General features: G+C 44.2%; 3 protein-coding genes across 6 annotated transcripts in view; 1 reads left to right on the top strand and 2 right to left on the bottom strand.

Annotated features, from left to right (window-relative positions):
- Nucleotides 1-8,159: 8,159 nt before the first annotated feature.
- Nucleotides 8,160-8,777, top strand: LOC117364881 (claudin-1-like). Its single transcript, XM_033954608.1, has one exon. It carries the CDS (start codon nt 8,160-8,162, stop codon nt 8,775-8,777), a length of 618 nt encoding a protein of 205 aa, XP_033810499.1.
- A 4,561-nt stretch (nt 8,778-13,338) lies between these two features.
- On the bottom strand, nt 13,339-58,749 carry CNKSR1 (connector enhancer of kinase suppressor of Ras 1). 4 transcript variants are annotated; one of them, XM_033955275.1, is made up of 21 exons: nt 58,385-58,749; nt 52,679-52,836; nt 50,655-50,857; nt 48,528-48,612; nt 42,051-42,092; nt 41,750-41,869; nt 40,424-40,483; nt 35,907-35,975; nt 31,518-31,646; nt 30,272-30,363; nt 26,908-27,050; nt 25,649-25,818; nt 23,409-23,439; nt 22,441-22,613; nt 22,240-22,313; nt 20,558-20,629; nt 20,061-20,134; nt 18,667-18,731; nt 18,425-18,560; nt 17,237-17,421; nt 13,339-14,495 (listed from the first exon to the last, which is right to left on the bottom strand). In XM_033955275.1, the coding sequence occupies exons 1-21, from the start codon at nt 58,389-58,391 to the stop codon at nt 14,277-14,279; spliced, it is 2,307 nt and encodes a 768-aa protein (XP_033811166.1). In that variant the 5' UTR covers nt 58,392-58,749; the 3' UTR covers nt 13,339-14,276. The 4 variants fall into 4 exon arrangements, with proteins under 4 accessions (XP_033811166.1, XP_033811165.1, XP_033811167.1 ...); XM_033955274.1 differs by lacking the exon at nt 58,385-58,749 and adding an exon at nt 58,081-58,226; XM_033955277.1 differs by lacking the exons at nt 17,237-17,421; nt 58,385-58,749 and adding an exon at nt 58,081-58,226 and having other exon boundaries at nt 14,360-14,495.
- Nucleotides 58,750-70,984: 12,235 nt separating this feature from the next.
- The window catches only part of ZNF593 (zinc finger protein 593), a 5,196-nt gene continuing 4,469 nt past the window's right edge, over nt 70,985-71,711 (bottom strand). The window contains exon 3 of the mRNA XM_033956562.1: nt 70,985-71,711. This exon is cut by the window's right edge and continues 690 nt beyond it. The gene's annotated coding sequence lies outside the window, so the exon portion shown is untranslated.

Here is a 71,711-nt window from a genome sequence, read left to right as displayed (position 1 = left end):
TTAAGTAAACATCAAAAGCATAAAAATGCCCTTTATTTATCAACTTCCCTATAGAGCTGGAGATTTAAAATAAATCTACGAATGTGTATTTTCAGTCAATACACAAATAAGCATTGGAATTTACTGCTATAAAAACGGTTAAGATAGTCCTGCTGAGACCCTTAAACCATTAATCAGATTATTTGGGATGGCAAAGTGAACCCACCTCTAATAAGAACTATCACAGCCTCCAAAATTAACTATGTAGGTGATCTTCTAATCAGCTCTGTTCCGGGTTAGGCAAGGATGGTGGCCCCCTGGTCGTTTCCCAGCATGCATTTATGTTTTAATAATTTATATTTGGGATATCCTACAATTCTATGTGGATTACAAATTATTCAGGTACTCTAGCATTTTTCCCTGTCTGTCCCGGTGGGCTCCCACTCTATCTAATGTACCTGGAGCAATGGGGATTAAGTGGTTTGCCCAGGGTCACAAGGAACAGTGTGGAATTTTAATCCACAACCTCGGGGTGCCAAGGCTATAGCTCTAACCACTGCACCACACACTCCCACTTAAAATCCGATTTCTTGTGAATTAGGGTTGAAGGATAATTTGATGCGTTTTGTTGAGATGCAAAAAAAGTTATTTTTTTAGGGGCTCTTTTGGTCTGTTTTGTTGTTTGTCTGTTTGTTTGTTTTTTGGGGGGGGGTTGTTTTGTTTTTGGACCATGAATTTTGGGGGTCTTTGTGATATTCTTGGTACTTCCTGAGATGGTGAGAGATTTGATCTGGCAGGATTATAGTGGCACTATGGTGTGTTATTTTTGCTCAATATATATTTTTGTGTCAATAATTAGTTTTATGTAACTCGTTCGTGGCTTTTGATGGATTGAGCTCGTAATCAAAGTAATACAATTGGAATATTATAGCAGAAGCTCTTCATCTGCCAGAAAGGTTTCGATTTTGACTGCGCAGGTCTGAATCCCGCTTTTTCAGTCCCATTTCCCTTTTTTCCCAGAAAAAGAAATGACAAACCCCAAAACTGAAAGTCGAAACAAGTTCTGTTCGGGGTCGATGTGCCAAGAGCCCAAGGCCATCATTTTGGCTTTTAAAATTCCTGTGTTCTTGCCATTAATCTTCAGTTTAATCTGTGGGGTGTGGTATACTGGGGGGGGGGGGTTCCCTAATAATTTTAAAAAAATTAATACAAATAAAAGTTTCCTGGTTCTTTTATCAGGCGAAGTGCTGCAAAACTTCTGAAGTGACAAAATCACCAAAAGGGTCCTTTTACAATTTAAGCCGGTGACCGAAATTCCAAATGAGACCATTGAAAACAAAATAAACTATTATTATGGGGGGGAAAGATGTGATCTTTAAACATTTTAAATCGTAACTTCCTCTTGCACAATCATTCTTCCCTTATCAGTCAGTTATCAATCCATTTTCTTTCGTTAATGCATCTTTTTCACAATAGCCTAAGGTTTAATGCAACTTAAAGTAATCAAACTGGCAATCTGCAATTATTATTATCTATTTTATTTAGCCATAACATAATCTGTATCACTGGCCATTTTTTCTCCGGGAGATTTAAGAATGAAATCCTCCCCCCAAATACTCTGAGGACTTCTTGCCTAGCCTTTTCTCCCCTTCCAGGATCTCTTACCTGCTTTACTCTTCTCCATATCCCTCTCTCCCAGGGTAGGGTGGGGGACCTCCAATTTGGGGGCAATGCGCCGGTGCACCCCCTTGGCAAAGTGAGAAGCGAGGTGAGGGGGCCCCGGTGCAGGAAGAGTCACTTCAAACTGAGGAGACAGGACCCAAGACTCCTCCTCTAGATCCAGAGTACTCCCTCCCCCTCCCCCATCCCTTGGGCACCGCTGCCTTCTCAGCAAAATAGGCAGCTCTTACTTCCAGGACCTAGAGCAGTCTCTGAGATGACAAGGCTTCCGCAACACCTGTCTGCAAGCAGTTCTCAGCCCAGCCTATAGAAAAGTGAGAGGTTGGTTGGGCCTGGAGGGGATAATAATATTAAGTAATATTTAGGGGGGATGGCTACTCCAATATGTGTGACACCCCTTGCCTGGGATACCTGAATAAAATGAGAAAGACACCTGATTGGGCATCCCTCCTGCCAGCAATCTTTGCAGCAATGTTCTGGAGGGGTTCTGGCAGGAGGGTCTGGGCATCCCTCCTGCTGGTGATCTATGTGGCGATGTTCGGGGGGGGGGAAGTCCAGCAGGAGAGGCTGGGCACCCCTCCTGCCGGCAATGTTTGGGGATTTGGGGGTGTCTAGCAGGAGGGTCTGGGCATCCCTCCTTTTGGTAATGTCGAGGGGGGGTCTGGCAGGAGGGATTGGGCATCCCTCCTGCTGGCAATCTATGTGGTGATGTTCAGGGGGGTCCAACAGGAGAGGCTGGGCATCCCTCCTGCCGGCAATGTCTGGGGATTGGGGGCTGTCGGGGGGGGGGGGGGTCCAGCAGGAGAGGCTGGGCATCCCTCCTGCCGGCAATGTTTGGGGATTGGGGGGGTGTCTGGCAGGAGGGTCTGGGCATCCCTCCTGCTGGCAATGTCGGGGGGTGTCTGGCAGGAGGGACTGGGCATCCATACTGTGGGCCTAGGAAGGCACGTATGGCCATCTAGGCCCGCCTAAGGTTGCCTAAGGCCACTTCCGGGTAAAGCCACGCCCACTCCTAGCCTTAGACGAGCTTAGGCGGACCTAAGCACGTCCCTAGGCTCCCGGAGGCGCCTACAATGTAGACGGCCTGCCTCGGGATTTTTTTATTTTTTTAACATGCGTCCCAATTGGCTGGTTGGGCAGCAGTAGGCCGCCTACAATCGGGACGCCATTTATAGAATTTGCCCCTAAATGCCAAAAGTGCACCAAAAAAATGGAAAATGAAATGAAAAAAATTCCCAAATTCCTTTGGAATCTTTTTTTTAATTATTTTGAAATTGCATGTAATGGATGTTGTTTCATAAGAAAAGCATATCCCAAATGTAAAGTGTTTTGGTTAACAGTCTTCATCTTTCTTCATGAATAGATATCCAAAATAGAATTTAAAAAAAAAAAATACTATGAAAATGATGCTGTTTTCAATTGTAGGTACCATTCCTTGTTAAGACCAATTCTGGGGACCATAAGGCAGTTCTCCCACAAAATGGACATTGTGTTTCTTTTCACTTTCCTCGGATCATGAAGCAAATGGCAGTCATAGGAGCTAGCTCTGGGGGTGCTGGAGTATTTGAGCACCCCCAATATTGAGCAAACTCTTTGGCTGCGTCCGAGGAGAGGTCATATCTATCAGGTATATATAGCACCTCTAATCATTTTTAAAAGGTTTGCTCCTATGACGACAGAGACTGGACAGAATAGAGTTTTGATCTTTCATCAAACCATCTTACTTACACTGAATTTGCTTTTTTTTTTTATTTTTTAAATAAATTCTCCAGTCCCGATTGTACTACTGTGTCCCGGCACTTCTTGATTCCTGGAGCAAGTCTGCTAGGAACTCCCATAATGAAAGACACTGCTTCTCTTACTGACTGATGAGGCAGGAATGCCAGTAACGGAGGGAAGGACTACAGAAAGTCTTTTATATACCATGTTCCAGGACAGTGGTTTCCATACATACGCGTCAGCCTCTGAACACTCTCAGAAGGGAGATGTGATGAGCGAAAGCCAGATGGCTTAACCTCCCTTCCGCAGGCACTAGAATTAATTAACTGCAAGAAGAATGTGGGGGGGAAAGTTTCCATTAAAAAAAAAAATAGGACTGATTCTTAAACCAAAGATGGGCAATTAGTCAGTCTTCATTTTAGTTTTCCCCTCATTTTTTTTTTTTCAAGTAAGGGCCAAGGCAACTTATAATGGTTCCATAACTAAAGAGCGCAAGACTTATGCGCACTGCTGCTTCAGCAGTTCCCGTTAGCGCTGTGAGGAGGGATTTGGGGGGGGGGGGGAAGAACCCCCTACTACACTTAGAAGTGTTCGTACTGCCGTTGGGGGGGGGGGGTTGGGAGAGAATACCCCCAGTATACTGGAAACTCCCGTTTTCCTTCCGGTTTTCAGTTTTCGGGAGTTTTCAATGTAGTGTGTGTGTGTGTGGGGGGGGGGTTTCTACCTTTAAGGGGAGAGTATGGCACAGTGGTTAAAGCTACAGCCTCAGCGCCCTGGGGTTGGGGGTTCAAACCCACGCTGCTCCTTGTGACCTGGGCAAGTCACTTAATCCCCCCACTGCCCCAAGTACTTTAGATACGGTAGGTTGTGACAGGGAAAAATGCTTGAGTACCTGAATAAATTCATATAAACCTTTCTGAGCTCTCCTGGGAGAACAGAATAGAAAATTGAAGAAATAAATAGTGTGAAGAGTTTCAGCCTCTGACAACCAGAGCTGGTATTGTGACATCATGATGCCTCATTCCACCAATAAGAACCAACCTCATCGGTGATGTCACAATAACTTGATTGTTCTATACTTGGCTCACCTTTACTATATTATGATTTCTAGAGTGGTGCAGTGGTTAAAGCTACAGCCTCAGCACCCTGAGGTCATGGGTTCAAACCCTCACTGCTCCTTGTGACCCTGGGCAAGTCACTTCATCCCCCCATTGCCCAAGGTACATTAGGAAAATTGTGAGCCCACCAGGACAGACAGGGAAAAATGCTTGAGTACCTGAATAAATTCATGTAAACCATTCTGAGCTCCCCTGGAAGAACCGTTTAGAAACTTGAATAAATAAATTTATATCTACTATCTCTTAGCACTGCCAGGGACATTAAAATCAGTAGTAGTAGGTATAGTACAGCAAAGAAGAAAATTTATTCAAGCTAGAGTTCCCTTTTTGCCCAAAAGGGGAAAAAGTTTACAAAATCTCTCCTTTAGAAAGTAATGGAAGCCCAACTGCAGCACTAACGTGCCACCTTCAGTTACAAAATGTAGCTGCACCTTCAGCATCTGCGAATAAAAGGCACAGGCTCTTTGGAAGCAGGTCTGTGAGTGAGCCAGGAGGAATTTAATAGAGGATACAGTACATGGCAGCTCTAAATAATTTTTTCTGTTTTTAAATTTTTTATTCCTTTTTTCATACTACAGCAAATGTATCATAAAAAATTATACAATCTCATAAAATATACACTTGATTTTCTTACATGTATCATTGTAAATACAATATATCATTCTAAATTCATATACAATGATATCTGAAAATGTATGTATTATATAGTATGTATAACAATTGTTACTAAAATTTAAAGTCCTCCCTCCCCTCCCCTCCCACTACAAATTACAATTATAATAAAGATATTGACAAATACATATATATTATGAGATAAAAAACATAAAATTATACCCACCCACCTCCCCCCCTAACAGATATTTTATTATGGGAAAATGGTATCATTCATTACAGAATTCTGCTAATGGTCCCCAGATCTTCTGAAATTTACCAAAATAACCTCTTTGTGTTGCTAATGCACGCTCCATTTTATATATATGGCATACGGAATTCCATCAGAAGTTATAGTTTAGCCTTTCATAATTTTTCCAATTGTATGTTATTTGTTGTACTGCTACCCCAGTCAATATAAATAAAAGTTTGTTATTGTTTGAAGAAATTTGACTCTGCTCTCATTGCTGTGCCGAATAAAATAGTATCATAAGTCAAGGCTACTGGATTATCCAACATCCTATTTATTTGCGGCCAAATTGACTTCCAAAATAATAATATGAATGGACAATAGAATAAAAGATGACAGTGACCTAGAACTATCTAATTTTTGTAAACGAACAGGGGTCCAAAACGCTCTATGCAAAAGAAAAAACCACGTTTGTCTCATAGGTGCTGAAACTGTACATCTTAACCTCCAAGACCAAAGTCGTGGCCATTGAGATGCAGTAATCTGATGCTTAATCTCAATGCTCCAAATGTCTCTAAGACCATGTTTTGGTTTTTTATTTACAAATCCAGATATTAATTTATACCACATTGCGGCCTGATGACCCATAGAGTCCATCTGAAAACATAAGAATTCTAGACTATGATAATTATTAAGACTTTTCCATTCAGGGAACCCTGCCTGAATGGCCTGCTTCAATTGCAACCATCTAAAATATTGCGATTTATTTAAACCAAATTTATGTTGCAATTGTGAAAACTCAAGCAGTTTACCATTATCTATTACATCCTCTAAAATACGAATTCCTGCCAACATCCAATGTTTCCAGATGATTTTAAAACCGCCAACCTTGATCTTAGGATTTAGCTCTAAATAATTTTAAATTTGTTGGGGGGGGGGGTGTTTATTAGAATTTTCTCATATAATACAAGAATATCCCTAATGAATATGCATGGAGCAGATTTGCATGCCTGTCACTTCCATTATATGCAAATCTCTCTCATGCATATTTATTAGGGCTAGCTTGAAAACCCGATTGGCTTGGTGGTCTTCCAGAACAGGGTTGGGAACCACTGATCTAGTCCACATTTAAGGGAAAGAACCTAGAGCAGTGTATTACAAACTGTGTGCTCTGACACACTAGTGTGCCGCGAGCCACCGGGGAGGAGGAGGGGCACTGGTTCCGGCTGACTGCCTACAGGACGTGCCTCTCGCAGTGAGAGGCACATCCTGTAGGCCAGGGGTAGGGAACTCCGGTCCTTGAGAGCCGTATTCGTCGAGTTTTCAGGATTTCCCCAATGAATATGCATGAGATCTATTTGCATATTAATTGGGGAAATCCTGAAAACCTGACTGGAATACGGCTCTCGAGGACCGGAGTTCCTTACCCCTGATGTAGGCAGTCAACTTGCACCAGTGCCTCTCCTTTCCATGCCTCTTCCCTTCCAGCATCCCCCTCCCCAACACTGGTGGCTGGAGGGCCTTCGTGCATGCGCAGACTGCAACGTGATGACTCGAACCGCAGCCACCATGTTTAGGGTGCTGCAGCTTCGCAAAGTTTGCAAGACATTGGCCTAGAACAGGGGTAGGCAATTCCAGTCCTTGAGAGCTGGAGCCAGGACAGGTTTTCAGGCTCTCCACAATGAATATGTATGAGATGGATTTGCATGCACTGCCTCCTTGAGATGCAAATCTATCTCATGCATATTTATTGTGGATATCCTGAAAACCTGGCCTGGCTCCGGCTCTCGAGGACCGGAATTGCCTACCCCTGGTCAAGAGTTACCTTACCAACACTCTTCTTTTTATATCAAGAAATTGTAAATATTCCCAGACCTGAGATCAAATGTAAACGCTAATCTAAATCTGTTTATAGTTTATTTAGAATCAGATAAAGAAATCTTAAAAGACAAAAATGTTTTCTAAATGTGAAGGATAAAAAAAAAACCCCACCCCATAATATTTTTGTTTTATAGCTCTCAATTGGCAACTTTTTTCTTTCTTTCTTTCTTTATAATTTTGAAAATAAATAATAAGTAACACACTTGTTTAAGTAACACGATACATAATAATACATAAAATAGAAAAGAGAAATCAATTAAAGAAAATATTTTACAATCTTCTTAGACCCCAAAACATTTATAGGGGGAGAAGTCCTGAAAATAAAGAGACTTAATTTAAACATAGGAAAAACCAAAAAGGAAACAGCTTAATGGGAACAGTTCCTCAGTTCAAAATCACACCCTTTCAAATGACAAATTTTAAAAGCTTTCACAAGGAAAACAGATTGAAATGAAGTGATTCTATTGAGTCACTTATAAAGAGTGTAAATGTGCATTTTCAAAGCATTTTTTTTTCCATATGAAAAACATGGACATAACTAAGGGTTTGGGAGCTCTTGGAAAGGGTCAATTAGGAGAGCACCCAGCAGGTAACCTCCAGTGTCCACCACAGGTGCTCCATCACTTTGTAATACATTAATCATTAATGTTTTTTTGCTAGTTAAGAAGTCATAACTCAGCTGGTGTGAAATGCTAATGGGTCACTTGTTTCCACCAGTAAGGTAATGTTCACCCAAGTGTATTCCAAGATACAGAGAGAGACTGTTAATTCTGAAAACATTAGGAAAGGGGATGGGTTTCTTTCAGCTCTGCAGAAAAGATTTTCCCAAGAGGGACCAGAGCACTGCAACCCAGTCAATCTTCCCGTGGCTGTGGTCTTTCTTCCTACCTGTTTTGCCAGAACTTCCCGTGAAGAGGAACCTCTGGAGGCTCGGTGGGGTCATGGTGACCTGCTCTGCTATGGCTGGCCTGATTTTGGCTCCCATAGGTTGGGTCCTTCTTTTGGCAGCCACGGTATCCCCACACTGGCGAGAGTTCTACCGGCGTCCTGGCTACCCTTCAGACCTATCCTTCTTCGATGGCCTTTGGGAGGCCTGTATCGAGGAGAGCCATTTGCTAGACGGTCAGCATCAACTGTGTCAGGCCATCCCCGAAGAAGTTGCTGCATCCTGGTTCATAACCATGCTCAGATCACTGACAGTGCTGTCTCTCCTTGGAGGGCTCCTGGGTTATTGTATAGCTAATCTGGGCATCCGCTGGTGGACTGGCCCCCCCATGCCTAGGCCAAATACTATTGGTGTGGCAGGCCTCTTGCTGATCTTCTTTGGGGGAGCATATTTGGGAGCTGTGTCCTACATGGCTCAACAACTTCTGGAGAACCTCAAGAGCTCCCAGGTGCCAAGACAGGAGAAGTTCCAGCTGGGGACATGTCTCTATCTTGGCTGGGCTGGAGGGGCAGCAAAACTTCTGTCCGGGGTGGCTTTTACTTTCAGCTTCAACAGACAAAAGCATAGAGGTGCCCCAGGGGTTCCTGATACCCCCTATGAAGTAGATTATTAAGAAGAAATAAAGTCAAGTGCAGAAGACAAGTCCTAGCAGGTTGGTTGTTTCATTAAGGTTTTGAGTGCTTCCTACTTCCTCGTCTTTTATTCTTTAACCCATTAAAGTTTATCAATTTCATAATTAGATTTTATCAAATTCTTCAGTGTACTGGTATATCAGCTGCAAGTGTTTGCACATTATTAGATGTGTTTCCTGGCGATATGTTACCAGTTTTGAGATCCAATCCACTAAACGGGAAAATCTAAGTTGTTCAAAAAACAATTCCAAACTCGCAGAGAACAAACTTGTATAGTATCTAGTTGATTTCACCACAAGACCTCAAACCCCCAAGGCACCGCTTCAACATTTTTTCGTGCCCTTACAGGGGTGACGTGTTCATCATCGGTCTTTGTTTAGGCATATACGCAGAGAAATGTTAATTTTAATTAACAGGCTCAAAATTGACAGTTTGATAATAATTAGTGGAGGAAAAGCACTTAGCTGTTGCTCAACGGCTGCCCAGCCGTTTCACTTTGGATAGACCATTCGGGTCTTTATCTGCCGTCATCTACTGTGTTACTTTGCAGTTTCCTCAGGGGCTGTGCCTCCTCGAATATCCACACATCGGCCCAAATTTTTACTAGCTTTACTCTTTTCTTTAAAGCTAGCTTGTTTGAATTCACAGACAAACCGTGCGGCGTGCTGAAACAACCTGTTGATATTTTGGCAAACAAGACCGATGATGTACACGTCACCCCTGTAAAGCACGAAAAACTGTTGGAGCAGTGCCTTGGGTGTTTGAGGTCTTGTAGTGAAATCAGCTAGATACTAGTTTTGAAATAACATGGTTAGCACCAAAACTGACCTGTTCAATACTGGGACAGCATATCTTCACTTGATAACATAACATAAAAATGTATTTCTATACCACAACACATTAAGTTCTATGCGGTTTATAAACTAGAATTTTAAAAAATGCACATATACAGTTGAATGTAATATATTAATTTCATCATCACGTCGACATCCACACACTTCCAAATGCCCCAAGCCGCGGCCACCATGTTTAGAGTGCCGCAGCTTCTCATAGTTTGCGAGACATTGTTGAGAATGAATGTTCTTTGAAAGTTAACTAATATAATCATAAAAAGCCAAAGGTATCACCCAGCTGAGCTTATGTGACCAGTGATGTTCTGTATAAAGCACCGGCTTTTGATGCTTGAGCTTTTTTGAGTGCAAACAGATCTTTTTATTTCTCCACTTTGTGGTATGTGTTAAATCAGAACTTGTACTGAATTTCAAGTGATCTCTTTTTTTAACATATTTTTATGACTTATCATTTGGAAACTATTTTTGTGTATTATACAATTATGTGAATGTTACCATTCGGTGTCAGAACAACAGTGAGAGTGATAAAAAACAAAACACCTGTCAATTTTAGGCAAATGTTACCATTCTGAACAGGCTGTTCCTCCTCCAGTGACCAGCAGATGGAGTGCTAGAAAGGTTACTGTAAGGCAGGGGTGTGAAAGTCCCTCCTTGAGGGCTGCAATCCAGTCGGGTTTTCAGGATTTCCCCAATGAATATGCATGAGATCTATTTGCATGCACTGCTTTCACTGTATGCTAATAGATCTCATGCATATTTATGGAGGAAATCCTGAAAACCCGACTGGATTGCAGCCCTCCAGGAAGGACTTTGACACCCCTACTGTAAGGCAACGTATCGCAAACTGTGTACCGTGGCACACTAATGTGCCACCTGAGATTTCAAGTGTGCTGCGAGATGCCTGGGAGGAGAGGCGCTGGCTGACTGCCTACAGGACATGCCTCTTGCGGCGAGAGGCACATCCTGTAGGCAGTCAGCCACCGCCAACGCCTCTCCTCCGTGGCAACTCTCCTCCTCTCTGCGAGTCTTCTTTCGCAGCACCCCCCATTGGCGACTCAGGGCCCCGTCTGGAGGGCCTCCGCACATGCGTGAATGTCAACGTGATGACATCATGCATATGTGTGACGTCATCAACATCTGCGCACTTTCGGGTGCCCTCGAGCTGCAGCTGCTGGTTTAGTGTGCCACGGCCCACAAAGTTTGTGAGACACTGCTATAATGCGTATCCTAGAAGGCATTCCTCATTATAATGTTGCTTTTGATTGGATTTAATCATCTTCATGCCTGTAGGAGAGGGCCCTCCGAGCCATTTTCACATCCTTCTTTCCTTTCCTGTCCTTTCCAAGAAGAAAGTACTGTCTTTATATTATCTATAAGGTCAAGGAATGCCTTCACCCAATGCTCCCATGTCAGAAGCAGATAGTCCAAACTGATGTCTCAGTGCCAGTACTTAAGCACTACCACGCAGAAGCAAAACAAAAGCTCATAAGCCATTACAGAGATGGCTTGTTCCTGGGCTAAGCAGCATGGAATCTGTTTTACTCCTTGAGATCTTTCCAGGTGCTTGTGACCTGGATTGGCCACTGTGGGAACAGGATACTGGGCATGATGGACCTATGGTCTATCCCAGTATGGCAATTCTTATGTTCTTATATTCTTTGAGCCAAGTATAGGACAATCAAGCCATTGTGACATCACTGCTGAGGTTGGTTCTCAGGCATTGGTGGAATGAGGCATTATGATGTCACAATATCAGCTCTGGAATGCTAGTATTTGGGTTACTGCCAGGTACTTGTGACCTGGATTGGCCACTGTGGAAACAGGACACTGGGTCTGATGGACCTTTGGTCTGTCCCAGTATGGCAATTCTTATGTTCTTATGCTAACTTCAGTTCAGTTCCTAGCTCAGATCTTCTCCTTTCTGTCAGATGCTGTAGAAGCAATTTTCATGGTCCCCCCTCTGCACTGGTACTCAATAAATATATATAGCCAGAGCTGCCAAGGGGCTGACCCATAACTCTGCCCAGTCCCGCCCATAACTCCACCCCATTCCAGCTATAACTCCACCCAGCCCCATCAACAGCAGCACCAGCAGTAGCCTCTCTTTCCAGCAGCAGCAGAAGGGGCCTTCCTAAAATGTAGTTTCCTGCTGTCACGGGATTAGTGGAAGTAGAAGTTGATTTAAGAGAGTCTCTCCTGCTGCTAATGGAAGGAGAGACTGCTCAGCGGGAATGTGGAATTTGACCCGCAAAAGGCTGGAGACTTTGCAGGTCTGATTAAATGTGGTGAAAACCATACAAAGCATTTGGTGTGAATTTGTTTATTTTGTACAGAAAGATGTTTTGTTTTCTGCAAAAAAAAGATGAAATTTTTGACCATACAAAGCAACAAAATACTGGCAGGTGTAAATTACCTTAAGGAGGACCTCTGCAGGGTGCCAGCAGATGGCAGACTGGTCCCCGTCCTTCTGTTCTTTGTTTTAAATTCTCCATCAGTACAAAAATATTATTTTGATAACTCACAGTGGCGTAGCAAGGGTGAATGGCGCCCCACACATGCCCTCTTCTCCACCCCACTCCCACCTTAATACTCTCCTTCCCTGCCCCCTCCTGCCATGCGCACGCCGCTTCCCTTCCCCTGTACCTCTGGCGTGGGTCCAGGAAGTGATGTCAGAGGAAGAGCCAACGCTGGTTGGGGATTGTTGTTCGTGTCAGGAATATTCCAGAGGTACGGGGGATGGGAAGCGGCATGCAGGAGGAGCAAAGAGGAGGACGGGTGCCTACGCCCTCACCGAGACGGCGCCCAGGGCGGACCGCCCACCCCCCTTCCTGCGCCACCGATAACTCAAGTAAAACTGACATGCCAACAAAATCATCTAAGCTCACAAGCGCTAAGCAGATCTTTTCAAGTGATGTAATCATCCTTTCACTTGAGAAATGTAAAAATAACCAAACATTAATTTTTTAAAATTTGACCCAACATGGATATTAATAATTGACTTTTGTACCTCTGAAATATTAATAGGCTGGCAGATACACTAAATCATGACATCTAGAATATTTTTAAAAATGATCTTAATATGATTATCTACTTATCCATGCCCCCCCTCCCCTTTTACAAAAGCACGGAAGAGGTTTTTAGTGCCGGCTAGCGTGCTGAATGCTCTGCGCTGCTCCGACACTCATAGGAATCCTATGACCGTCGGAGTAGGGCAGAGCACTCATCGCGTCGGCTGGTGCTAAAACCTCTTCTGCGCTTTTGTAAAAGGGGAAGGAGCTATATGAGGGGGTGCTGAAAAGTTCTCAGCCCAACCAACCAACTTCCTAAATTCTGAGCGTTATTTTACCACGGTAGCTGAAAAGAGTGGTATCTTATTTCATTAAGTGCCTATTTACAGAAACGAAATTCTATCTTTTGGCATTGTTTCAGATCATTGATTTGAACCATTTCCACGTCGTTCCCTTCTTGGTTGGGCTGAGAACTTGTCAGCACCCCTGCATATATAATAAAAGTGAGTCAAATATAGGACAATCAAGCCATTGTGACATCACTGATGAGTTTGGCTCTTATTGGTGAAATGAGGCATTGTGACATCACAATCTCAACTCTGGAATGTTGCTATGAGACGGTGCTGAAAAGGTCTCAGCCCAACCAACCAACTTCCTAAATTCTGAGCGTTATTTTGCCACTGTAGCATAAAAGAGTGTCTTATTTTGTTAAGTGCCAATTTGCAGAAACAAAATTCTATATTTTGATATTGTTTCAGATCATTGATTGAACCATATCCACGTCATTCTCTTCTTGGTTGAGCTAAAAACGTTTCAGCACCCCCTCGTAGAAACTGCTCTACAAACTAAGAGAAAACAGTAGAAAACACTCTCTCTCCTCACCATGAAATGTAAAAAATAAATTATAATAGCATGTTTTCAGCCTCATGCCATCTCCTCTTCCTTGTTTTACCAGGGCTGGCCCAATCATTAAGCAAGTCTAGGCAGCCGCCTAGGACATTAGCTTCTTCAGGGCAGCAATGAGCAGCCGCAGTCCATAGAACCATCAGCATAGAGTTTAACTTGCATTTTCTTTTCACAATTTTGGTGCGATGATCCTGATTATTGCATTCAATTATCAAAATCTTGGGGGGGGGGGACGGAGGCTGATACCAGGACATCAGTGGAGAAGACAGCCCGACTCCCGCCATCCAGAGAAAACAAAAATAGATTTCACCACTAGAACTGAAATTGCTTTTATCTTCCCTGATTACCTGAAGCTTGAATAGTTCTCAATATTCCCAATACATATGGCGCGCTAAAGAAAAACCAATGACCACCACGGTGTAACAGCTCCAGCTCACTTATGAAAAGAAGTGAAAAATCCCACTGCACACAAAGAAAAAAAAAGGCACATCCAAGGGTATTGACTCTATTTTCTACCAAAATATGCGGTATATCCTGTATCATCAGTTTTTCTCCCAATAATCCAGGAGGAGTCAGAGAGACACAAGAATGCCCTGTGCTTCTAAAAAGAATATTTCTCTAACAAGAGATCTTGAAGCCTCAGGACCCCAGAGAGGTCTGGCTGCTCACAGACCCCCTGACCAGAGGTTTCTGCCTTACTCGTACGCAATCATTTTCATGGGCTCTGTGCATGAGGCTCCTCTAGCGACCCTGGGATCTCTTCATCACTGGAGCCGGGCTCTGCACTTTGAGTCTGTCTTGTGTTTTGAACCCAGAGGTCTTGGATTTCTTTGTACAGTTCCTGATGCTCCAGTTTCCATTTCTTGAATGCCTCTGAGGTCAAACCCGGGTTATCCAGAACCTGGTTCAGGACTTGGAGTTCAGAGAGTTTAGCCTGAATGCAAAGAAAGAGAAACAGACAAATAAATCAGAAGGTGTAGTATCTAGATGGGGGCCAGTGAAAATCCCTTTAACATCAGTATCTTTTCAGTTCAAGTTTACACGAGTGGATTTGTCAGGTGCAGGGGATCTGAGTAGGGTTACCATATTTGTGAAGTCAAAAAAGAGGACCCCACCCGCCACACCCCTGACCTCCCCCTGGCCTTCCTCCCACTGCCCTCCCCCCCAATTTTCACCCATTTCATTAGTCCCCCTTCCCATCTTCTGCACCCTTTTAGTGCTTCTCTCCCTCCCACCAACCCCCTGTGGATGCTTCTCACTCCCTACCTCCAACACCCCAGTGGATCTTCTCTCTCTATCTACAACCCCTTCTCCCTTAGGATTTTCTCTCTCTCCCTCTCTCCAACTCCCCTCCCATGGGTGCTTCTATCTCCCTTCCTCCACCCTCCCCCCACTCCCTCCCCACAGGACAGTGCATCTCTCTCTCTCCCCTGTCTCCCATCTATCACCTCAATGAAACTGAATCATTGGACCAGCTGGCAGCAGCAATGAGGTGAGCCTGCTGCCGTCGGCCTGCACCGAAAGCCTTCTCTTTGGAGCAACTTCCTGTTCCCTTGTAGGTGGGACGCTCTAGAGAGAAGGCTTCCGGGAGACAGTGGCGTAGTAAGGAGGAGGCGGGAGAGGATGGTGCCCACTCCGCCTCTTCCCACTTCTCCCCTCACCTCACGTGCATCCTCCCTTCCCTTTCCCCGTACCTCTAATTGTTCACTGCCATGAGCAACAACTTCAAAGGGTTCCTGCTGACGTGCATAGGAAGTGACGTCGGAGAGAAGAGCCACTGTGGCAAACTATTCCACACAGGTCTTCCACTAAGCCATTTCTCTCCCCTTCAATCTGTTCAAAATTTTGCTGCTTAACTTACATTCTGCCAGTGTCGCTCAAGTCCCTTCATTGAATCCCTATCTGTTTTCACATACAGTTCAAACTTCTCTTATTCACGCTGCAGCTCCTCAATATTTCTCCTGTCTTTTTCTTTTAATTTATAACATTTTATTGAAGGAAATAATTAAATATAATATAATACAAATAGATTTCATTTCAAAAAGATTCACAATTATGATATTTTCATACATATTTCTATCATTCCTCCATAATATATTTCCATAAGATCCATATCAACCCCCCTACTACCTCCACCTCCCTTACCCCTTACCCCACTTCCCCCTCTCCTTCCCACCTCCTATTCACATTGTATTGAAGTAATTAATGAAATTCTAATAAAATATGAAATTTATCATTCCTGCAATATACATTTCTATATGACCTATTTCATCCTACCCCTGCACCCCCCTATTCTCCCTCCCCCCCATGGAAGATGACACATATTACCAAGTATTGCAAAGTTATATATGTTTCCAAAGCTTCAATGTAAAATATTAATAATCGTGCTCTAGAGGAAAGATTTTGAATATATGAATCCCAAATTTTCAAAAAGAAACTTGTACGTTTTGGAAACTTACAAACATCTCCTGTCTTATCTCTCCCTACACTCCACCCTGGAAAGTCCATTCATCGGGCAGGTCTTTCTTATCTGTACCCTTCTCCTCCACTGCCAACTGCAGACTCCATTCCTTTTATCTTGCTGCGCCATATGGTTGGAACAGACTTCCTGAGTTGGTGCGTCAAGCTCTGTCGTTGGCCATATTCAAGTTTTAAGTTTTATTATTTTTAATATACCGACCATCAACAAATATCTAGCCGGTTTACAACGCTATGATAAAATAAAGAATTAAAATAATGCTTATAAAAGGGGGAAAAGTGAACATTGTAGACGTTTTACAAAGGCATACATGAGAGTGGGGATTGAAGAAGAAAGGGGGGGGTAAAGTTACATTGTTGGAGAGAAAAAAAAACTGGGGTTAAAAAGAAGAGAGAGGGAGAGGGATAAAACATTAGGGATTGGGACGCTTCTTAAAAGCGGTTGGCAGACTTAGCAATAAGAAGTTTAGGAGCTATGGAATGCATCTTGAAATAAGAACGTTTTTAGTTTAATCTTGAATTTATCTAGGAGATTTTTGTGGTGAAGTTGGGGAGGCAAGACATTCCATAAAGTTGGGGCAATAATGGAGAAATTGGATTTCCTAGTGTAATAAAATTCTTTGATAGAGGGAACAGATAGTAGGTTCTGATCTGCTGATCTAAGAGTCCGAGAGGGGCAGAAAGGGATGAGGAGTTTGTCCAGAAAAGGAGGAAGAAGTGAAAGTTTTATTTTAAAGACTAGCAATCTAAGCGAAAAGCCTATCTTTTGGAGGCTGGTTTTCAGTCCTAACTCCTGTTCACTTGTTCAGTACCCACCTCTGTTTTATCATTCCCACAAAAAGTAACTTCCTAATCTCTTAGTTTTCCTGTTTGTCTGTCTTGAGTAGATTGTAAGCTCTGTCGAGCAGCGACGGTTTCTTATGTGTTTAGGGTACTGTAGTAATATCAGTAGCAGGATTTAACTAGACAGGAACCGTTTGAATATTGATTGCTGTGTTTTTTAAATTTTGCCCAGAGGGAGGATGGGGCAGGACCGAATCTTGATCCTCTTGAGATGAAGTTCCAGAAGTGGGGTGCTGGAGTTACAATATGTAAGTTGGAGGCACAGGAAGCAAAGAGTGGGGGGGAGGGGGGAAAGGGAGGGAATTAGGACTGCCCCCTCCCCCAAATAAGGTTGCCGTTTCTGCCCACACCGACCTTGAGCGTGCTCTTCAGGACTCGCACCGCATGCACCTTCTCATTGATTTGTGGGTTCTTGTTGCGTTTGATGAAGGACTTGCGGTATTGCTCTCTGGTAAGCAGCTGCTCCCTCCCGATGAGCGATACCCCGCCCTGTTTCAGACAATTGATCAGGGCCTCCATGCTGTCATCATCCTCAGAATCTGTATAGTGGCAACACAACCATGCAATTAGAAATGACAGGGCAGTGAACATCTTACCAACCTTCAGAAATCCATCTCATAAAGGGCTCTAGTATAACTACAGCAGAGGACTGAGTGACCAGATGTTAAGGTCCACCTTGGGGTAAGAACCCAAGAAAAGGATCTGGGTGTCATCGTAGACAATACGATGAAACCTTCTGCCCAATGTGTGGCAGAGCCAAAAGGGCAAGCAGGATGCTAGGAATTATTTAAAAAGGGATGGTTAACAAAACTAAGAATGTTAGAATGCCTCTGTATTGCTCCATGGTGCGACCTCACCTGGAGTATTGTATTCAATTCTGATCTCCTTATCTCAAGAAAGATATAGCGGCACTAGAAAAGATTCAAAGAAGAGCGACCAAGATGATAAAGGGGATGGAACTCTTCACGAATGAGGTTAGGACTCTTCAGCATGGAAAAGAGGCGGCTGAGGGGAGATATGATTGAAGTCTACAAAATCCTGAGTGGATCGATTTTTCACTCCGTCAAAAATGACAAAGACTAGGGGACACTTGATGAAGTTACAGGGAAATACTTTTAAAACCAATAGGAAGAAATATTTTTTTCACTCAGAGAATAGTTAAGCTCTGGAACGCATTGCCAAAGGTTGTGGTAAGAGCGGATAGCGTAGCTGGTTTTAAGAAAGGTTTGGACAAGTTCCTGGAGGAAAAGTCCATAGTCTGTTATTGAGAAAGACATGGGAGAAACCACTGCTTGCCCTGAATCGGTAGCATGGAATATTGCTACTCCTTGGGTTTTGGCCAGGTACTAGTGCCTCGGTTTGACCACCGTGAGAACGGGCTACTGGGCTTGATGGACCATTGATCTGACCCTGTAAGGCTACTCTTATGTTCTTATGTTATGTTCAAAGCAAAAATGTCAAGACGAGAAAGGCAAGAGTGGAAAGAGAAGGAAAATGGAGTGGAATTTAGGAGAGAAGGACGTCTGAGAGGAGCTACTTAACCTGCAGGTACTTTCTGCTCAGCTGCAAACCTGCCGTCTGCTCTTCGGGTAACGGGGCTGTTGGAGGGGGTGCTGAATTTGCTCTCGGTGTTTGCTCCCTTTGCAGCATATGGAAGAAGCAGCATCCGCTCCTGGCCCTGTCAGGAAACAACCACACATGAAAGGCTGGTCCTAGCGACTGAACGCCACCAACATTCCGGAAGCATCTGGGCAAGGAACAGAATCAGCAAGGTAATCACTCACCTCCTCCAAACCTTGTCGCGTGATCTCATCCTCAGGGTCCTCAGCTTCAGTCTCACTGTAACAATCTGGGGGTGTGGGGGGGGGGTGAAAAAGAAAACTTGCCTAACCATTTCTGCTCGTCATGTCATGCTATATTCACGCGCCTAGGAAATTACATCAGAGAAAGAGCTGACGCTGGCGCGATACTAGCTTGGGGGCTGCTATTTGTGCCAGGAATATTACAGAGGTACAAGGGAAGGGAAGCAGCGCGCATGTGGCAGGAGGGGGCAGGGAAGGAGCGGAGGGGGGAGGAGCATTACCCCAGGCGCCTGTCACCCTCGCTACGCCACTGGGTACAATGCAGGAACAACATTAGGGGGTAAGTCAGGTTAAAAGAGATAGATTTGTTATGGAATAGGCAGATATAGAGAGTGACGTAATAAGGGAGGGGGACAAGGGGGGGCAGTCTGCCCCGAGGGCTATGTTGGTGGGGGAGCCGGCGACCCTCCTCCTCTCCACCCCCCCGCCTCTTCCCACTCCTCGCGTGCCCTTCCCCTTCCTCTAGCTGTTCGCTGCCGTGACCAACAACTTCAACGTGTCCCTCGCGACCGCATCTTCTCTCCCACTGATGTCATTTCCAGGAAGTGACATCAGAGGGAGAGCCGATGGGGGTCGCAAGGAGCACACTGAAGTTCTTGTTGCTTGCGGCGGTGAACCACTAGAGTTTCGGGGGAAGGGAAGGGGGATCAAGGAGGGAGCGGAGAGGAGGGTGGGGGAAGGGCAACACCACTGGATATAGAGGAGATAGATATACTGTGGAATCCAGGATAAGGCTGAAGTTACATTGTAGCGATTTCCGATGAATGTTAGATTGCGCTTTGGGCTTGCATGTGAACACGCCAGGGTCTCGATGCTTCCTTGCAAATGCGACCATGGTTCTAATGCCCCCCACACAATTAGTCACGCGGTTAGGGTTACCAGACATCCGGATTTACCCGGACGTATCCCTCTTTTTAGAGAACTGTCCGGGCATCTGGACAGCTTTTCAAAATCCGGCACTTTATCCGGGTTTGAAAAGCTTCCAGCTCGGGACCACGTCGGGAGGGCATCTGCGCGCGCCAGGATGCAACGCGGTGATGCTCACGCGCATCATCACATCACAGCGAAGCATGCGCAGATGCCCTCCCGACGCATGAGAAGAGGGCGGGGCTTAGGCAGCGCGGTGTGTGACTTGGTGGAACCGAGTGGGTCTGGGGGGCGGGGCCATGGGTTCTGATTTTACAATCGGAATGTGGTCTCAGTGGGTTTTTTTTAATTCAATCTTAATTAGTTATTGTGAACCACCTGAATTTTAGCATTTGCAAGAAGGGATCCCAAATGATCCTATATAAAAACGCAGTACATTGTCTCCTCACCTTCTTCCCCCGCATGAGGCTGTTTAGCCTGTGTCGTGTATTTTGTTATTGAGGTGATCAAATTCATTACCCATCTGGAAAAGAAACAGCACTCATTTTTGCCGCTGCATTAAACCACAGAACCAATCGCTCCCTGCCTCGCTCCCCTGTTCGTGAGCAGAGGATTAGGGTTGGCGTGTGCCAGCTCAAGTCTCCATCACAGCACAAAGCCCGGAGGCCTCCAAAAGGTCTGGAACAAGCCCCTTCTTGCTGCGACACGAAGGACGCTTGCACGAGCCTGTTGGCTGAGTCTTGGCCAAAAAGGTCCGAGCCTCAAATTCTAGCCACTGTACAGTACTGCATAGAGAGCTGACATTGCCCACAAGCAGACCGACGTGTCCATCTTCCTCTCTAACGCTCCAAGAACACAGCCATTGCCTCACCCCCCTTCCCTGAGTACAGATAGGGCAACTGCAGGGTACAAATGGATTCCGAAGTTTGTCGAACCCTGTACTTACTTGCTCATATCAGATAGACTCTCGGCTGCAAACACGAAGGGTTTATACTTCTGATGGCTGAGCTGGAATTCACTGAAACAGAGAGAGCGAAGGCCAGTAATGTCACATCCTTTTACTTATGTTCCCTTGTCTTGTCATAACCCAGGCCTGTGCTTGCTCGGTTGGACTATTGTAACTCTGTTTATTTGGATATTAAACAGGGTAGCTTAGATCGACTTCAGTTGATACAGAATACAGCAGCTAAACTTATTTTTGGAAAGAGAAAGTACGATCACGTATCCCCAGTTCAAGTGTGCATATGTTGTTTTTAAATCCCTTTATGGAATATTCAACCCTTCAATCCCTCTTTGTTGGAATGCTATTAGATCCTGCCACTCAAGGATTACAACAATCTATAAATTATCTTTTCCATCTTCTAAAGGACTTAAATGTGCCGGGAAGCTCAACAAATCTATGGCATTTAAATTGGTGAAAATTTGGAACAGACTCCCAGATTCCCTTAAGATTTTGAAAAAAATTTTAAAACTTGGTTGTTTACACAATAGTTATCCAAGATTATTAGCTGACGAACAGTAATTAAGTATATCTTACTTTTAACCCTTTAATACCTATCTAATCTTAACTAATAGTATCATTTCTTTATGGCCTATTAGTATGTTATCTACTTTTTAATGAATTGTAAACCGAATCGAGCTCCTTAGGGAAAAGATCCGGTATATAAATTGAAGGTTAGATTAGATTAGATAATGCACCAAATCTGTCCTCAATTGGGGGGGAGAGAATGAGAAAACAGAAGCTCAAGGCAGGGCTGAATCTAAGAGGGTTACCAAATTTTTTGTTAAAAAAAAGGAGGGTGTGTGGCTCCGCCCTGGCCCCGCCTCAATCTATCCCCAGCCCCTTGCCATTCCACCCATAGCCCTACCCCCAACCCCCACCCCACATAAATCTCATCTCTTCAGGGCCGCATCTGGAGGGTCCCTGCCTATGTTCAGATGTGACGTGATGATGTCACATGCATGTGTGCATTTGTGTGATGTCATCATGTTGCAGCCGCTCATGCGCAAAGGCCCTCCGGACGTGGCCCTGAGCCCAATGCTTTTCAAAACCCGGACAAACTGCAGAGTTGCGTAAACCCATCAGGGCACTCGGACACGTCCTCTAAAACAAAAAATGAATAATAAAATAACATTTTTTAAAAATGCCTAGAGTTATTTGCCCAAATACTTTGAGAAAAGAGAGGTTTTCAACAGGGTTCCAAAGTGTTTGTAAGAACAGGCTCTATGGAACCGTGGGCAAAATTCTTTGTCGCAGGAAGCTGCCTGCCGTACCTCCTAGTGTGGCGCCGATCTCTCGGCAGAGCAGCCGCTGCAGTCCCTGGCTCGATGGAGTTCCCAGGAAAAATGTAATAGGACAAAGTGACCGTCTGGAGATGCCAAATTACCAGGGTCAGCAAGACTTGGCTTACATCCTTTTGCTCTCATGAGACCAGAGGTGGGGTTACTGCAGCATTGCACAGCCCTTGGAAACGTGAGGCCAGAGGGTTCCCCCGATTCCCTTCTCCTGGCTGCAAGCAACCCCCAAAATGCACTTCCTCGCCTCAAACACCTCTGCAGTACTTACCCTGCATCATTCACACTGCAACACGTACCCTGAAGCCCAGAACAGTACACAAGAGTACTCACTACTTCTTTTTGGGCTCTCGGCTGCTTTCCAGTTTGTAAGATGAAACCTTTATCAATCCAATTGCTTTTTCATCCTGGACAAAGAAAACAATGAAAAAAAAAAAAGAAGAAAAATCCTGAGATGAGGATGACATAATATTTAGCATTTACCCTCGTACTCTGCAGCGAGAGAGCCCCTCCCCCCTCCCATCGCATACTCACGTTTAGACTATTATACCAGTACAGTGAATGACCCTTCAGGACAAACCAGAAACGCTTCCATTTTTGGGACATGAAGCCTGGATGGTCCTTCTTTTTCAAGAGCCAGCCATCACAGTCTGCCTGACCCAGTTCACGGCAAGAGACCCGACGCCGGCTCAGCCTGGTAGCCACACCTAAGCAGGGAAACTTAAAAGTCAGGTCCGAGAGAGGGAAGAGGGTGGTTTTCCAGGACTGGGGCTGTGGGGCACTAGAAACTCCTGTGGCTGTATTAATGCAGTGTGGAATGGGTACAAGTGGATCGATTTTTTTTTTTTAACTGAATCAAAATTTACAAAGACTAGGAGACACTCAATGAAGTTACAGAGTAATACTTTTAAAACCAATAGGTGGAAATATTTGTTCACTCACAGAATAGTTAAGCTCTGGAATCGCATTGCCAGAGGTTATGGTAAGAGCAGATAGCGTAGCTGGTTTTAAGAAAGGTTTGGACAAGTTCCTGGAGGAAAAGTCCATAGTCTGTTATTGAGACAGACATGGGGTGAGTCACTGCTTGCCCTGGATCGATAGCATGGAATGCTGCCACTCGTTAGGGATTCCGCATGGAATGTTACTACTATTTGGGATTCTAAAAACCTGTTACTCTCTGGGATTCCGGAATCTTGCTTTTCTTTGAGATTCTGTAAGGAATGTTGCTACTATTTGGGGGTTTTCCAGGCACTTGTGACATGGATTGGCCTCCATGAAGACGGGAAACTGGGCTAGATGGACCACTGGTTTGACCCAGTAAGACTATTCTTATGTTCTTATGTATTGTAATCTGGCACTACATACCACACATATGCAACACATGAATACCATTATATTGTGTAATCACACCCCAAACATGCATAATTTCCACATGTGCCTTCAGAGCAAACTGGGGCATCCTGGTCCAGCAAAACAAAAAGGATCAAGGGCCACTCGCTTACCTTTCTGCCTGGTTTTACTTTGAGCCTTTTCCTGCGTAATAAGAGAGAGAAAGCACAGGGTCAGATCTGCAGATACAGATGACGACCTGCGATAAACTAAGCGTTCCAAGTTTATTCATCACTTAATATTCATCACTCCCTCCAGCTGGCTGGCCTGCCTCTTCAAAATGGCAGGATGCACCGGAATGCACTGGGAAGGGTCTAAAATTCTGATTGGTTCATGCACCTAAGATCCCTCCTATGGGAACACTACCAGCACCCCCCAAACCTGGCCAAGATTTCGGAGTGTTAAAAACTGGTGCTTCATTTTGTATGTAAGCTTTTTGTAATCCATTTACATACGATTTTTGGAGGCTGCTACAAAGCACGGAAAAGACCGTGATTAGCCATTTTGGGCATCGAGAGCTTAAATACTTCGATGCTAAGCCGGTTAAAATTGGTTTAACATCGATTATTAAAGGCACAGTGAGGTTTGAGAATAGGGGCCATTGCGTCAGCAGGAAAACGAGGGGGGTGATTCCGAGGTAACACTTCCCCGCTGCCCCTCAACAGGTCAAAGATGTTCAGAACAGTTTCCAAAGCCATTTAGCCGGGTAAAACTAAAGTTTTCCTAGCTAGATGGGTTTGTCTGAAAACTGTTCATAATGGACAGCAGAGTGTCTTTGTGTGAAGTCTACAAAGGTGCCTATCTTTTAAAACAGGAGACAAGAACCAGCCCCAGTGGCATGCAAACACAAGTACAGTGTTCCCCCGCGAATTTGCGGTTTCACTCATTCACGGTATTCTCCGACTGCCTCTTCCTGTACTAGAGTCGGGCTACACCAATCAGGAGCTGCGTGTCAAAGCAGCTCCTGATTGGTGTAGCCCGACTTTAGTACAGGAAGAGGCAGTCGGAGCAGACCGTGAGTGATTGCCCAGAAAAATGGCCCAAAAATAAAGGTCTTGGTTTATATTCAGGTCCTCAAGTCTGTGCGCTCCCCCGCCCCCACCCAGACCTGTTGGAGGCCTCCCGTGGGCCTGCCTTAAGCCCTGGTGGTCCAGCGGTGAGCCGTGACAGCAGCGATCCTTCCCGCGTCCTGTCCCAGCCAACTGTTAACCACCCTATCTCCTTCCCGCCTCCCGGACCCCTCGCCAACAAACCTTTTGAACCCTGTGGTCTAGCAGTGATGTGCCCTGGGAACTTGCACAGCCACTTCTGATCGCGGATCCACACAAGGCAGGAGCAAAGAAAAATCGCTCTTGCCCCGCTTCACTGCTAGATCACCAGGGTTCAAAAGGTATGTTGGAGAGAGGGTGTGGGAGGTGGGAAGGAAGTGAGGTGGTTAACAGTTAGCCGAGACAGGACATGGGAAGGATCGCTCCTGTCCCGGCTCACCACTGGACCACCAGGGGAGGACTGCAGTGGGCATCGGAGGCTGGGTGCAGAGCTGGACAGGAAGGGAAGGAGGGCTGGGTACAAGGCAGGGCAACTGAATATAACTCCTCCCCCTGGGGTTTATATTCGAAAGAACCTTTTTCCCCCTTTTGGGGAGGGGAGGAAAGGTTACCTCAGTTTATAGTCAAATCAGTTTATATTTGAGTATATATGGTATATGCCATTTTCTCACTGTGTGTATGCAGGCATGTTTACTGAATGTAAATCACTTTAAATAGAAGCCATAGTAACATAGTAGATGATGGCAGATAAAGACCTGAATGGTCCATCCAGTCTTCCCAACCTAATTCAATTTAATTTTCTTTTTTTTCTTCTTCTTAGCTATTTCTGGGCAATATGCAATATTCAGCAGTGAGATGAGGAGTGCCCTCGTGGTAGAACTGCTGCCTCAGCCCCCTGAGGTTGTGGGATCAAATCCCAGTGCTGCTCCTTGTGACCCTGGGCAAATCACTTAATCCTCCGTTGCCCCACGTTACAAAATAAGTACCTGTAAATACATAAACCGCTTTGAATGTGTGACCACCAAAAGGCGGCATACAAGCCCCCATTCCCTCTCCATGGTATTTGACTCAGAACCTGTCACTTTATCAACCTCTTCGGCACTTACATTCCAGAATCGGCGGTGAGGTTATCTATTCCTGCTCTGAAGAAATTATTCCTGAGATGATGGAAGGGCTGTACGTTTTTATTATTATGCATGCACTCGTACTCCGCTTAGGTGTGAGCAGATTATAAATATGAAAAATATATATAAAGGGATAACATTCGTTGTGCTGCACGGATTAGCCAGAGCTGGTTATCGTACCAGGTTCTCCTGTCTTCCAGTCCCCTCCGTCTTCTGCTCCGCTGTCCCAGATCTCTGCTCAGTCCTGTTCTGCAGGTCCAAGGTCCTTGGCTCCTTTCCAGATCTGGGGCTTTCAGGCCCCAGGCTGACTCTGCTGATGGACTCAGCATCCCAACCAGCCCCCAGGGAACCTAGAGAGGATGGAATCCACCAGATTAAACATAGCTGTTCCATTCCAGTAAAAAAAAAAAAAACAAAACCCCAAAAACATCTGGTCTGTATAGGTCTTAGAGACAAATATTACTTATGTAGGTGGGTTATAGCAAGACTGGGTTTTTGCCCACCAAGGGAAAGTTGCAGCCTTCTTCAGCAGAAACTGAGTGAAACCAGGGCTCGCATTTAACTCAATACCTGTAATGCTGAAATGTTCGACCATGAGTGAAATAGAAGTAAATCAATTGTGCTACTGATCATTCACAGAAATGGCCAATAAAGTCTGAGGCACAAAATTAAATGTTTGTCTAGAGCACCAGCACAGGAAAATGTGCAGTAAATATCGGATACAGTCAGTGGCGTAGTAAGGGTAGGAGGGCCCCCGCCCCAGCTCCTTCCTGCACCCCATTCCACACTTTCGCTCTTCCTCCCCCTCCCCCCCATACCTCTTAATCTTCGCCAGTGTGAGTGGCTTCTGAAAGCAAGCTCCTTGCGCCAGTGTTGGACTTCCCTCTGATGTCACTTCCTGGCCTGTGACCCAGAAGTAATTCAGGCCTGCCGTATAACGTGGTGGGCCGGAACAGGAGTGATCTCTCCTGTCTCCTGGCCTGGCCAATTCTGCCAATTTTTTTACCTCCCTCCCACATACCTTTTTCAATCCTTAGTGGTACAGTGGTGTACCGAGCCTTCCATGCTCCTGCCCCTCTCTGAACTGCTTGCTGAATGGCTTTTGGACTGTTTGGAAATACTATATAGATTCGCTTCCCTCTAAAGTTCACAGTCCGATACTCAATAAATTAAATCTGTGAATGGGTTGGGAGAATCTTGGAGACATAGTTTTGTCATCATTTTTTTATTTTTGAGATGTTTCTGCTGAGGAGGATGGGATGGTTTACTTTTTTGGGGGGTGGGGTTTGGGGGTGTTAGAAGGGATAGGCTTTATATCATCTTATTGTCTAATGTTTGAAATCCTCTGCTGTGGTTTATATTCTGTTCTCAAGCTGTATTTATATCATTGGATTTTCAATAAAACAGATTTTGCGAGAAAGAATGCATTGACAGCCTACCAGTTTCACTCCCGAGATCTTGTCCTAGAACAGGGTCATCCTCTCTTGAGGGAATCCAGCAGTCATCTGGACTGAAAAATTCTGATGAGGAAGTAGTATGCGCCTTCCCTGGTCGCCTACGACCCTCCAACTCAGTATCCAGGCTTGAAAGAAGAGAAAGGCACATGAGCAACGACGTGTAGATACCTGCCAGCTACAGAGATCATTCCTAACATTCTCTTTCAATGAATCAGCCCCAGGAGTTCCTGAAACCCTCCAACTCTGGATTTCGGCAGCCAGAGGGAATGATATTATAGCTTGAATTTAATTTCTGGGGCTCCCTGGGAGAGAGGTTTTCATTTCCTCCATGTGTATCAACACGAGAGCACCAGAGCAAAAAGGTCATCTTTAAAAGGGCAGATATTTGTTTTTTGAGCCCAAACAACTTACGACTTTTCTTGAGAATAGACGCTCTCTATTGCTCCCGGTTTGTCGAGATGGGGAAGTGGGAAGTTAAGAAGAAATGCATTATAGTCATTGGTCTAGGATTAGTTATTTATTGATTTATTTATTAAATTTTCTATACTGTTCTCCCAGGGGAGCTCAGAATGGTTTACATGAATTTATTCAGGTACTCGAGCATTTTTCCCTCTCACAATCTATCTAATGTACCTGGGGCAATGGGGGGATTAAGTGACTTGCCCAGGGTCACAAGGAGCAGCGTGGGTTTGAACCCACAACCTCAGGGTGCTGAGGCTGTAGCTTTAACCACTGTAGAAATCGGGATGTAGTAAAAGTGAGCCAAGTCTAGGACAATCAAGCCATTGTGACATCACTGATAAGGTTGGCTCTTATTGGTAGAATGAGACATTATGATGTCACAATACCTGCTCTGGTTATCAGAGGCTGAAACTCTTCACACTATTTCTTCAGTTTTCTATATCATTCTCTCAGGGAAGCCCATAATGATTTATATGAATTTGTTCAGGTACTTCAAGCATTTTTCCCTGTCTGGCCCGGTGGGCTCACAATCTCTCTAATGTACCTGGGGCAATGGGGGGATTAAGTGACTTGCCCAGGGTCACAAGGAGCAGCGTGGGTTTGAGCCCACAATCTCAGGGTGCTGAAGCCATTGTGCCATACTCTCCCCTGTATTAGTCTTTTAAGTTTCCTTTCTTTGAATGCCTCTTTCCTTACAGGGTTCCTCTCTATAATTTGTAGGTTTATTGGCAGTTCATGCTGTATAGCTATTTTCCTTATGCGTGATTGATACACATTATTAGTTGTTCTTGTTATAACTACTGTATATATTTGTCTTTAATCTAATCTAATACGCAATTTATTAATCGCACTATACCAAAAAAGGTTCAAGGCCATTTACATGCAAAGAGGCCATAAAATCTAAGGGAAATACAAAAGCAATCAATAATTAAAATATCATAACATGAAAATTAATAATAATAATAATAATTTTATTCTTATATACCGCCGAAGCCATAGTAGTTCGACGTGGTTTACAATAAGAAGAGCTGGACAATCAGCTAAATAATTACATGAAAGTCGTTGAATACATGTAGGTAGGTTATAGAGGTAATCAGAGAAAGGGAGAAAGTCAGAGAAATAGTCACAATGTAGGGTCATGAAGTACATGTAAGTAGAATACAGAGATAAGGCTTTAAGAGTTCTTGGTTACAAATCGGTTAAACAAGTTTGTTACAACAAGTCATATAAAAAAGTTTTCAAATTTTTACAAAACCTTAAGTAATTGATATTGGTCCTAATGTAAACAGGTAGATTATTCCAAATTGTAATGGCAGCATAAGCAAAAGAGGAATTGGAGCTGTTGTTTATACCATACTCCCCTAATCTGTGGATAATGTAGTAATAAAGCACCAAATAATCTGGTGGAAGAATAATGCAAATGAGAAAACAGCAAAACCAGATTATCTGAAGAGTCAGTCTGTAATATACAATGAACTCTGCAAGCGGATTTAAACTTAATTCGCCTCTCATCTGATAACCAATGAAGATTCTTTATGTACTGGAACTTATTTTCTTGACGTATGGTATATGCTGTATATTGGAAAATGCAACTAAATTATTTTTTAAGGGCATTTGTACAACTGGGTGCCCACATTTCCATGCCGCTTCTGGTATAAATGTACAGAAAACCAGCACAATCGTTGATATAAGGCAGTGGTTCCCAAACCTGTCCTGGGGGACATACCTGTCACTTCCATTATATGCAAATCTCTCTCATGCATATTCATTAGGGATATCTTGAAAACCTGGTTGGCTGGGGGTCCCCCAGGACAGGTTTGGGAACCACTGATATAAGTGTTCACTTGCATACATAAATGGCACAGCGCATAATCACAAGGAGGCATTCACCTGGGACAGGCATGGGAGGCACTGTACCTACTAAACCGAGCAGGAGGGTAAAGGGCCTCCTATGTACTCCACCTACAATCCTGCCAGTGGAGGGCACTGTTTCACTATTCCATGTTCAATAGTGAGCAACAGGCAAGCTCTGAGGGATTCCAGGGAACCTGCCTGTTCCTAGCAGTTGAAAACACAGTATTGAAGCACCGCCCCCTACTGGCAGCAAAGCCGTTGGATGACTCTCACTCAGCTTAGAGCAGCGTCTCTCAAAAATCTTTTAGCTCTGGCACACTAAACGGAGCAAATGTTTTTTTTACGGCATATTATAATTAACATTATAAAATTGCAAAACCAACAAAAAATTAAATTTGAGAGTTATTTATTTAAAGTTCTTTAAGCTGTGTATGGATAATTGTAACAATGGTGAAACTAAAGTAGACAGAATAGAATCGTTAATCAACGCGATGGATGTGCTTGTTTTTGAGTGCAAATTAACTCAAAACGCGGCTCGATTGTCGACAAACACGTATGTCATCATCCACCATCTGCAGTCATTCTCCTTTTTTTCAATTTAATTTCTATCAGAGCTAAAAATCCAAGTTCACAAAGATAAGAGGATCCAAACAGTAACAAAGCTTTGATTGCTTTCTTGCTCAACTTAGGATAACTACTGCATAAAAAATAGAATTACTTGCCATTAGTTTCCAAGGACCAATCACGTCAAAGAACGATGCTTGTCTGAGCAGTTGGATCCTTTCGCACACAGAAGCTCATAACATAGACAGACTCTTGCATATGTGACGTACATGGGTAAACTGAATGGGTCTGCCATCATGTTTCTATGTTTCTAGAAGTGAACGTTTCACAGAAGGGCTACAAAGATCCTTCTTCTGCATTAACCAGCTCCTGACAGGCTCTCAAGAGCTTTAAAGAATTATCCACCCACAGCAAGAAAACATGATGATAAGTCTCATTAAATACAGGAAAACGTCTAGGACCTCACCTGCATGGCTGGGAGAAGGAGCTTAGAAGAGACACATCGTTCCACGGGCCAGGCGATGGAGAGGCAGCAGCATCGAGAATGCTTTCACCAGCCTACAAACGAAACAGCGAGCCAGTGTCTTTCACTGCTTTAGGGCTAATTCCATAACACTCCACCTATATTTAGACACCTATGCTATAAAAACATGAAAGCATCGCCTTTCTTTTAGAGCAGCGGTCTCCGACCTGAAGCGGATCTTTAGGGCGTTTGGCACTGGCTGGCCTCAGTCCTAATTTTCTAACCCGGGCCTCAGTATGGGGTTCTTTCACTAAGGCGCGCTAACCGAATTAACACGCACGCTAAATGCTAAGGCGCCCATAGAATATAATGGGAGCCGTAGCATTTAGAACCCGCGCTAAATCGATTCACGCGCCTTAGTAAAAGTAACGCTGCCCCTGAGGACAGCCAAGCTGAGCCTCTCCCTCAATCCCACAAAATGTTCTAAATATACTTCCCCCCTCTGTATTCGCGGTTTCATTATCCGCGGTTTTTTGAACACAGTCCCCGCCCCTAAATTTACATCACAGGAAATTGGGGGAGGAATCACCCGAAACCTGCAGCCGAGGTGGCGCCCAATGAACTGACAGGATCCAGCGCTGTTCCCAGAGGCCCCAGCCTGGCGGGTGCCTGCCACCAAGTGCACACGTGCCTGCAACTCAACGGGCACGCACCAACTCTGTACCTGGTATTTGCTGGCGGCAAGCACACAGTCTGATCCGGAAGTCCCCCGCCAAACCACAGCTGCCGCTGCAAGAATTCCCCGAAAGCAACTCCCTGTCGTTTCTGCTCCCAGCCCGCAGCCAATCCCCTTCCAACTTTCTCCACCCCTAAGTGGGCGCATTGAACCCACAGGCTAGTCCCAGCGCACATGGGTGGAGGGGTGGTGGCAGGTTACTGCTCTCTCCCTCGTGCAGTGGTAGCCCTGCGTTCTGTTCTGGAAGCGGTTCTCAAGAGCCAGACCCACTCTTTCCTTTACAGCCGGTGATATTTGCCCAAGCTATGCACAGAGAAAATCGCCGCACAAGAACAGGTCAGGTTATTCGCGGTTTTGTGCCTTTTCTAGGATGTTGGTTTGTTTTTTTTACAGAAAAACCATGAATAGCATACAAAAAGTTATTCGCGTTTTTTCTGTATTGGCGGCCATGCTGTTCCCCCTATCACCGCAAATACAGAGGGGGAAGTGTAGTAAAATCTTATATCATGTTACCTGCTCCGGAGGAACGGTGGGGGAGTTCTGGGACTCTGGAGAGGAAACGGTTACCTTCTTCAGTACCAGGCAAACTTCACCTGATTTCTCAAGCAGTTTCTTCACCAGATTCATACGTGACCAGCCAACCTATACAAGATGTTAACAGTGGAACGTTACACCTGATGGTCAGGAAACAAAGACAACGTTACACCTGTTGGCCACGAGACACCCTGACTATTAGTCAGGAGCACTGGCATAGTAAAGGGGGTGCGGAACGCCTCGGGCGCCATGTCGGTGGGGGCGCTGGCACCTCTCTGCCCTGCCACACCCTGCCACGCTCGTGCCACCCCTCCCCTCGTCACGGACCTCTACATTATCTTTGCTAGCGCGAGCAGCTTCTGCCTATTGCTCACGCCAGCCTGGTTCCCGTCTGAATCACTTCCGGGTCACGGGGCCAGGACGTGACATCAGAGGGAAATCCAACGCTGGCGCAAGGAGCACGTGGCAGAAGCCACTCATGCTGACGAAGATTTAGAGGCAAGTGTAGAATGGGGGGATGGTAAGGAGCAGGGGGAGCTTGGAAGGCACAGAGAGGAGGGCACGGGGGAGAACCACCGCCCCGGGTGCCTCCTACCGCTACTACGCCACTGGTCAGGAGACACAGAGAATGTGACATCTAAGCGCCCAAGAGGCACCTCTCTCCCAGGAGAGCTCAGAACAGTTTACATGAATTTAATCAGGTACTCAAGCATTTTCCCTGTCTATCCTGGTGGTCTCACAATTTATCTAATGTACCTGGGGCAATGGGGGAATTAAGTGACTTGCCCAGGGTCAGAAGGAGCAGCGTGGATTTGAACCCACAATCTCATGGTGCTGAGGCTGTAGCTTTAATCACTGCGCCACTCTAGAAATCAAAATGTAGCAAAAGTGAGCCAAGAATAGGACAATCAAGCCATGGTGACATCACCGATGAGGTTGGCTCTTAGGCTCAGGTGGAATAAAGCATTATGATGGCACAATACCAGCCCTGGTTGTCAGAGGCTGAAACTCTTCACACTATCTATTTATTTATTTAATTTTCTCTACTGTTCTCTCAGGGGAGCTCAAAAGGGTTTACATGAATTTATTCAGGTACTCAAGCATTTTTCCCTCTCACAATCTTTCTAATGTACCTGGGGCAATGGGAGGATTAAGTGACTTGCCCAGGTCACAAGGAGCAGTGTGGGTTTGAACCCACAACCCCAGGGTGCTGAGGCTATAGCTTTAATCACTGTGCCACACTCGTCACAGTTCTGCATGCCAAGATAACATAATATATGCAGCCTATATTGGTCTGACTGCAAAGGGTCTGCACCGGTTCCAATTGATTTAAAATGTTGCAGCAAGACTTGAGAAAAGCTTGTATGCAACGTGATCACATAACCCCATTTCTACAAACACTTCACTAGCTACCGGGACAATACAGAGCTCATTTTAAAACTGTCTGATCTTCCGGGCCCTTAAAAGAACTTGGCCAGAGTACTTGAAGAACAGGCTTTCCCTCAACACACCTCCAAGGTCATTAAGGTCCTCCAAAGGAAGATTCCTAACCACATCCTGTCCAAAGAAAATCATACAGGGCGGCATCCAGCAACGAGCCTTCTCTGGAGTAGCCCCCACACCCAGGAATGCACTCCCTGAAAGGTTTCGCTCAACGCAAGACTGCCTCTACTTCAGGCGAAGCAGGCGAAAGCCTGTCTCTTCCCCAAAGCTTTTAAAGGCAGAAGCAACTACCTAGGTGGTCACGTACACACAAGGACTAACCCCAGCTACACATACCGGAGCCGAACTGGCTTATCCACTCCTACTCTGGCTGAGATCATTATCATGCACTTTTTCAGATTCCACGTGCACTTTTTCCTTGATTTAGTCCCCTTATTTCTATCTACTCCTGTGTCTTATCTGTCTCTGTGTTCCATCTCTGCTTACACCCTATGCTGTCTATTAAGATGTTCTGATGTGTATTGTATTGACATTGTAAATAGCGTCTTACTATATCCAGTGGCGTAGTAAGGGTGGGACGGACTTTTTAAAATTTTCTGGGGGAGAGGAGGGAATAGGGGGGGGGATGATTGCAATATGTTTGGAAATATTTGATTTTTATATTTGTTTAATTCATTCAATACAATGTTATAATTGGTAATGAAAGGAATGGGGGAGGGAAAGGAAGGGGGGAAGGGAATAGGGAGGGTATAGAGAGGAATGAAATAGGTCATATGGAAATATATTTTTGAAGGAATGATAGAAATATGTATGGAAATATTATAATTGTGAATCTAATTGTAATGAATATCTCCTTGTATTATTTTATTGTATATATATTTGATTCCTTCAATAAAATGTTAATTTTCGCCAGCGCGAGTAACTACTCTAGCCCGTTGCTTGCGCTGGCCTGGCTCCCTCCGAAATCACTTCCGGGTCATGGGGCCAGGAAGTGACGTCAGAGGGAAAGCCAGCATGAGCAGCAGACTGGCAAAGCTGCTCGCGCTCACACTGGCGAAGATTTTAAGAGGTACGGGGGTGGGGAGGGCACGAGTGTGGTGTGGAAGGAGCTGAGGAGGGTGTATAGAGGAGGGCACGTGGGGGCACCTCCTTCCTTCGCTACTTGACTATATCATAATATGTTCTGTTACTTGAACAGTTTCTTTGGCTATAACTGTTTTAGGGTTACCATATGGCTCCAGAAAATGGAGGACGGATTGAGACATCCGGGTTTTACTTCCATTGAAAGAGAATTGGATAGAGGATGTGCGCTAGATTTAGATTTTAGCAAAGCCTTTGGCAGTGTTCCACACAGACGTCTAATAAATAAACTGAGTGCCCTCGGGATGGGTCCCAAAGTGATGGGCTGGGTCAAGAACTGGTTGAGTGGAAGGCAACAGAGGGTAGTGATCAATGGAGATCGCTCTGAGGAAAGGGATGCTACCAGTGGTGTGCCTCAAGGTTCTGTTCTTGGGCCTGTTCTTTTTAACATTTTATAAATGATATTGCTGAAGGGTTGTCAGGTAAGATTTGCCTCTTTGCGGATGATACCAAAATCTGCACTACAGTAGACATGCCGGATGGTGTGAATAACATGAAGAAAGACCTGGCAAAGAATGAAGAATGGTCTGAAATTTGGCAGCTAAAATTTAATGCTAAAAATGCAAGGTCAGGCATTTGGACTGCAAAAACCCAAGGGAATGGTACAGTTTAGGGGGTGAAGAACTTATGTGCATGACAGAAGAGCGGGACTTGGGTGCGATTGTATGTGATGATCTTAAGGTGGCCAAAAAGGTTGAAAAGGTGATGGCGAAAGCTAGAAGGAAGCTAGGGTGCATAGGGAGAGGTCTGGCCAGTAGGAAAAAGGAAGTATTGATGCCTCTGTATAAGACTCTGGTGAGATCTCATTTAGAATATTGTGTACAATTCTGGAGGCCGCACCTTCAAAAAGATATAAAAAGGACGGAGTCGGTCCAGAGGAAGGCTACTAAAATGGTGTGTGGTCTTCGTCATAAGGCATATGGGGAAGATCTCAATCTGTAGACTTTGGAGGAAAGGTGGGAGAGGGGAGATATGATAGAGACGTTTAAATACTTATGTGGCGTAAATGTACACGTGTCAAGTCTCTTTCATTTGAAACTCTGCAATGAGAGGGCATAGGATGAAATTAAGAGATGATAGGCTCCAGAGTAATCTAAGGAAATACTTTTTACAGGAAGGGTGGTAGATGCATGGAATAGTCTCCCAGAGGAGGTGGTGGAGACAGAGACTGTGTCTGAATTCAAAAGGGCCTGGGAAAAGCACTTGGGATCTCTTGGAGAGAGAAAGAGATAATGGTTACTGCGGATGGGCAGACTGGATGGGCCATTTGGCCTTTATCTGCCGTCATGTTTCTATGTTTATTTATATACCACTTATATCCTAAGTGGTTTTACATCCAGGTACTTAATCATAATTCCCTATCTGTCTCGGTGGGCTCAAACTCTATCTAGTGCACCTGGGGCAATGGGGGGGGGGATAAAGTGATTTGCCTAGGGTCACAAGGACAGGGAGGGATTTGAACCCACAACCTCAGGATGCTGAGGCTGTAGCTCTAATCACTGCGCCACACACTCCCAACTCAATCTGTTCTCCTTTTTCTGGAGCCATATGTTAACCCTAGTTTTAATGACAAGGCGACTCAGTGACAGGTTCATTCCCTTTCGCCAAGGAAGTCAATGAAACCCATTATTTCTCTAAAAGGGGAACCTCCTTGAACGCCCTCTCTCTGCTCGTCAGATGGGCTTCCATCTCCCTAAGTTCCTAATTCCAGCTAGTTCCAGTTCTCATGAAATGAGAGACACAGTTCTGACACAGAGGAAGGTAAAGGACTGGCTTGCAACTCACCACCACCTGCTCGTTCACTTGAATGATTTCGTCCCCAGGAAGGATTTTGGCACTGTGCTCCGCTGGAGACTACAGAGAAAACCAAGAAGGACAGAGTGACACAACTAATCTGGAAAAGTTTCTGCTCCCCCCACCCCCCAGCTGAACTGCTGATACTTACTCATCGGAGTGGGGGAAGAGGGGGATAGAAAACAATCCGCTCAGAATTAAAAAAGAATCTATTCATAAGTCACAGCCGATTAACATGTTTACAAGTTGACCTTATTCAACAGTTGTCCTGCTGGTTACCAATTTGAAGCCCTTTGACCTTTTGTCACCTTGAGCACTTGGGAAGGAGGGTCTGCTGAACAAGCGATCCGGTTTGATTCCAGTTCTCCAGGGACTGGAGATAATGAGGGGAGAGAGCTGCATTTTTCCTCTCCACGGGCAGAACTGCAAAATGACCGCAGACCTCCCCTACGATCATTTTAATCTCTAGCAAGCACATTGCAGAGAAGGGTGGGTGGGGGGCCAGGGTAGGAATGAGGCAGTTAAAGCACAGCATAGTGGAGAAATCTGACTCTGCTTCAGGCCACCAAAAGGTTTTATTTAGGGTTACCAGATGGTTCCAGAAAAAGGAGGCCGAATTAAGGCATCCAGGTTTTACTTCCATTGCTTTCAACGGAAGTAAATCCCAGCTGTCTCAATCTGTCCTCCTTACTTCTATTGCTTTCAATGGAAGTAAAACCTGGATGTGTCGATCCGCCCTCCTTTTTCTGGAGCCATACGGTAACCCTAGTTTTATTTCTTCTTCCTCAGTATCACCCAGGCCCGAATCTCCCTTGGGCAACGTGGGGTTAATGCATGTCACTATCTGCCCCAAGGAAAAGTTCCAAACCACAGAATCATGTGGGAATCATTTTAGAATCCTTTTTCCTTATTTATTATTTAATTCATTACACACAAGGCAGGTAGGCAGGAGGGTGCAATGATGGAATGATATAACATCATTGTTTTACAACACTGCTGTGTTTGAATGATGTTACAAACTGAGCACTCATTTATAATTTAAATATAGTTTATCTCTTATTGATTCTCAATTAAGTTGATAAACAATTGAATTCTTATATAATTTTGACTTCATTGTATTCCAAAACGTGGCTGTTTTTGTTACCTTTCATCTTGGGTGGGAAGGGAGAAGGGGATGGAGAGAAGGGGGGATGGGATGGTGGGAAGGGGAGGCTGGGTGAGGGATCAGGGAGGGGGGATGATATTGGGGGATTATGGTCTATTATATAGAATGTTTGGAGGAATTATAGTATTTATGATAATATTTTACATGTTATATGGATTTAAATTTTATGTTCAAACATTTTATTAAAGGAATAGAGTAAAAATACATATAAATTATACAGAAAGATATTCTTTACAAATAATAAATAATTCACAATTGTTAAAATTCTAATCCATATATTATATAAAATTCTATCCTTTCCATCCCATAATCAATTTCCCCCTCCCCGGATGAAAGCTGACAAAAATAAAGAAAAATAAAGAACTGGAATGTAATTTAAACAACCTTAGCTTTAACGTAAATCATTGATAATTAAACTTCTTACTCTAGGTGAAAGGTTTTGAATATACGGATCCCAAACTTCCATAAAAAGACAAGTTCTTCTAGACCAGGGGTGTCCAATGTCAGTCCTCGAGGGCCGCAATCCAGTCGGGTTTTCAGGATTTCCCCAATGAATATGCATGAGATCTATGTGCATGCACTGCTTTCAATGCATATTCATTGGGGAAATCCTGAAAATCCGACTGGACTGCGGCCCTCGAGGACCGACATTGGACACCCCTGTTCTAGACGATCGCCTAACCTCCCAATTCTCAAACAAAAGTAAACGATGCAACTGGTTCCTCCAATGCCAGAAACTTGGAGATTCTTTCTGTAACCAAAATTGCATAATACATTTATGCCCAATCATATACGCTTTCTGAAATAAAAGACATTTCCTTTGACCAAATACCCCAACAACTGGTGCTTTACCAAAAATTACTCCCCTTGGAGAACCAAAAAACCCCAAATATAGAATGACGATTAAAGGACACAACCAAAAGCATAAGATAATGTGCCAAGATCCTTATCACATTTGATACAAATTGAGGAATCTATCAAATCCGCATGAAAAGCTTGAATTTGGGAAAAATAAGCCCTATGTAAAACTCTATAAGAACATTCCCTCCATACAGATCCCGTAATAACGTTTGGTATTCTATTAATAGCTTGAGTAAAATCAAGAAGTGAAATCTGAATTCCCAACTCCTCATTCCAATTTTGTTAAATTTTTCCATATGTACGAGTAGGAAGTAAATTCCACCACCATTTATGTAATAAATGATTGAAATTTTAAATTGGTAAAATTTTTTTGTAAGGAATATCTTTCTGTATAATATGAATGTATTTTTACTTTGTTCCTTCAATAAAAAAGTTTGAACATAAAACCAACGCTGTCACTATCTGACTTTCATGCCTTTGTACAAGCAATGATTTTGTCACGGCTGGACTACTGCAATGTCCTGTATCTGGGAATAACTAAGATCAGGTGCAGGGCACTGCAGGTGATTCAGAATGCCACAGCTAGATTGATAACTGGAACATCAAGATATGAGCACATTACTCCATATCTCCGACAACTGCGTTGGCTGCCAGTTGTATTTAGAATTCAATACAAAGCAATTATGTTATGTCGCCAATTTTTATATGCTACGATCCCTGAATTCTTTAAGGGTTTGATGTCTGAGTATCAACCATTAAGAACATTGCGCTCCGAAAGTTCAGCACTGCTGAAAACGAAAGCTAATCCTACATATGTGGAAATGAACGCCAAGGGTTAAGTTGTAGAATAGCCTTGTTGGTCAAATTCGAAAATGTAGAGACAGGAACGCATTTAGGTAAATGTTTAAAAAAACACAACTATTTGTAGATGCATTTCTTTGAACAATTGACTTTATGTAAAGATTGAATCTGTCTGATTTTGTGCTGATTTGTTTAATATTTTATGAATGTAATTTTTTGGAAACTGTTTTGGAAAACAAAAATGGTATATAAATTTTAAAAATAAATAAATAAATTTGTGATATTTTCATTCTTGTATTTTATTTGATGTTTGTTAATATGTTATTAATAATGCATCATTTTGAACGTTTGATATAAACCATATGGATCGACAGCTTAGAACTGTTATTAAATGAAATGAAACCGATTCCCTAGAAACAGTGGAATAGTAAGGGGTGGCGGTCCATCCCGGGCGCCAGTACCCCTCCTCCTCTCTGTCTCCCTCTCCCCCTGCCGTGCGTGCGCCCCTTCCCCCGTACCTTTTTAACTTTGGCGCCTGCATCAGCTTTGGCGTGCTCTCCGACCTCACTTCCGGGTCCCCCGCTTAAAAAGTGACATCAGAGAGAGTGCCAAAGCCGACATGGGCAGCAAGTTGGTGCGGGGAAGGGGCGCACGCGTGCGGCAGGGGGGCAGGGCACCACCACCCTGGGTGCCGTTCACCCTCGCTACGCCACTGCCTAAAAACAAAAACTATAGGAAATATGGGATCCTTTTATTATAAGCATCTTCCTCCTGTTCTAGCTGATTTCATGGTACATGGTGGATACGGTTTGTGCTTACCAACCTAAGACGTGCTACTACCACTATTAATTATTTCTATAGCGCCACCAGACGTACGCAGCACTGAACAGAGTCACAAAGGACACAGCCCCTGCTCCAAAGAGCTTACAGTCTAAACAGACAAACAGGATGTCATGGATATAGTTAAGGGGAACTGTTCATCTGCTGGCTGGGTTGGAGGGCAGAGGGGAGTACAGGACAATCAAGCCATTGTGACATCACTGAGGAGGTTGGCTCTTATTGGTGGAATGAGGCATTATGACATCACAATCTGCTGCCCAAAGACAGAAACTCTTCACGCTACTACTATGAATTACTTCTAGAGCGCTACCAGTGCACGCAGCGCTGAACAGAGTCACAAAGAAGACAGTCCCTGCTTGAAAGAGCTTACAATCTAAACAGCCAAGACAGACAAACAGGATGTCATGGAGACAGTTAAGGGAAATGGTTAATCAGCTGGCTGGGTTGGTGGGCAGTGGGGAGTAGGGTTATGGATTGAAGGCTATATCAAAAAGGTGGGTTTTCAGTCTGCTTTTAAACAAGGGAAGGGGCTTGGTGGACAAATTCGGGTAATTTATTCCAGGCATAGGGCAGCCAGATGAAAGGAACAAAGTCTGAAATTGGCCATGGAGGAGAAGGGTACAGCTAAGAGCGGCTTATCTGAGGAACGGAAGTTCTCTGGGAGGTGTATAAGGAGAAAGAAGAGATATTGAGGGGCAGCAGAATAAACACACTTGTAGGTCAGCAATAGGAGCTTGAACAGTACGTGAAGGCGGATAGGGAGCCAGTGAAGTGATTTAAGGAGAGGGGCAACATGAGTGTAGCGAGGTTGGTAAAAGATGAGTCGTGAAAGGCCACTTACCTCTGCTGTGGTCCCAGTGACAAAATGGAGATTGGCGCTTGTGGTTTTGATCTTTATGCCCTGAGAAGAAAGACAAGAATCCATGTCAGGAGAAAATAGAACCCAAAATCTCCTGCCTCATAACTTCAGGTTCTGGGAGCCTCTAATGCCTGGAGGTCTGGAGGTGTGGGGATCTCTAATGCCTCCAGAACCCCAGGTAGCCAGCACCATGGTTTTCACATAGTGGGGTCTTTAGGATCTCGGAGTCATCGGCAGGCTTGAGCTATTGAGTCTCAGGATCTTCAGGTGATTGACAATCTCTAATGTCTAGAACAAGAAAACAAGTGGGGGGAAAGAACTGTACACATCAGCCTTAGAAACAATAAGGTTTATTGAATGTAATCATACGAAGAAACTATGTGAACACAAAGTCCTTTTCCTTTGTTTCTGGACCCGACACGGTCCGTGTTTCGGCCTCAAATGGGAAGCCTGCCTCAGGGGTGAAGGTGTCAATCCAGCAGATGGCACTGTGGCACTTAAACAGCGAAAAGATTTGCTCCTGGCTCGTGGTGAAATATAGTTTCAGGTTTTATTCAAATTTGATATACCGCTTACAATAATTGTCTAAGTGGTGTACAAAACTGGCGTCTAAAAATTTAAAAAAACATTGGGGAGACATAACTAAGACAAAAACATTACAAAACATATTGAAACAAATGGAAAGCACGGGTGAACTACAATTGTCCTAGGAAAGAAGAATGAAAAAAAAAGGTCAGCACAGTGGAGGGAGGGGGAAGGTTATGCTCTTCCTTCAATGGAATCTGAGTGAAGTTGGGGTGTCACAGGTCATATGCATCCGTAAATAAAAATGAAAGGCGGTTGAAAACATTTAAAAAACTCGCTCAGAAGGCCGCGTGACAGTACGAGGCCGAAACACGGACCGTGTCGGATCCAGAAACAAAGGAAAAGGACTTTGTATTTACATATGCATTAGTTTCTACGTATGATTACATTCAATTATTGTTTCTAAGGCTGATATGAACAGTCCCTTTCCCCCACTTGTCTTCTTCTGGTCTATTTGACGGGGGGTTGTTTTACCTTGTATTTGTGGATTGTACTGGATCTCTAATGTCTGCCTCTAGCTGTTCAGGTGAGGTAGCTCACATGTCTAAGGACCTTAAAGGGGACGTGTGTGGGGAGGGGAGTTAGGAGACAAGAGTATTTCTATGCTGTGAATATTCCTGTCAGTTGTACACAATCGACTGCTTCCTTTCACTCCTACAAAACCATAAAGAGCTGTGAATCTAACACAGGCATCTCCGACTCGGGCCTACTGGATGTACTCACCAAGCCATCCTCCGGAACCTCTGGTGATAACACCACTGTATCTAGAGCTGCCGTCTGGTACAGGAGGGATTCAGGACTACAGTATAAGATACTTTCACAGATCCCAGAAATGTTACTGCACTACAAGAGAAAAGAAACCCTGAACTGGTAAGAGAGAGACCATTACAATGCTGTCAGATACAATCTACTGTCTTAGTTCTGCTTCCAGCAAGACAAGCCTGCAGAGGAGACCCTGTGAAAAGAAATGCAAGACGATTTCTGCTTATATCCCCCCCCCAAATCATGCAAAATAAATACTCACAATAATTAAAATTCTCTCTTCTCTTTCAGATACTGTACAGTCCTGTAACACAGAATAATATAAAGATGAGACTCAGAGACAACAAAGAGAGAAGACTCGCAAAGAGGTCAAGACCAGCTAGACAGTGAACAATGGCCCCTCAACACACATGTACATACAACCCGCAGGGTGTCTGAGCCACCCGGGAAGATCAACTTCACACTGACCTTTTTCTGGCTAGTATAGGAGATTCAGACAAGTAAGTTTTGTGGAGTCTGAGTCGATGCTCTTACCCTTCCCCCCCCCCCCCCCCCGCCCTCTTCCACATCTGTGTGATATAATACTGTACCTGGGAGGCCAGCAACCTCTTATCCCTGTTCTGTTTCTCTCCTACCTTGACTCTGCCCCTTCCACTTCTCTCTCTCCTCCCTCTCCTTACCAATTGTCCCTATCTTTTCCCTTTTTTCTCTCCCTCTCTCTGCCCCTTCAAGCTCCCCCCTCTCCTTTCTCTGACTCCTACTTTTCCCTCTTCCTATGTCTCTGTTTGCCCCTTTCCACGTCTTCCTCTCCCTGTTTCTCTCCCCCTTGAAAACTGAGATCTCCCTCAGCCTTCGGATGTCCTGTCAATCACGCCGAACCTGATTCCACAGCATGATTCACAGTGTTATAAAAAGCAATCCCACGTTCCTTCCACCCTCGTACTGTTCACCTTTCCCTGGTTCCCTTCTCTTCCATCCACATAGTATTTAGGAAGTGTCAGCACCCAGAAGTAAGCATGCTCCTTCCCCTCCATCCCCTCGACTCCTCTAGTTCCTTCCCACCCCCCACCCCCACCTGTGGCATTTAACTCCCTCTGGAATGTACATTTTAATTTCACCTGATGATCTCTTTATTTATTTTAGTTTGTTCTTTGATAATTTGTGATTTTTTAATTTACTGATTAAGGAAAAATTCAGAGATGTTCAATAAACTGACTTGGGTGAGATGGAGAACAAATTCATATCAAGTTTTTAAATTATTTTTACATGCTCAAAATATAATAATAATAATTATTATTATTTTATTTTTATATACCGCCTAACCAAAAAATGGTTCTAGGCGGTTTACAACAAATAAGCACAAGTCATACAGTGGAGAGTAATTTTAAAAGGAAAAAAAATTAAAAACAAAATACAATAAATTAGAATTGGTCCTACAGTGGAAAATATGATTTAAAAGAAAAATGCAATTTAAAAGAATGGTTCTAAGCGAATTACAACAAATAAGATCCGACCATACAGTAAAAATACAATTTAAAAGAAGATACATTGCATGACGGAAGCATGGAATTATTAAACGAAACAACCAGTTAGGCCTTCAATAGTTTTCTAAACTCAAGATAAGAAGAGGATCCTAGCATAAGGCCCTTCCTTTATACCACCATAAGCACATTATCATTTTTTGAGCCTGTAAAAATGTAATGTAATGTAATGTAATGTAATTTATTTCTTATATACCGCTCCATCATCATTTTAAAATTAATATACTTGCCAAGACCGATGACCCAGTAAGGGTATTACAGCCAGAACGAAAGAAGTTATCCTGCCGTTGTATCGGGCGATAGTGTGCCTGCATTTGGAGTACTGCGTGCAATATTGGTCGCTGTACCTTAAGAAGGATATGGCGTTGCTCGAGAGGATTCAGAGGAGAGTGACACGTCTAATAAAGGGTATGGAAAACCTATCATACGCTGAGAGATTGGAGAAACTGGGTCTCTTTTCCCTGGAGAAGAGGAGACTTAGAGGGGTTATGATAGAGACTTACAAGATCATGAAGGGCATAGAGAGAGTAGAGAGAGACAGATACTTCAAACTTTCGAAAAATAAAACAAGAGGGCACTTGGAAAAGCTGATAGGGGACAGATTCAAAATGAATAATATGAAGTTCTTTTTTACCCAACGTGTTGTGGACACCTGGAATGCGCTTCCAGAGGACGTAATAGGGCAGAGTACAGTACTGGGGTTTAAAAAAGGATTGGACAATTTCCTACTGGAAAAGGGGATAGAGGGGTATAGATAGAGGATTACTACATAGGTCCTGGACCTGTTGGGCCGCCGTGTGAGCGGACTGCTGGTTGCGATGGACCTCAGGTCTGACCCAGCAGAGGCATTGCTTATGTTCTTATGTTATGTTCTTATGTTAAGAAGTAGTGCCTTGGGTGTTTGAGGTCTGGTAATAAAATTAACTTGATATGAGTTTGTTATTTCTTAATTTATCATGTTGTTGTTATAAAGTGTGATACTGATGATTTGTGCGATCTGTCATTTGATGGCATTGTCCTTTCTGATTGAGCAGTTCCCTGATAAGGCAACTCATTAAATTGACAACAGGGTGCGCTAACCAACTTAGAATGCACCAAATGCTAAGATTCTATAGGAACAGTAGCGTAAGCGAGGGTAAGAGGCTCCCCCACCCCCTCGCTCCTTCTGGCGCCTCCCTGCCCAAACGCCACACTTACACCCTCCCGTACCTCTTTAAATCTTCACCAGCGCGCGCATCTTCTCCGGCCTGCTGCTTACGCCAATTTTTGCTTTCCCTCCAATCTCACTTCCTGGACCCGTGATCCCGGAAGTGATTTCAAAGGGGAACAAAGCTGGCATGAGCCGTGGGCCAGAGAAACTGCTCACGTGAGTGAAGATTTAAAGAGGTACCAAGGGGAGGGAGAGCGCGAGCATGGAACAGAGAAGTAAGAACGACACTACACTACTGCATAGGAATCTAATGGGCATCTTAGCATTTAGTAGTATGTACTAATTGTTAAAACTCCAAAGGTCCACTGAAATCATCCACATAAAATAATTCCATCCACATAAAAATAAATCATCCACATAAGAGCCTTAAAGGACCTAGTCCGCTAGGGATACAGGACCCAACACCGTCTGCGTTTCGACAAAAAGTCTTCTTCAGGGGGCCCTGGGGGTCCTGTAAAGGTGAGTAGTGTTTCACTTCCGGCTCACCACACAATTGTTTCCCACGTACTCACCTTTATAGGACCCCCAGGGACCCCTGAAGAAGACTTTTTGTCGAAACGCAGACCGTGTTGGGTCCTGTATCCCTAGCAGACTAGGTCCTTTAAGGCTCTTATGTGGATGATTTATTTTTATGTGGATGGAATTATTTTATGTGGATGATTTCAGTGTACCTTTAGAACTCTGACACTTTCAAATAAAGTCCATTTAGGAACATCGTCACTCCACAGAGTTGGTTTATTTTTTTGTTTTCTCTGGATTTTCTTCTTTGTGGATATTTTGGGATCAATTCCTTTTGTTTTTTGCTAATTGTTAAAACACCTTAGTAAAAGCACCCAGAGAAAAGGTGTACTTTACACGTAAGGCAGACCAGCGATGTGGAGCTTTATTGTAGAAAAATTGTGCAGAGGAGAAATGACCCTTCCCCTCACTTAATTTTTTTATTTGTTTTAACGATGTAATTATAAACTTTCTCTCCCTCTCCACCCTCAAACTCGTGTTCATAATTGTATTCTGTCTATTTAATGTTCACTTTTCCTTTCCCTCACCCCCCCCTCAAATTTATTTTAATATTTTTAGCTATGTAAACCGGCCAGGTACACGTTGATGGTTGGTATATTAAAATGATTCACTACTGGAAAGAATGGTAACCAGTCCCTTAATCTCAGAAAGTCAAATTCAAACACTGGACTGGAATAAACTTCGGTCATGGAATGAAGCCCTCAGTAACCTGTGTGTTAGATATTTATCACCACAACAGGTAGGCACTTTTTCTTTCATCGGGCTTCAAACCGTATTTTTTGATTGTTTTTCAATGCTTATAAAACTTATTTAATAATTTTCAAAACTTTTTGTAAAACTTAATGGTTTGCTCTAATTATCTATGCAAACATATCAACAGCGACACTTATCTTTTTAAGCCTGTCGCTTGTCAGCTGTGCTCAGACTACCGGCCAGGTACACGTTGATGGTTGGTATATTAAAATGTCAATAAACTTGAAACACACTCAAGACCAGACTGCACATGCATTTCTCTCCGTATCCAACGGGAGCATCAATTTCACAATGCTGCCTGTGGGGAAAACCTCATCCCCCCCTGATCATGGCTGCCAGTTCCAAGTGCCCCCCTTCATCTCCTTCCTGCATTCACCTCTGATTTCCTCCCCCTCCCCTACAAGGTTGCCAATAGAGGTCAGAACAGCTATTTTGAAACCCTGGACCATCAGAATGGGAGCAAGTTGGAATTATTCCTGCTCTGGTTGGACCCCCCTGGGGGGGGGGGTTTGACACTGCTGGGGGTTAGGTCGGGTGAAGAGCTGTTCTGTTCTAGGGAGGCACCAGGTGATCATATGTGTTCAGGGGTAGGAGATCTGATGTGAGGGCAGGGGCTGTGTGTACACAGGTGGCCAACAGCTTTGATTGGAGGTATTCATTCTAGTGAAGTGATGGGGGGGTAGGCATTGGCACTTATGTGCGCACAAGGACAGCTATAAACGTCAGTGTCTAGATTTTTTTCCACTCTGCATGGATCCCCCTTGAAAGATGGCCTTGCCTTGGCCACTCTCTCTCCTCCCCCCACACCTCCTGCAACGTGCATTGGTCAGCATTACCATGCGTACATAGCCCATGTTCTAAAATGGTTTTTACATGTGTATCCAGCGAGCAGGAATGACCAAGGGAAACAAGGAGAGCTCCCGAAGGAAAAAAGGTCCACAGTTTATTGTATTAATCCACAGGACCGGACACAGAACCATGTTTCAGCAATAATGCACCTGCCTCAGGGGTCAAAACACCCTGGATGTTGTACTATATATGACCACAATCGGTCTAGGAGTCGGTTCTCATCGTGAGGTTTTTTTCTTTTGTCTTCTGGACTTTGACATGTGTATGCCAACCCTGCACAGGTGAAGTTGCTATTTACACCATGGGGATGTTTCTAAAACAAGGACCATAGTCATCAACCACAAATCCCATCAACCACCCAAACAAGAAAGGAGCTGGAGGTATTAAGATATTCAAATTGCCAGAAGGCTCTGTTGAGACCTGGGAATACAGGCCGGGTAACTTGCAGCCAGAAAAGGGAAGTTCTACCCTTTAATTTTAGAGAACGGTTAGGTAAGCCTCAACCCTTCTCCTTCACTATAGAGGGAAGGGCTGTGGCTCACTGGTTGAGCTGCTGCCTCTGCGCCCAGAGAGTATGAGATTAAATCCTGATGCTGCTCCTTGTGACCTTGGGCAAGTCACTTAATCCTCCAGCTTTGAATGTCAGCTTTGAAATGCCAAAGCCATAAAAAGATGGTATACAAGTCCCCATTCCCTTTCATCAAGCCCAGTATCCTGTTTCCAATTGTGGCCAACCCAGGTCACAAGTACCTGGCAGAGGCTCAAAGAGTAGCAACATTCCAGAGCTGAGATTGTGATGTCATAATGGCTCATTCCACCAATGCTTAAGAGCCAACCTCATCAATGATGTCACAATAGCTTGATTATTTCTATACTTGGCTCACATAAGAACATAAGAGCTGCCATAGTGGGACAGACCAAAGGTCAGTGGTCTCATACTCGCTGCCCGCCAGGTACTATTTTGAGGCCCTCGGTATGTTTATCATAATCTCAAAAGTAAAATAAAAATTTCTTGATCATATATCTCTTTAGCTATAAATTACAATATTATTATTAAGACTTGGCCAAAAGGAAAGATTTATAAACTATAAAGAGTTTTACCTCCTGCAAAATTGTTATTTCTTTAATAAGACATTAACTATTTTTTCTGAGGCCCTCCAAGTACCGACAAATCCAAAATGTTTCCCAGCAAAGGGCTTGAGTTTGAGATCACTGCCAAAGGTCCATCATACCCAGTATCCTGTTTCTAACAGTGGCCAACCCAGGTCCCAAGTACATGGCAGAAACCCAAAGAGTAGCAACATTCCAGAGCTGAGATTGTGATGTCATAATGCCTCATTCCACCAATGCATAACAGACAACCTCAGCAGTGATGTCATAATGTCTTGATTGTCCTATACTCAGCTCACATAAGAACATAAGAGTTGCTGCTCTGGGATAGACTGAAGGTGTGGCTCACTGGTAGAGCTGCTGCCTCTGCACCCAGAGGTTATGAGATCAAATCCCAGTGCTGCTCCTTGTGACAATCCTCCAGTGCCCACCGCTTTGAGTGTCAGCTTTGAAAAGCCAAAGCCACAAAAAGGTGGTATACAAGTCCCCACCATTCACTTCTACACCACCAGCTAATAGCACACAAGCAGTAAGGTGGGAATCAACTAAAGGCATCTTTGCAACAGAGCCAGTGCAAGGGGAAAGGGTACCACAGGCAAACTCTCAGCCTTATGTCTCCCTATAAAAATACAGATTAAAGTAGGTGCTGATGGGGCGTTTTGTTGGTTCTTTTAGTTTGTCTGTCAGGAGCTACTGCTGCCCTAGGCAGCTGCCTAGGTTTTCCAAATGGTTGAGAAGCTCCTGCTTTGTAACCCACCTTCTGAAGGACCTCTGCCAGTTCCCCACACAAAGAGATGATTTCTCTGCATGTTGAATAATCATTCAAGCAGGTGAACAGATACCTGAAAAAGCAAAGGAGAGAATATATATCAAAGAAGAAAGTGTGAGAGAGAGACGGGGAGACCTGCGTCTTGTCTAAAGAGAAGAGACAGCGAGACCAACGGAAATCAAGACTCCTTCACAATGAGATGATCCCTGTGAAACTGACTCCACAATCCCGAAAGAGATTTGCTCACAACTCTCTGCCTGATTCTGTTTCGCTCCGTCCTTCATTGCCGCTTTTCCAAAGCCCTTACCACCCCTCACTCCCTGCAGACTGTTTAATAAAAAATTTTTTGATCAAATCGCAATTTCCCCCCCAAAATTCAAAGCGATGTACAGTAAAATATGGGGAAGAAAGACAAAACGATTAAGAACAATTAAGAATGACAGTGAAACAGCTGCGTCTAGAGCTAGTACGTTTTCGTGCGCGGGTCCTCGGGAGTGGAATAAGCTTACGGGATATTTACGACAGCAAACAAGTTTGAGTAGTTTTAAGAAAATGTTGAAGAAACACCTCTTCTGTAAGATGAAATATGGTTACCGTATTTAAAGCACGCCGACAATCGCACACTGGACTTATGCGTGCGGCCTTAAAACAGTTCCTGTTAGTGCTCTGAAGGGGGGACCCCCCCCCAGTAAATTTACAAGTGTTCGCGCTTCCGCTGGGTGGGGTGTGTGGGAGAGGGAACTCCCCATTACAGTGGAAAATCATGTTCGATGTGTTGTACTCTATTGTGACCCGCCTTGGGAAAGGCAGGGCATAAAGAAATTACAGATTCTGTTTGGAGGGAATGTTCTTATAGAGTTTTACATAAGGTTTATTTTTCCCAAATTCAAGCTTTTCATGCGGGTTTGATAGATTCCCCAATTTGTATCAAATGTGATAAGGATCTTGGCATATTATCTTATGCTTTTTGGTTGAGACCTTTAATTTAGTCATTCTGGTCTGCCATCCTATTATATTTGGGTTCTCTGGGTTCTCCAAGTAATTTTTGGTAGAGCAGCAGCTTGTGGGGTATTTGGCCAAAGGAAATGTCTTTTATTTCAGAAGGCGTGTATGATTGGGCATAAATGTATTATGCAATTTTGGTTACAGAAAGAATCTCCAAGTTTCTGGCACTGGAGGAACCAGTTGCATCGTTTACTTTTGTTTGAGATTTGGGAGGTTAGGCGATCGTCTAGAAGAACTCATCTTTTTATGGAAGTTTGGGATCCGTATATTCAAAACCTTTCACCTAGAGTAAGAAGTTTAATTCTCAATGATTTACGTTGAAGCTAAGGTGATTTAAATTACATTACAGTTCTTTATTTTTGTCAGCTTTCATCCGGGGAGGGGGAAATTGATTATGGGATGGAAAGGATGGATTCGAATTTTAACAATTGTGAATTATTTATTATTTGTAAAAGAATTTCTTTCTGTAGAATTTATATGTGTTTTTACTCTATTCCTTTAATAAAACGTCTGAACATAAATAAGGAGGGTAGGGAAGGGGGAAAGGGGGATGGGGAAGGGGGGAATGGGATTAGGGGGAAGTATAGAAGTATGAAATAGGTAATATGGAAATATATTTTGGAGGAGTGATAGAAATATGTATGAAAATTAGTATTGTGAATATAATTGTAATGAACATCTTATTGTATTATATTATTGTATATTTATTTGATTCCTTCAATAAAATGATACAAACTAAATAAAGAAATAAATACAAACATAAACATGGACGAACCTGACTTATTAGATGCGAAAGGGATGCGGGGAGAACTACAATTGTGATAGGAAAGAAAACAATTACAGCACAAAACACGAGGACGGGAAGAAACATAGGGCTCCTTTTACAAAGGCACGGTAACGGTTTAACGCGCGTAATAGCGTGCGCTAAACTGCCAGCTGCGCTAGCCGCTACCGCCTCCTCTTGAGCAGGCGGTAGTTTTTTTGGCTAGCGCGGGGGTTAGCGCGTGATTAAAGGTCGCGCACGCTGAAGCCGCTAATGCGGCTTCGTAAAAGAAGCCCATAATAATCGGAGTCTCATAAAAATCCTATCTGCCGAAAGCGTCTTTATACCTGTTGAGCCAGGAGAAGAGACATCGTGCGGAAGATACTAGGTCAATGACGCGGATCAGGAGATCGGAAGGGGGGTGCTGGACAGCCGTCCCATCATAGGTGTTCACTTTCCTACGACTCAGGATGAGGGCCTGCAGAGTCTGGCATATCCCTTTCAGCTTCTCCGTCAAAGTGCCCAAACTGTTGGTTTTCAGATCATAGTTCTAGAAAAAGAAGTAACCCCCCCGCACCATACCCCCAAGTTATTTCGGTTTCTGGAATGCGGATGCTATGCCAGTCCAGAACTTTGTTTGTGGATGACAAGTTGGGGGTCAAAATCAGCAGTGGAGGCAGCAACATAGTTTAATAATTTAAAATATTCGATATATCGCCTTTCAACAGTTGTCGGAGTAGTTGACATGCACTAATTACATAAAACATACAGGATGCCCCCCCAAAACACTCCTTGATTTTAAATGGTTACAAAACCAAAATTTATTACAATATTCTTTCACCTTTGAGGCTACAATGTCATCAACTCATAAAGTTTCGTACGGTATCTGTCGATTACATACACTCGATGTGCGCCCCACCTGTTACTCGGCAAACATCGATGCGATAATCGAGCTCAGACCAGACTCTCCGAAGAATATCCGGTGCGATCGTGTTTATAGCTTCAGTGATTTGTTCCTGCAGACCATCCATAGTTGCAGGTAGCGGAGGTACGTAACTCTTGTCTTTCACGTACCCCCAAAGGAATAAGTCACAAACAGTACTGTCCGGTGATCTCGGGGCCACTTGAGGAACACCTGGTCATTTTGTCACGTTGCATTGTCTGAAGGTTGTAACTTCTGCACCAATTGCAACTTATAAGGGTGAACGTGCAAGCGATGGTGTAAGATCTCGCTAACCGTGCTTTTTGGGACCTGTATTTGCTGCCATCTTAACTCTTAAATTTATAACATTTTATTGAAGGAATCAAATATATATACAATAAAATAAAACAAGGAGATATTCATTACAATTAGATTCACAATTATAATATTTCCATACATATTTCTATCATTCCTCCAAAATATATTTCCATATGACCTATTTCATTCATTCCTCTCTATACCCTCCCTATTCCCTTCCCCCATTCCTTTCATTACCAATTATAACATTGTATTGAATGAATTAAACAAATATACAAATCAAATATTTCCAAACAAATTACAATCATCCCCCCTATTCCCTCCCCTCGAGGGTCATCTTATTTATAAACATATTCCAATAAGTTTTGATTTTGTAACCATCAAAACTCACCTATTCAGCAAACAAGACTCTTAACCGTCCCCTTCCGGCAATCGCCTGGCCCTTCGCTCGGCTCATCTCCTCCTTCACGACCGCTTCTTTCTCCCCTCTCTTCTACCCTCTTCCTTCTTCATCTGCCAAGCTCGGCTAATTTTGTTGTAAATCTGATAAATTGTTGTAAATCTGCATGTCAATGCGGATCCTAACCTAATTAATGTAAACCGCCTAGAACTCGTTGGGTATGGCGGTACATAAGAATAAAATTATTATTATTATTATTATTTTAAATCAAGGAGTGGTTTTGTGGTCACCCTGTATTATAAATAAAACATCGGCATCCTACATGAACAAATCATTACCAAGCAAACGACATAAACAACACGAACAAACAAGATCAGACTCAAACAAACCAACCGAAAAAGAACAAAAAGAGAGTTGGCTGGAAGCAACACTGGGCCGACCATTCAAAGCGAAGCGATGCATTTGCCAGCTAAGTGGCAAACGCATATGAGAGGGCTGCTGGAAAGTTCTCTGCCCAGCCATCCGACTGCCTAAATGCGTGGCACGCCGGGACCTGGGGTTCGGTTTTTCTCATGGGGGATTGGGGCTGACAAGTTCCTAGAAGCCATACGTTAAAACCAGGACTGGACTGGTCTGTTTTGGAACGCAAGGAAACTAGGTGGCAACTCAAGAGGAGGAATCTGTGATACGGCAACATTGTGTCAGTGGAGACAATGGCGTTCCGTACTCACCAGCACACAGAGCTTCTCCACAGCCTCGAGGATCAGCTCCTGGTGTCCAACGCGCGTCACCCCGAGTTTCTCGAGGTCGTGGGAGGAGAGGCACAGCAGATCCTCGCCTGTCTTTTGCCATTCCTCAAATGGATACTGCTGCACTGCTGGGTCCAGGCCTGCAAGACACACTGAGGACTTTAAAGGGGAGGAAAGCATTTCCCACAGATCTATTTCTTCCCTACTCAACCTATAAACTATTTAGCCTTAATTTCCTCTGTTTAACCTTGGAATTTGTCTGCTGTATTAGTCTACAATTGTGTAAACATCCCTTGATGGGTAGTACGGTATATCGAAAAACTTAATAAACTTGAAAATTTGAAACTTGAAGCAGAGGGAATGTTTCCTATGGGGAGCAGGATGAGGGGAATAAGTGTCTAAGATGGACTTTCCCTATGTGGCATAAATGCACACGAGGTGAGTCTAATTTGAAAGGAAGCTCCAGAATGAGAGGACATAGGATGAAGTTAAGAGGTGACAGGCTCAGGAGTAATTTAAGGAAATACTTATTTACAGAAAGGGTGGTAGATGTGTGTGGGACAGTCTCCTGATAGAGGTGGTGGAGACAAAGACTGTGTTTGAATCTAAGAAAGCATGGGACAAGCACGTGGGATCTCTTAGGGAGAGGATGAGATAGTGGATGCTGCGGATAGGCCATTTGGCCTTTATCTGCTGTCATGTTATGTTTCTAGAACCATAAAGCTCTATGACATAAGAACAGCCTTACTGGGTCAGACCAATGGTCCATCAAGCCCAGTAGCCCGTTCTCACGGTGGCCAATCCAGGTCCCTAGTACCTGGCCAAAACCCAAAGAGTAGCAACATTCCATTCAGAATCTCAAAGAATAACAAGATTCCAGAATCCCAAAGAGCAACAAGGTTCTAGAATCCCAAATAGGGGCAACACTCCATGCTACCGATCCAGAGCAAGCAGTAGCTTCCCCCATGTCTTTCTCAATAACAGACTATTAACTTTTCCTCCAGGAACTTGTCAAAATCTTTCTTAAAACCAGCCATGCTATCCGCTCTTACCACATCCTCTGACAATGCATTCCAGAGCTTGACTATTCTCTGAGTGAAAAAAATTTTCTCCTATTGGTTTCAAAAGTACTTCCCTGTAACTTCATCGAGTGTCCCCTAGTCATGACCACACAATGCAAGAGTTAAGAGCCTTAGCCTATAGGAAGAGGAGGTGCAAATGTTAAGAGCCTTAGCCAATAGGGAGAGGAGGAGATACTGGATGCTGCAGATGAACAGACTGGATGGGCCGTTTGGCCTTTATCTGCCATCATGTTTCTACATTTAAAGAAGAAGAGCCATGTGAGACTGTGGGATGCTGGGAAATGACAAAAGCAGGGACAGAGAGTAGAACCAATTAATTATAAAGTAACTTTAAGGCAGTAATTCAAATATCTAAAAACATAATCATTTCTTTCTGAGATTACCCTTTCGTCTTGAAGTTTCACTATATGTTCTGTAAGAAACGACTGCCCAATTCAATCAGGGGAAGGCTGGAATAGAACTACACCCCAAATTTCCCCTTTTTAAAACAATGGACTCTGAGGGACCAGGATTTGTTCTAAAAAGCTCAGAAAGATGTGATTTTTGTGATGCTCATAGCATTAGGAAAAGACTTGGTAAAGCTTAAAGAAAAATGTCCTACTATTACTTCCATTGTGGTCTCACTTAGGGTTACCATATGGCTCCAGAAAAAGGAGGACGGATTGAGACATCCGGGTTTTACTTCCACTGAAAGCAAAGTAGGACAGATTGAGACATCCGGGTTTTACTTCCACTGGAAGCAAAGTAGGACAGATTGAGACATCCGGGTTTTACTTCCACTGGAAGCAAAGTAGGACAGATTGAGACATCCAGATTTTACTTCCACTGAAAGCAATGGAAGTAAAACCCGGATGAATCAATCTTTCCTCCTTTTTCTGGAGCCATATGATAACCCTAGTCTCACTGAACTGAGACTAGGCATATTTGGAAGGAAAGACTGACAGTCTAACGTGCAGGCCTGTGCCTCTGAAGCCATGTGAATGCTACCATTCATACAGAGACATTGAAGCCGATAAAGGTTGCAGGCCCATCTTCTGTCATTCTAAAAGAATTCTTGGTTGTTGGAAGACTGCCACAACTTTGAATGATATCTTTTGGTGGCAGAACTCATCGTATACTGCTCACTTTATATTTCATTGTTGAAATTCCTAAACGTTACGTAAACTTCTCGATTTGTGGGTCACCTTGAACCTAGATAGGCACAGAGCACCCAGAAACTGAAGATTAGATTAGCTGAGATACAATTTGTCTCATCTATAAATACAAACTTAAGGCTGCAGAACCCCCCCCCCCCACACACACACACACAATAGAGACCATAAAATCTGTAAGATTTGAAAACCCCTTGAAACTTATCTTTCATGGATTTAATATACTATCTCACCATTATGATTTAGTTTCTGTTAATTATAAAGTGATTATGATTGAAGTATTTCTTCCCTTCTGATAATAATATAGGTATCCCCCCCCCCCTTTTTTTTTTTTTTTTTTTACAAAACCGTGAAAGCAGTTTTTAGTGCAGGCCAACACACTAAGAATATAAGAACATAAGAATAGCCTTTCTGGGTCAGACCCATTGGTTTGGGAGAGAGGGGGGTGAGAGAGATAGATAAGAGAGTCTCGCCGGGGCAAGGGAGGCAGCGTCCCCGCGCTCTTCTCCCATGCCGACGACCCCCGGCACATGCACGGAGTGTCGCTCGAGTCTTCAAACCAACACCTCGTCCCTCCCGCTCATGGATATCAAGCCTAGTAGCCCGTTCTCACGGTGGTCAAAACCCAAGGAGTGGCAACATGCCATACAGAATCTCAAAGAATAGCAAAATTCCGGAATCCCAGGGAGTAACAAGATTCTAGAATCCCAAAGAGTAGCAACATTCCATGCTACCGATCCAGGGAAAGCAGCGGCTTCCCCCATGTCTTTCTCAATAACAGACTATGGACTTTTCCTCCAGGAACTTGTCCAAGCCTTTCTGAATGCTCTGCGCTGCTCCCGACACTCATAGAGTTCCTAAGAGCGTCAGGAGCAGCGCCGAGCATTTAGCGCACCAGCCTGCACTAAAAAACCCCACTTTTGCGGTTATGTAAAAGGGTAGAATATATTTTATTTTTCATGTTTTATATTGTTCTCTTTAGTTGCATTTGGTTGTTATAAAAATTCACTAAAATGTTCGAACTGAGAAAAAAAAAATTAATACACACACACGAATGAAATGTGTGGTTGCTATCAATTTAGTGCTCCTTTTACAAAGGTGCGCTAGTGTTTTTAGCGCACGCATCAGATTAGCGCGCTCTACCCGAAAAACTACCGCCTGCTCAAGAGGAGGCAGTAGCGGCTAGCGCACATGGCCTTTTAGCGGGTTAAGACCCTCAAGCATCTTTGTAAAAGGAGCCCTTAGCGCAGGGGTAGGGAACTCCAGTCCTCGAGAGCCGTATTCCAGTCGGGTTTTCAGGATTTCCCCAATGAATATGCATTGAAAGCAATGCATGCAAATAGATCTCATGCATATTCATTGGGGAAATCCTGAAAACCCAACTGGCATATGGCTCTCGAGGACCAGAGTTCCCTACCCCTAACTTAGCGTATGCCAAAACAACAGAAAGAAACTGAAACTGAAAGAAAAGAGTTTCTATGCTTCCCACTGTCATCTTCTCTTCTTACTGTCCCTTCCTGCTCAATGCCACAGATTTTTTTTTTTTATTTATGTATAAAAATTTTTATTGAAAGAATCAAATAATCAGTAGAATAGGATAATAAAAAAATACATTCAATACAATAAGAATCACAATAAATTTCATACAAATTTAAATCATTCTTTCAAATTTAAGTTCCATATGAATTAATTCAATCTTATCTACACCCCCTTAATTCCATCCCCTACCCATTATCTTCCCCTAAATGAAATCCCTCACCTTGGATGAAAGTTGACAAAAATAAAGAATTAAAATAAATAACTGGAATGTAATTAGTAAACCTAATTTTCATAATAAATCATTGATAACCAAACTTTGTATTTTTGGTGAAAGATGTCTGTAGTCCACCTTGAATAAGAAATCCCCAACCCATATCTGTCCAAATTAGATTGTAAGCTCTTCTGAGCAGGGATTGTGTATTACATGTAGCAAACTGCCAAATTAAGCTAGGGATCCTCTGAGCTTATGCCAGGCTTTTTAAAATACGGTTGCCATTTTCTCCTCCCCTGGAAGTCCATTCCATGCATCCAGGACTCCCTCCATGAAGAAATATCTCCCAGCCCCTTTGAAGCTTATATTGTGCTCCAGATTAAGTCACCTTCCTAGGCACTCCTCGAGGGCCATCATCCAGCCGGGTTTTCAGGATTTCCCCCAATGCATATGCATGAGATCTATTTGCATGCACTGCTTTCATTGTATGCTAATAGATCTCATGCATAGTCATTGGGGAAATCCTGAAAACCCGACTGGATTCCGGACCTCGAGGAGGGACTTTGAGACCCCTGACTTAAACCCACCCTTACAATATAGTGTAAGGGTGGGCAACTCTGGTCCTCGAGGGCCGGAATCCAGTCGGGTTTTCAGGATTTCCCCAAAGAATATGCATGAGATCTATGTGCATGCACTGCTTTCAATGCATATTCATTGGGGAAATCCTGAAAACCCGACTGGATTGCGGCCCTCAAGGAGGGACTTTGACACCCCTGCAGTAGGGGAAGGGAAAACCAATTGAATAAATCTGTAATAAGTGAGTTTATAATTTTGAAGAGGTGGGGAAAACTCTTTTATGCATTCGTTCATTTGTTTACCAATATGGGGGTTCAGCTCTGTGATACCCCAATTCAGTGCTTTATGTGAAGAAATGTATGAAAGCAGCTACGATTTTCTGTCTTAAGAGTTTTGGAAATACCTCACAGTTATCCCCCCCCCCCCCCTTCTAGCGCCCTCCCCAGGGGGTCACACGATACTGCTGAATATAAAGCGAAGGAAAGAGGTTTACCAAAACCTGGCATAGCTGGGATCAAAGAAGCGGAGCAGGAAGCATACCCAACCTATATGAAGCAAACGAGACCGGGAAGGACAGCCAGCGCCATAATGTTATCCGCTCAACAGCGCTCCGCAATGCCCGCGCAAACTCTCCGCATAACAACCCGCCGCCTCGGCTTTAGGACGTTCCCTGCACGGCCGGGAGGAGTCGAGAACGCAAAACTTGGTTAGATCAGGAATGTGCGCCCCGGGCCACTACAGGCCAGCTGTATCCAGATGTGGATTCTGCAGGGAGGGGCTGGATTGATCCCCTTCTTCTCCCCCCCCCCCCGGGCTGCTGCTCACCTCTCAGCCATCCGGCCACGGCGGCGGGGCTCCAGGCGGCGACGGGCTCCATGGCCGGGGTGGGTCTGGTTCCGGGTCCCGACAGGGCAGGGCCGGGGGCGGCTCCGCTCACCTGTGCTGACGGGTTTTCCGTCACTCCTCGAGGCAGAGGGGTGGAGAGATCGGGGGCAAGGGGATAGGGTGGCAGATGGCAGAAGCTCCCGATCCCCCTCCTGCCCCTCGACAGTAAAAATGCTCAAACCGAAACTGCAAAGTTTTCCGAGCAATGCATCAAAGTTGTAAGACTTTCACACGGGATCCCTACCTGTCATAAGCGCTTCCCCCTTCCTCCATCAGCTGTCAGGCTCGGTAACAGCAGGTCCTCTGGAATTTCGGCAATTACTTCTTCTAGGAGGGGGCAAGAAAGGACTAAGCAAACCTTCTGACCCCCAGGACCCCGGCCCAGGGCTGCGAGGATTGCTTTTTTGCTTTGGGTTTAATCTTTCACCCCTGGAAGATCTTTCTCTCGTTCTTTTCCCCTCGGCGCCCATCCAGAAAGAAGAAAAGAAAAATCCGGACTGTCTGACAGGATTCTTTCTGGCTTGGAGCTCCGGCGCTTGCTGGCCGGCACGCGCTGGCCTTGGTTCTGTGCTGAGAGTTTGCCTCTTTCCCGATCCGGGTCCGTCTTCCAAAACGGATCCCACTGGCGCCTATCACTAGAACCATCCGGCCCCGCCTCTCTCCCTGCTCTGTAGCGCAAAATGAAAAGTTCGCTGTACGTTCTGAGATATTTCGGGACTGAATTGTATACATCTCCTTTTGGCTGGGGTCCAGATTCAGTCCTGGTAGGGTGAGGGGAAAGAGAGTTTAGCAGCTTCTCAACTTTTAGCACTGCTGCCAAATAATTTATAACAATTTTATTGAAGGAATCAAATAAAAATACAATAATATAATGCAAAGAGAAATTCATTGCAATTAGATTCACAATAATAATATTCCATACATATTTATATCATTCCTCCAAATTAAATTTCCATTTGAGCGAAACAATTCCTTTCTACACCTCCCTTTGGTGTCAGGTCAAAAGGGACAAAGGCGCACCCAGACAATTAAGCGCAGTGTGCGCCGCCGTGCCACTCTAAATTACTGTTTTTAGTGCTCCGACGGGGGGGGGCGTGGGGGGGAACCCCCACTTTACTTAATAGACATCGCGCCGCATTGTGGGGGCGTTGTGGGGGGTGTGGGGGGTTGTTGTAACCCCCCACATTTTACTGAAAACTTCACTTTTTCCCTGTTTTTAGGGAAAAAGTTCAGTTTACAGTAAAATGTGGAGGGTTACAACCCCACAAACCCACCATAACGCCGGCGCAATGTCTATTAAGTAAACTGGGGGGGTTCCCCAACAAAACCCTCCGTCAGAGCCCCTAAAAACTAATTTAGAGCAGCACGGTGGCGCGCGCTGCGCTCAATTGTCGGCGCGCGCTTTTGTCTTTCGTGCCGTTGTCTATGAACCCCTCCCTTTGATTCCATCCCCCCTAATCAAATCCCCCTCCCCCAATGAAAGTTGACAAAAGTAAAGAAATGTAATCAGGAATGTAATTTAGACAACCTTAGCTTCATGGTAAATCATTGAGAATTAAACTTCTTGCTCTAGGTGAAAGGTTTTGAATATAAGGATCCCAAACTTCCATAAAAATACCAGATCTCTAGACCATCGCCTAACCTCCCAACTCTCAAATAAAAATAAACAGATAAATAGACAGGAACAGAAAGCCGTTTGAAAATCAAGTCCTTGCATGTGTTTCTCCCATCCTGCAACCTACCTGATGGGTTGGTGAATACAACAGATATGACAAAAGGTGGCCACTGAAACCTCTAGTTATGAAAGTTTCCTGAAGGTGACATGTTTGAGGGAAAGTTGCCAGGGTCTTTCTAACCTCCCTCCCCCCCCCCCCCAAAGCAAAAACGCTCTTTTCTGCATGCACACATTCCTCTTCTGTCTCCTCATACCACTGTCAAATTTAATTATACAGAAATGTCTTCTGAGCTCAACCAAGGCAGACTGTAATGTCCGCTCCCCATTCACAAAGGTAAAGTTTCAAAACATTACCCTATAATTTTGTCCTTAATTTATCCCGAATGACACTTGTAGCATTATAGGGCAGATTTTGACCAATCTCTGCTGGTAGACCCCCGTCTATCTAATTAGTTGGTGCAGTCGCATAGGGGTCGGCTCTGTGGGTGCTTGAGTACTCCCCCCCCCAATAAAAAATGGAATAAACTCTTTGTGCCCAGGGAGAAGTCATTTCCTTTGGGTTTAGCACCCCAAATGAGACTGAAAAGTTGGCTCTTAAGGATGCAGACAAGTTAAAACCATGCGGATGACTTTGCAGGGTTGCAGACCTTCAGAAACTAGAGGTGTGTTTGAAATGACACAGGAGATATAAACATTATCCCAGGACAAGCAGGCAGCATATTCTCGACATGTGGGTGACGTCATCTACGGAGCCCTGACACGGACAGCTTTTCAAGCAAACTTGATTGAAGATTCAAGTTTGCTGTGCTGCACCACGCATGTGTGTGCCTTCCTGCTCCACTAGAGGGCCGCATCCCCTCCTCGTGGTCCTCAGTTCTAAGTTTTCCGTGGAGCCAGAAGCCCTGTTTTTTTTAACTCCGTACTTTGGAAGTAACTGTGCTTTTTCACCATCCTTTTTTTTGTTTTTTTTTCCCAAAACAGGGGAACCCTCCACCCCTGAAATCCTGTTTCATATTTCTGTGCCTTAAACAGTGCACACTCTTCTTTTAAAAAATTCATAGTGTTGGGAAGGTGTGTGGCCTGTAGAGAAAGTGCACCAATTCCCAATCGTTTATCTGCTTCCAGAATTAACTTTTGGATCTGGAATGGCCCTCCTGGTGCCCATCACCCCCCCCCCCCCCACCACCACCACTTCATTCTTTCTTTACTACGAACCCCCTTCCTGTTTTTTTCCTTCTTTCCCTTCAGTCTAGGCCAGTGTCTCTCAAACGATGTGCCCCGAAGAGATTCCAGAATTTTACTTTATTTTAAAAAATTCCCTTCATAACTAGAATAGATGACACGTGCGTCGCATACTCAAGAGTCTGTCAATGTTAGGAGCGTCTGCGTGCGTAAGGATACAACCGCCCAGGTAAGCATCGTTCTTTGCAAACTGACGGCAAGTAATTTTATTTTTGCGGTCGTTACCCTAACTTGAACAACAAAGCAATCGAGGCTTTGTTACCGTTTGGATCTTCTTACGAGTCTTTGCGAACTTGGATTTTCAGCTCCGACAGAAATTAAATTGGAAAAAAAAAAAAAAGAACGACTGCAGATGGTTGATGATGAAATGTGTGTTTGCTTGTTGACTATCGAGCCTCATTTTGAATTAATTTGTACTCAAAAACAAGCACATCCATTGCATTGATTAGCAATTCTATTCTGTCTACTTTAGGGTCTGTTCTATTAAACTGCGCTAGCAGTTTCTAGCGCGGTGAGCCGCGCTGAATTGCCCGCGCTATTCCTTATGCTCATAGAGCATTGCGGCTCTCTGCGCTAAAAAACCGCTAGCGCAGTTTAATAGACGAGGGGGTACTTTAGTTTGGTTACAATTACCCATGCGCAGCTTAAAAAACTTTAAATAAATAACTCTCAAGTGTAATTTTTTTGTTGGTTTTGCAATTTTATAATAACGTGCCGTGAAAAACCATTTGATTCGTTTAGTGTGCCAGAGCTAAAAATAAAGGGCTTCTTTTACAAAGCCACGCTAGCGGTTTTAACGCACGCACCGGATTAGCAGCTTTGTAAAAGGAGCCCAAAGTTTCAGAGACTCTGGTTTAGGCCCTCTCATGATTAATATCGTACTAAAAGCATCCAATAAGGAACGCACAAGTTGTTGGTAGAAAAACTAGGCCACAGCTTTATGTATTAAACAACATTTTGAACAGATAAAATAACTTCCCAAGCTACTTACAAGCTGTAACTATACAAAAAAACAAACAAACCCCATAAGAACATAAAATAACTTCCCAAGCTACTTACAAGCTGTAACTATACAAAAAAACAAACAAACCCCATAAGAACATAAAATAACTTCCCAAGCTACTTACAAGCTGTAACTATACAAAAAAACAAACAAACCCCATAAGGACATGGCTTTGCCATGTCCACTAGGGCCTAGGGGTAGGCATGGGCCTCCATGCCCTCTTTCCGGGTCGCCTGACCCAAACCAAACCACTCGGCCAGCTCATTTCTTGCCGAACCACTCATTTTCTGATGAGCCCTAAAAGCCCAGTAGCTCAGGATTGCCACTGCTGCGACAATCTCGAGCCCCAATTCCAATTAGCCTCCCTTCCCTCTAGGGTGGAAGGCAGGAAAACCGACTTCTGAGGAACAGGAAGAGGCCTGTGACCTGGAGGCAGTTCCTTAAATCCCCCGCTGAAGCCCAGTGACGTAGCGAAGGTGAGAGGCGCCTGGGGTGATGCTACCCCTCCCCCATTCCCACCTCCACACCCTCCTTCCCCGACCCCTCCTGCACGCCGCTTCCCTTTCCCCGTTCCTCTGTAACGTTCCTGGAGCGAGCAGCAACCCCCCATGCTGCTGTTGCGCCCGTGTTGGCTCTTCTTCTGATATCACTTCCTAGGTGCGGGTCCAGGAAGTGACATCAGAGAAAGAGCCAGCGCTTGCATGACAGCAGGTTGAGAGTTGCTGCTCGCACCAGGCACGTTACAGAGGTACAGGGGAAGGGAAGGAGGATGGGTGCCCATCATCTCACCAAGATGGTGCCCAGAGCGGTTCTCCCCTGCCCTTTATACCACTATTGAAGGGCCCCCCCTATCTTTACCCAATTACCTTTAGTACCTATGGCAGGAAAGCTTTTGAATTCCAATTCCCGCCTAATCCCCACCCACTGGGACACTTTCCCTCTCATCTCTCACTTATTGCCCTACAGAGCCTCAACTTTTTTTAGGAGACCTCCCTAGCTCAGTGGAGGGACCAAAAACATGGGCCATCCAGCCCCCTATTGACTACAATAGCTGTGAAACCATTAACTTATTGCAAACACATCTTTTACCCAGCTACAAAAACGCAACATTAACTTGTCATTTCCAGTTCCCCATAGCCCTTCCATGACAGCTAGGGCTTGAGGACGGCGTGACTCCCATGCCCCCTACTGGGTCTCCTGACCCATCTGGCAACTGATCAGTGAGCTTTATGTAAACACCAAGCCTTAGGGGAAAGCTTGTACCCCACTAATCATCCAACCCATCCAACCCATCCAAACCACCTCCCAGGAACAAGAAAGACCCTAAGACCAAGACCCAGAGGTGGTCTCCATTAAATACCGCCTACCCAATCCCAACCTTGTCTTTGTGTGTGTAAATACTGTGGGGGTGGGAAGGGGATGACATGTAAAAATTCTCAAAAATAACTGTCTCTAATCCATAAATGCATAGAGAGATTTCAACCAAACTTGGTATACATAGGACTTACTATCTGGGGAAACTGGGGTAAATAAATATCCGGACACCGGGTGACCAGCTAGTTTGAAATAATGCTCAGCTGCTATCACCCTTGACTTCTTCCTCTAGCAGGGGTCTCAAAGTCCCTCCTTGAGGGCCGCAATCCAGTCGGGTTTTCAGGATTTCCCCAATGGATATGCATGAGATCTATGTGCACGCACTGCTTTCAATGCATATTCATTGGAGAAATCCTGAAAACCTGCCTGGATTGTGAGATCCCCTCTCTAGGGCCATTCATCCCACTGTTAATACCCCCCCCCTTCCATGAAATTAGCTCTTGGGTTCCCTCATGTGCCCGGGTTTGAAAGAATGGATGTAACGAAGAGATCGGCTGTATTTTGCAAAAAGTGTATACCTATTAAAAGTTAGTAAAAAAAAGTAATTGAATTGAATTAAAAACCTTCTACAATTCAGTAGAACACACAAAGTTTCACAGGGAATGGAAAGAAATGACACAAACACAGACATAACAATGAAATGCACAATTTTATTACAGATAAATCACTGGAAAACAAAAAGAAGCTTTTGGAAAATGACATTCTTTAGATAACTGACAAACTATAAAGCAGTTATTAAAAAAGAAGACAAAGTCCTTTCTGCATCATCATAGACAAAACATCTTTTTAAAACAGCATGACCAGAATTTGTCTCCAGTGAGATTAGTTTGTTTTGTTTTAATAACGTGGCAGTCACATGTGCTCGTCCTAGTTTCTCATCAGCTCAACCCGATTTTCCACATGTTGTCAGTCTTGTGTGGATTTTGGCCAGTCGGAGCAGTTGACCTGAGGCTCCTGAATTTTGGAGATTTAATTAAGGCGTTTTCATCAAGTTTCAGCTCCAGCTGCCCAAACCACCTTTCGGAGAGGCTCTCAGGGGAAGGGGGGAGCTGAAAGATGTAGGATTCTGGAAGCAAGTAATACTCGTAAATACAAAGACATTTTGTTTAAAGTAATAGGCAAGTGATGCCATTTAAAGCTGCAGGAACGTAATGACATTTCTCCTTTCATCATAAAAACACAATGAAATGACACTTTGTTTCTGTTTTAATGCTGCCCATCTAATAAGAATAATAATTTTTGCTTGTTTGTGCTAGGTTTTAGCTTAACTGTGTATGTCATAAAGTAATAAGACACACAACACTACACTCAATAAATATGCCAAAAATCCTATAATAGTAACAACAAAGAGGCACAACCAGTCACAACTATATTGCTTTATAGTTAGCTTGGCGGGTTTCGGCTGGCAGGGTTTGTGTGGGGGTCGCTCAGTTTGTATTTCCACCGTTTGAGTTTAATTTGCTCACGGGTTTGTTTGGATTGTATTATTTATTTAGGGCCTTATTGCAGGTGTCTTTCATTATTATATACACATAGGGGGCTCAATGATGGTGTGGTGGTGGAGGCTTCCCGCCTCAACCCAGAAGTGAAGTATCGGAGCTTTTGCTCCCATTGCTGATGGTTCACACTGAGAGCGCCCTTTATTTCTTGAGTGGAGTTGTTTCAGGCTAGGATTGTTTCAGGCTAGGATTGTTTCAGGCTAGGATTGTAGCTTATTCTGGGCGTCCCCCATCCAAACCCTGTTGTGACTGGTTGTGCCTCTTTGTTGTTACTAATAAAGTAATAAGATGCATAGCAGGCTGAAATTTAAAAAAACAAACAAAAAACCCCCAAACCTGCAAAATTAGAATTGAGAGGAACATGGGGGAGGCCGCTGCTTGCCTTGGATCGGTAGCATGGAAGGTTGCCACTCTTTGGGATTCTAGAATCTTGTTACTCTCTGGGATCTTGCTATTCCTTGGGATTCTGTATGGGATGTTCCTACTTTTTGGGTTTTGGCTAGGTATTAGGGACCTGGATTGGCCACCGTGAGAATGGGCTTCTGGGCTTGATGGACCATTGGTCTGACCCAGTAAGGCTATTCTTATTCTTATGTTCTAACCTTACATGTGCGCTAAAAATCCCTTGCTTTTTATTGACCATAAAATATCAGAAAACAGATGAAAGTGCTAGTTTAAGGGTTGCCATGAACCTCAAGAGGTGGAGACACAAAGGGCACCTTTCACTGAAGTAGGAACTCACAAGGCACCTGCCTCTAAGGTGGGGACACACAGGACAGCTGTCTCCAAGGTAGGGACACACCAGGCCACCAGCTCCCCGTGTTTCCTGTCAGTTGTCAGCCTGCCAAGGGCTCCAATTGTATAACTTCTGGAATACAAATGTTCCTTTATTTGCAGGGACGCAATAAAGATTATGTGCTAACCTGGACCCACACCTAGGAAGTGACGTCAGAGGACCTGCTGACACTGGCATGGGCAGCATGTTGGAGTTGCTGCTCGTGCCAGGAACATTAAAAATGTACGAGGGAAGGGTCACGCGGGGAAGGAGTGGGTGGGCGTTTACTAAACGGCTAGCGGTTTTTACCGTGGGCCAGAGAGGTAAAAGCTGCAATGCTCATAGAATTCCTAGTCCAGAGCATCTGCCTTGCCAGCCCGTGGTCAAAACCTCTACTGCTGTTTAGGAAAAACAGCCCTTAAATTGAAAGTGCTCTGGGAACCCCTTCTGCACCTGCACGTAACCTTTTGCAATCTAAATGCAAATAAACCCATTGTCCAACACATCCAGCTTCCCTTTCTCTTTTAAATTTGGGTTTTAATCAGGGTGTTATCCACTGCTGTGAGCCCTGGTAGTCATCAGCATTTATAAAGTTGGTTGGTTTTTTTCAGTGTACAACTAGGGTCTATCATTAATTTTCAAAGGCAGATCCCAATCTGAGCAGAACAGATAAAGGAAACACATAAGTTAAAGCTCCCTCAGCCAGTGTCAGAAAGAAATTTATAGTCTGGTCCTTATTAATCTTTTTTTTTCTCCCAATTTCACTATATATAAACATCAGAGTTCTCTAAAGTGTAAAAGCTTTCATAACTCTATACTGTAACACCGCCATTTCCTAAGAATGTCTACAGCTGTTAGCAAAACTCCCTGTGGCCACCCCACTGCAGGGGTCTTCCTTGCAGCCTCTATAACTGCTGGCGTCGGCGGGGGAAGCATGGAGACTTGTCGGCAGAACGGCTCAGGGGCCACGTGGAGATTTTTGGCAGAGTGAAGACACTGTCTTTGCACATTGTGTGGAAGGTTCTCTAGGGATGTGTGTTCATTGGCATGCGCTCAGTTTGAAAGGAAACTCTGCAATGAGAGGATGAACTTAAGAAATGATAAACTCCGGCGTAATCTAAGGAAATACTTTTTTACAGAAAGGGTGGTAGATGCGTGGAACAGTCTCCCAGAAGAGGTGGTGGAGACAGAGACTGTGTCTGAATTCAAAAGAGCCTGGGATAGACACGTGGGATCTCTTAGAAAGAGGAAGAGATCATGGTTACTGCAGATGGGCCATTTGGACTTTATCTGCCATCATGTTTCTATAACCATAAAGTTCTATGACATCACAATGCAAGTGTAAATAGCCTTAGCCTATAGGGAGAGGAGATGCAAATGTTAAGAGCCTTAGCCAATAGGAAGAAGATGCTGATGCTAAGAACTGATGCTGCAGATGGGCCATTTGGCCTTTATCTGCCGTCATGTTTCTATAACCATAAAATTCTATGACATCACAATGCAAATGTAAATAGCCTTAGCCTATAGGGAGAGGAGATGCAAATGTTAAGAACCTTAGCCAATAGGAAGAGGAGGAGAGAGCGGATGCTGCAGATGGGCTATTTGGCCTTTATCTGCCATCATGTTTCCAACGCATCTTTAAAAACGTATTGTGCACAAAATGAATTTAATGTACACTGACGTATGAATAACACGTGTAATGTTAATTTCTGCAGGGTAAAAAGTTCTAACACATTAATAATGTAATGTGGAAAATAGCCAAACATACCAAAAAGAATAAAAAATTTCCGTTATTCACCTCCCTCGAATCATTTTCAAATCCCCCAACTCTCCCTTCATCCATCCCTCCTTTTCACTGTCCAAAATCAGGGCTCCTTTCTTTGTTCTTTTCATTCCTTCATTCCCTCTGTTTTTGTCGTCTCTCATCAAACCCCCTGGCTGATCTCTCTCATGCTCCATTTTTTTAAGCTTTCATTTGCTCGGATCTCACGGTTTCTCTTGCTTAGAGGGAGCCGTTTACACTGATTTCTTGTGACAGCTGCTCTCTAAGGCTTATTGGGTTCATCCAAAGGGGGGAGAAGCCGGGAGTTAGTTATTGGGAAACCTCCACAGTGCAGCAGCCAGGGTTGCTTACATCCACTGCCTCTCAGATAGGAACAGCATCGCGAGCAGGTGAGCCACCTTCCAACTTCCTTGTTTTCTCTCCAATATAGGACCCTTGTCAACTGTCCTCTTACATTGGGTTGACATTTGGCGATGTGACTTTCCCTTCTCCTATATGTTGCATTGCAAACCCCTATCTTTTTTGCAAATATGTGGACAGCACGTTGTCTGGATTTGGAGTATGGAGGAAGTTGGAACATACGGGAGTTTGAGTTGTTGAGGAGCCGCAGAAGAGGTGCCCCTGACTCTTCCATCTCAACATGCTCATTTGCAACAGTGCAACCTTTTAGCTATCATGAAGTCCAAATATTACCAGCATCCCAAGATGCTAGAGAGAGGGTTCCAAAGCGAGTTCAATTTGCACAAATGTACAGCTGCCATAATGAGCAAACGCTGAATGCAAGGCAACTGTTGCTCGAGAACTTAAAAGAACAAAGGAGGGGGGAGGGTTACCCAAGACTCAGAATTAAAGAGACAGAGGTTAGGTCGTAAGGTGCAGGATGGAACGAAGGTTGCAGCTGAAGTGGGAGGAAAGCAAATCGGCCATTTTGTGAATGTAGGACGCTGGATACTTAGGTCTCACTCTTTAGGTTTCAAAATGGCTGCAACGTCACTCGCTCTCTTTCTGTTTCTTTCAGTAGCCTAGCTTGGATTTGCATGCAAAGGAGAGGAAAGGAAAAGCAGTACCCTCTTACTACCTACATGGTCAAGAGCCCCCCTTTTTGGCTTCCTCCTAAAAATGATCCTCCGTCTGAGCCATTTAACCCCGGCGTATTTCCGCCTGCTGCAGGTAACACGAAGTGCAGGTATTTCTTTCCTATAGTTTGTGTTATTGATCTGGAAAACTGCTGTGTACGTATCCTTGTAACCCCTAAATAAATAGGAACTTCCAGCTCTAGTCATTTCTCAGATGATGTTCACAGAGAGACATTGCGTCTGACATTCAGCGAGGGTGTTTTAGGATGCCGTACTCTCCATGTCTATTTGATCTGTTCTAACAGGTCTTGTAAACCGTTCACTCCTAAACTCTTTCACACACTTCCTACGTCTACTGTGTTTGCTGCTCAGATCTTACCATCCCAGAATAACCTTCCTGGAGTTAGGGTTGCTGCTTGCACCGGGAATGTTAGAGGTACAGGGAGAAGGGAAAGGGGGCCGGGGAGAGGAGGTCAGGTGCCTGCGCCTACAAGAATGTAGATATTAAATGGGTTTTAATGTAATAAAACTTAAAAAAAAACCAAAACAACCCTTGAATCAGTAATGCACCATCCTAAACCATTCAGAGAGACAAGATGCTGGTTTTGTTTCTCTGCAAATGTTTGGATGCTGGGCAGCATGCTCCCAAGATACACATACCCAGGGACTAGGTTCCCAACACCCCAGCTGTTTGAGGGACAACTCAGAGTTGACCTCTTAAAGCAAAAAAAGAGTTCAACACCAACAAATGTCAGTATTCTTGTGGGTTCTAATCCTGGCACTGCCAGGATCCACGCCACCTACGACAATGAAGCAAGTTTCTTAACTTCCAATTAGACAGCTGCAGCTAAGGACTTAAACCCAAAACAGCGCTGGTTCCCCACTACCCTCCATATTTGTGCTTCACCAAGAACCCTATCTGCACAGCCATACAGGTCATGGTTGCTGGGTGACAGTACATCTTGCAAATTATTCACGAGGCAGCCCCACCCTTGGACTTAACTCCTTTTCATGGTTGGTGGAGAGGTTCTTCTCCCTGCATTCCCAGGTCAGCTGCACCTGTCTGGATTTAGGCTCCAAAACTATTGCCCTCCATCAACACACTCCCATCCAGTGATGGCAAATAGGAAGTGGTATATTTCCTAGGAATGTTCTGGTCTGTGATGGAAAGTGAAACAACTGCGTCACTATCTTATATTGCATGCCAGGGGCTGAAGGGATGGAGTGGGCTAAGGTCTCTTACCCTATCTGACAACTGTTCTTTTCATAGATGCAAGTGGCTGGAGCCCTAGAGGTGGAGCCCAGAGAACGACTGGTGAACCCTCTGGCACTGCTGTTGGCCATCATGGGTCTCAGTTTGTCCTACTACGGTGTCTATCAGATGGCCAGAGACCAGCACCGAAAGAAGAGGGGCTGAAAACCCAAGTAGCAGCTATTCCTGTCTATGTTGCTAAGGGTAGAACTCAGCTGCCACTTCCTTATCCAGGGCGGTTTTTGTTACTCGATTGATCCACCACGTGAAGGACAATTCTAGGTGCCACAGTACACACCCCTTGAGCCAGTGGTGTAGCGAGGATGAAAGGCGCTCCTTTCCTGCTTCTTCCCCCACCTCCTCATGCCGCACAACTCTTCCTCGTACCTCTTTAATGTTCCTGGCACAAGCAGCGTCAGCTCTTCATCTAATGTCACTTCCTCGGTGCGGGCTCAGAAAGTGACATTGGAGAAAGAGCTGATGCGTGTACGGATCTCCCCGTTACAGCACAGAGTAATAAACTGCATTTTGCACCCCTCACCCCATTCTTTCTTATGCTCAGAAAATGCTACTCCAGGAACCATAAAGCATTTTCACCTTAGCGAAAGTCGTTATCATATAATAGCTGGAGGTAGATGCATATTGTGTATGAGGTTTTTTAAAGCAGTAATTACATTTTTTTTAAATAAAAAATAAATAAACCTGGCACTGGGTTTTTCAATGCTGACAATAATTACGTCCAAAAGAAGAAATACTTGTACCAGTGAGGAAAATGCAATTAAAGTGTTTGGGCACAGAGGAAATGTAGTCTTGTTATGATCCTAGTGGCATTCTCCTGCAGAGGTACATGCAATTAGAATACCAATCCCACCCCTGAGGCCTGGTGTAAATTTACAGCTGTCACTGCTTTCCTGTTATTACCTGCTGTTGGAGGTGTGTTAACTACAGATGGCACCAGAGCTACCCTAAGGGAATTCCTGCTTACGAGAGGGAAATGAAATGAGAGTTAGAATCCAGGCTGGCATCCATACCCCCTCCACCCCCCACCCCTCTCCCAGTCAACCACTCTCAGTGTACTGTGCTCCAGGTTCCGTGAGGGAGTGGTGCATTATGGGACAGCAATACACAATGGAAGCTGCTTCAGAGCTAAGATTCCAGTAAACAGGACATGAGCTAAGCCACGACAACATGGGAATTTTAAAGCCTGCTTTTTTTTTTACTGAACACATTGGTTTTCTTGGACTACCTGCATTTTATAAACAGAAATAAATTCATTCTTTCCCTAGTTGTATGGTAATTATCAAAGCCTCTTCCGTGTATTACTGTCTAATGTTCCAGGCAACGCTTAAAACAGTCATTTTTTTTCAATCATAAAGAAGCACCCTCCTCCCTAGATTTTCCCCTATAAAAACAGCTTAAATGAGCTGAATCTCCCCCGTTCTCTTCCTCCTACTCCAGTAACAGGAGAATCAGGCTTCTGCAACCCAAGGGGCTGGATTTGTTTTTATGCAGAGCACAGAGGTGTGTTCTTTGGCTAGCCATGGTGTCTGCGTGCTCTTTACCCCCACATCTGGCCAATGGCCTTCTTTCTGCCTTTTCTCTCTCCATTATTTTCAAACCAGCAGAGGTGAACATATAACTCAGGAGAAGAGCACCTTTCATCAGAAAGCTCCCAGTGGCACACAGTCCCCAGCCTCTGCTCCATTACCTAACATAGAGGATACCACTCATTCGGACATGACTTGTCCTGGCATTTTAATAAGCCACAGCTCCTGCTGTCTCTCTCATGCTACTTTAACCATCTCATATGCCTCGGAATCGAAGACAAAGTATTACGTGGTTCAGCCGGCCAAGCTGAGACTGAACTGCATGGGAAGGCAAAGTTAAAGGGT

This window comes from Geotrypetes seraphini, chromosome 8, assembly GCF_902459505.1.
Source record: "Geotrypetes seraphini chromosome 8, aGeoSer1.1, whole genome shotgun sequence".
In the NCBI taxonomy this organism is placed as follows: Eukaryota; Metazoa; Chordata; class Amphibia; order Gymnophiona; family Dermophiidae; genus Geotrypetes; species Geotrypetes seraphini.
Note: the sequence above shows the minus strand (reverse complement) of the source record. Positions and strands in the feature narration are given on the sequence as shown.

Coding starts and splice junctions, on each gene's coding strand:
- LOC117364881 (XM_033954608.1), top strand. CDS start 8,160: ATGGTGACCTGCTCTGCTATGGCTGGCCTGATTTTGGCTCCCATAGGT.
- CNKSR1 (XM_033955274.1), bottom strand. CDS start 58,132: ATGGAGCCCGTCGCCGCCTGGAGCCCCGCCGCCGTGGCCGGATGGCTG. Junction 23,440..25,648: donor CTGGAAGACAGGAGAACCTG/GTACGATAACCA, acceptor CTTATTACGCAG/GAAAAGGCTCAAAGTAAAAC. Junction 22,314..22,440: donor ACTGGTATAATAGTCTAAAC/GTGAGTATGCGA, acceptor TTCTTTGTCCAG/GATGAAAAAGCAATTGGATT.